We start from the raw sequence: 72,089 nt of genomic DNA, 5'->3' as shown, positions 1-72,089 counted from the left end.
CCACATAGTAAAACACAGCAAGAGGGGGCTGGGCCGGCTTCTCGGTGTCTGGCCAGGAAGATAGCCTGCTGCAGATACCCTTGGGTCCAGGGGAATAGAGGGAAGAGCCGGAAGTGGAAAGAAACCCCACGGCTAGCAGCTGGCCCCCCAGAGGGCTGGATAAACTACTGCCCAGGGCTGTACCCACAGCCCAGAGCCCCGCCAGTTGTCCCGGAGCTGGGAAGGAGGAACTGTGCAAGGAGGAGGGGGCTGAGATGCCCAATTTGGCCATTTTTCTTCAGGCTGAGAGCACACCGCCGCAAGGCCCGGCAGCCCAGGCCTTCCCTTGAGGGACGGCGCACATTGGTGATGTAGCACAGCATTCCCTCAGCTGAGCTCCTGGAGGATCACGGCTGGGAGGGGGAACCCGCTCGGAGAACCCAGGGACGCTACGCCAAGTCCAGTGGTTTGTGGAGCAGCGAGAGAGAGGGTCTGGGGCTGACCTGAAATGAAGGCATAGACTCTTGCGGTGGCCTCAAATCTCCAGGAACCTGGGGGATTTGAACATTAAAACTGCCCTTCCTCTCTGGCCACCTGTACACACACCCCACATTCAGGGCAGATGGCTCCAGCAACACACCCAAACTGAGTTCTCCAACTGAACCCCACAAGAATCATTTCCCCACACACCGCGGGGACAAGGTTGAGAACTGACTTGAAGGATATAGGTGACTCACAGATGCCATCCACTGGTTAGTTAGAAAAAGTGTATGTCACCAAACTGTGTTTCTGAAAAATTAGATCGATATCCCTTTTTTTTTACAACTTGAAAGAACCCTATCAAGCAAAACAAATGCCAAGAGGGCAAAAACAACAGAAAATCTTAATGCATATGATAAAACCAGAAGATATGGAGAATCCAACTCCAAACACACAATCAAGATATTGGAAGATACACAGTACCTCGCAAAATTAATCAAAGAACTACAATCGAGGAATGAAAACATGGCAAAGGATTTAAAGGACATCAAGAAGACCATGGCCCAGGATATAAGTGACATAAAGAAGACCCTAGAAGAGCATAAAGAAGACATTGCAAGAGTAAATTAAAAAAATAGAAGATCTTATGGAAATAAAAGAAACTCTTGGCCAAATTAAAAAGACTCTGGATATTCACAATACAAGACTAGAGGAAGCTGAACAACATCTCAGTGTCCTAGAAGCCCACAGAACAGAAAATGAAAGAACAAAAGAAAGAATGGAGAAAAAAATTGAAAAAATCGAAATGGATCTCAGGGATACGATAGATAAAATACAATGTCCAAACTTAAGACTCATTGGTGTCCCAGAAGGGGAAGAGAAGGGTAAAGGTCTAGAAAGAGTATTCAAAGAAATTGTTGGGGAAAACTTCCCCAACCTTATACACAATATAAATACACAAAGCATAAATGCCCAGCGAACTCCAAATAGAATAAATCCAAGTAAACCCACTCCAAGACATATTCTGATCAGACTGTCAAATACTGAAGAGAAGGAGCTAGTTTTGAAAGCAGCAAGAGAAAAGCAATTCACCACATACAAAGGAAACAACATAAGACTAAGTAGTGACTACTCAGCAGCCACCACGGAGGCAAGAAGGCAGTGGCATGACATATTTAAAATTCTGAGAGAGAAAAATTTCCAACCAAGAATACTTTATCCAGCAAAACTCTCCTTCAAATTTGAGGGAGAGCTTAAATTTTTCACAGACAAACAAATGCTGAGAGAGTTTGCTAATAAAAGACCTGCCCTACTTCAGATTCTAAAGGGAGCCCTACCAACAGAGAAACAAAGAAAGGAGAAAGAGATATAGAGAATTTTAACAGACATATATAGAACCTTACATCCCAGATAACCAGGACACTCATTTTTCTCTAGTGATCACAGATCTTTCTCCAGAAGGGACCATAAGCTGGGACATAAAACAAGCCTCAAGAAATTAAAAAAAAAAAAAAAAAATTGAATATACTCAAAACACATTCTCCAACCACAATGGAATACAAATAGAAGTCAATAATTTTTGAACTATAACTCCACTATTTACTTCCTACATGATATAAAATACACAAACTCTAATGGCAAATCAGTGGTTTTGAACTCAGTGTAAAATATGCAATTTTAGACAACTATATAAAGGTGGGGGAATGAAGGAGTATAGGACATAGTTTATGTGTCCTATTGAAGTGAAGTTGGTATCAAAGAAAAACAAGACTGATATGGATTTAAGAGGTTAATTTTAAGCCCTACAGTAAACACAAAGAAATTATCAGTGAATATAACCATAAAGATGAAAAGTAGAGTTTGAGTTAAGAGAAATGAGGGAAGGGGCAATGGGGAGTTAAGAAATGAGTATAGGGTTGCTGTTTGAGGTGAAGGGAAATTTCTAGTAATGGATGATGGGAAAGAGCATTACAACATTCTAAATGTGATTAATCCCACTAATGGAAGGCTACGGAAGGGGTGGAATGGGAAGATTTAGGCTGCATATGTTTCCACAACTGAAAAAAAAAAAAAAAAAAGACAGTCTAACTAGATGACAATTGAATGCTAAGGATGAACTTGGATGGGATTGGAGGATAGAGGACAGGTGGTTCAAAGGGACACAGGTGAGACATAAAGAAAAGGAAATATAGAATGCAAGCTTTGTGTCGTTGAATCTCTTGTACTTCTTAGCTGTGCTTAATGGAATTGCATAAAAGAATGTTCTTGTTCATGGGAAGTGTATATGTGAATTATAGTGTATGTTCAAGGATGTGTGCAGCTAACTCTCATATGTTCAGAAGACAGAGCAATAGATGATGGATGATAGATAGGGAGGGAGGGAGGGAAGGAAAGAAATAGCGATGTGACAGCATGTTAAAGTTGATGGATTGAGCTATTGGAGGAAGGGAATCAAGGTATGATGGAATTCTGTGTATGGGGCTAGTATTGTTTTTGCAACTGTTCATATAACTTTGAATTTATTTCAAAATAAAAAAAAAGAAAATTAAAAAAAAACACTTTGAAAGATAGGAGTAGAAGGAAACTTCCTCAACATGATAAAGGGCATATATAAAAAAGAAATAGCATACATCTTACTCATTGGTGAAAGGCTAAAAGCTTTTCCTCTAAGATCTGGAACAAGACAATGATGCCCAATGTCACCACTATTATTCAATGTTGCACTAGAAGTTCTAGTCAGAGAAGTTAGGCAAGAAAATAACATAAAAGGTATTGAAATTGGGAAGGAAGAAGTAAAACTTTCACTATTTGCAGATCACATAATTCTATATATAGAAAGTACTGAAAAATCTACAACAAAACTACTAGAGCCAATAAATGAATTCAGGAAAATGGCAGGATACATGATCAACAAGTAAAAATCAGTAGTATATCTATACACCAGTGATAAACAATCTAAGGATGAAATAAAAAATAAAATTCCATTTATAATTAGCAACAAAAAGAAGCAAATATCTAGGAATAAATTTAAGCAAGTTTGTAAAGGACTTGTACAGAAAAGTACAAAACTTTGCTAAAAGAAATCAAAGAAGATTTGATTGGAAGAACATTCTTGTTTGTAGATTGGAAGATTAAATATCATTACAAAGTCAATTTTTCCCAAATTGGTTTACAGATTCAACACAACCTCAATGAAAATTCCAATAGCCTATTTTGCAGAAATGGAAAAGCCTGGATAGGCAAAAAACATCTTGAAAAAAAGAATAAAGTTGAAGGGCTCACACTTCCTGACTTTAAAGCATATTACAAAGCTACAGTGGTCAAAACAGCATGGTACCAGCAGAAAGACAGATGTAATACTGACTGACAAAATTGAATTGAGAGTTCAGAAATAGATATATGGCAAGGCTGCCAAGTCCACTCAACTGGGAGAGATTAGCCTCTTCAACAATGATGCTGGGAGAATTGAATATCTATATGCAAAAGAATGAGAGAGGACCACTATCTCACACCTTATACAAAAATGAACTAAAAATGGATCAAAAACATAAGTATAATAACCAAGACCATAAAACTCCTAGAAGAAAATGTAGGGAAGCATCTTCAAGATCTTATGGTAGGCAATTGTTTCTTAGACTTTACACCCAAATCATAAGCAACAAAAGAAAAAGTAGACAAATGGGACCTCCTTAAAATTAAAAACTTTTTGCACTAAAGTACTTTGTCAAGAAACTGAAAAGGCAACATACTCAATGGGAGAAAATATTTGGAAACCACATACCTGATAAAGTTTTCATATTCAGAAAAAAAAAGAAATCCTTCAACTCAGCAATAAAAATATAAACAACCCAATTTAAAAATGAGCAAAAGACTTGAATAGACATTTTTCCAAAGAGGAAATCCAAATGGCTAAAAAGCAAATGAAAAAAATGCTCAACACCATTATCGATTAGTGAATTGCAAATCAAACCACAATGTGTTATAATTTCACACCTGCTAGAATGGCCACTATTAAAAAAAAAACAGAAAATTACAACTGTTAGAGAGGATGTTGAGAAATAGGAATACTCAGTCATTGCCAGTGGTAATGTAAACTGGTTCAGCCACTGTTGAAGAAGAGTTTTACCCTTCTTTAGGAAGCTAAGCGTAGAATGGCTGTATGATCCGGCAATCCTGCTACTAGGTGTATACACAGAAGAACTGAAAGCAGATACTCCGGTAGACATTTGCACACCAATGTTCATAGTGATATTGTTCACAATTGCCAAAAGAAGGAAGCAACCCAAGTGCCCATCAACTGATGAATGGATAAACAAAATGTGGTATATACATATGATGAAATATTCAGCTGTAGGAAGGAATGAAGTCCAGATGAATGCAAAAACTTAGATGAACCTTGAGGACATTATGTTGAATGAAATGAGCCAGGCACAAAAGAACGGATATTGTCTGATCTCACTTATCTGAGCTAACTATACACAGCAGATTCATAGAGTTAGAATCTAGAATATAGATTACCAGGGAATAGAATGGGGATAGAGAATGAGGAGCTGATGCTTAAATTGTGCACAATTCCTATTTAGGTTGATTGTAAGTTTTTGGAAATGGATAGTGGTGATGGTAGCCAATTATTATGAGTGTGATTAACAGGGCTGAATTATGTTTGTAAATGTGATTGAAAGGGGACGTTTTGGGTCATATATGTTACTAGAATGGAAGTTAGAAGATAAAGCATGGGACTGTATAACACAGTGATCCCTGTTGTGTATGATGGACTGCTGTTAATAGGACAAGTGTAAGAATGTTCTTTCATGAATGACACTATTACAAGGTGTTAATATTAGGATGGTATACGGGAAAAATACACCTATTGTAAACTATGGACTGTAGTTAACAGTAATATTTTAATATTCTTCCATCAATTACAGCAAAGGTACCACACAAATGCAAAATGTCAACAATAGGGGGCATATGAGAACTTTGTATTTTTTCATGACTTCCCTGTAAAACTGCATCTTCTCTAATTAAATAATAATATTAATTAAAAAACCATTATGTTATGTGAAAGAAACCAGATACAAAGCGTGACATACATATTATTCCATTTATATAAAATGTGAATATAAATAAGTCTATGAGACAGAATTAGATTAGTGGTTGTGTAGGGATGGGGAAGGATAGAGGGATTGAAAGGTGACTGCTAAAGGGTATGGGTTTTTTATTTTGGTAGTAATGAAAATGTTCTAACATTGATGTGGTAATGAATGCACAACTCTGTGATTATACTAAAAACCATTGATTATACACCTTGGATGGATTGTATGGTATGTGAATGTATCTCAATAAAACCGCTTTAAAAATCATTGGAAATTTATATTTCTTTAAAATGTGCAATAGGAGATTCTTATAATCAATCTTAATTGAGACTGGGCACCAGGCATACTTGGCACATTTAATAAAATAATAAATAGACCAGTCTCTGTTTCCCTAGAATTAGCGACAAGAGCTGACAAAGATCAAGAGATAATATGCACCTCACAATCCAATGAGACGCTGCCATGATACACCCTACACACAGACACATACACACATTAAATACTGGAATATCCCCCATTACTCCAATCAACTGACTCCTCTATACAAGTAGATGGCAGAGGAAAAGGAAGGGGGAGCACCTGGGATTTTGGTCCTTATGTGGAGTGCAGTGATTGTGATAAGACACCATGATCTCCCTCCCCTATGGAGAATGGGGAACTTTCTCCTTCCCAAAATCAAGGGAAAGAGACATCAAAAATATCACTCAAGATTGGGGATATCTACAAGCAGAGGATACTAGCGACTCATTCTTCAGGTAGACAAATGCAAGGCAACATATAAAGCTTGAATAATTTATCAGTAACAAAAAATCAAAAATTTTGCATTCTTTCTGAAAAATTGTATTAGATTTAGCATGTGATCCTCCCATCAAGTGTTTAGTAAACAAATTATGATCAACTAAGAAACACAGTTAAATTCAAAATTTTAGATGTTTTTGAGTTTCTTTAACTCATTTTCACATAAGCAGATACCAATGATGTGGCCGTTAAAAGGCAATGCAGTATTAGGTCAGACTGATAGAAATAGTATATAAGTTAGTCACAAGAAGCCAAAGCTCCACTAAGGCCGGAACTGATCTATCCCCACCTAAAAGGATTCCATTTTAAGGAAAATGTGAGCAAGTTGATTCCATTCAGAGTAGAGTGACCAAACTGATGGAGGTTCTAGAAATCATACCATGTGTGGAACAGATGGGGAAAATACATGGGTTTAAGTTAGAGCATAGTAGAGAAGTCATGAAAGTGCTTTTGTTTATTAAAAGGGCTTTCATATAGTAAAAAGGATATGTACATCCCTTGATGCTCCAAAGAGCCTCATATCGAAATGACTGGGATAAAAACTTCAATATATGCAAAAAAAGAGGTTACTAACGATCAGCATGGTGTGGCCTTACAGAGAACAGCCTCTTTCCTCAGGGTAGTGATGGGCAGGGACTGAGTTTCTCATTGCAGGGGTTTTCAGGCAGAGGTTCAATGACCATGTTTCTTAGATGTGGCAAAGGGGCTTTTTGTACCATGTGGGATGATAGATTAACTGATCCCAAAGTTTCCTTCCAGTTCTGAACTATGATTTCTAATTGGGCCATATATGTATGGCCTCACTTCATCTTTTTCTTCCAGAAATATTAAAATACATCTTTTTGAAATATATAAAGGTGGAATTTTTCCTAAGCTAAAATAAAATGTAAAACTAGGTCAGAGAATGCTTCTTGAGGTGACTCCATCTCCTATGGCCTTGTTCATATCATTGTGTGAAATCCACCACAGATTTATTTGTTTTTTGTTGTTGCTTCTTTATTTTTATGGAGGAGGAGAAAAATAATCTGGAAATTTTCAGGCCTCTATATTACATACACAGATATATTTTAGTACACTGAACAATAGTGTCATTACTACAGGCTATCTTTACTTATGAGTAAAAATGCTTTGAGCAGAATTAGTAAAATAGCATATTTCAATTTTTAGTGATTTTAAAGTTTCCATGTATTTGTGTACATCCATTGCTAAGAACAGATCTAGACTATTTCTGAAGGCTAGGACCTGGGATTCTCAGTGCACACATGTTTGACTGAACAAATTTCAAATCAGCTTTATAAACGTTATGTTTTCTCTTTTTAGCATGTAAAAGTCTACAGCTGCCTCCAAACATTTCATTCATGCCTAAATTGGCTGGAATTTTCCCCTTCCTTTTGGCAAATATCCTTCTCACTAGGGTTTGTGCAGAACTAATGCCAAACTTATTCAGTGTGGTTAGTTTATGTTTGTGCAACAAGCTTATCATCCACAATGAACACATGGCTTTGGGGCACTGGAATTAATCAGTGTTGGACAGAGTCCTGGCACAGACCCCAGCTGCCTGCTTGCATAAGCCTATTGTTGGGATCTTTGATACAAAGCAGGATCCAGGGCTGAAGATCACAGAATCCAAATCATAGTTCTTTTTCAGCCTCAAACTCTGAAGAAAAATGTCTCAATGATTTAAGAAAAATAGTGGGAAATATGGATGGCTAGTTAAAATTGATTTGGTAATGGTTACTCTGCCTGTTTCACAGGAGTGACATGAAAATCAAATAGAATTTTACATGAGAAAACACTTTAATAATGCATGTCCTGCCTTATTTTTAAAAGGGCTTAAAGTAGTTTATAGTGACATAAAATATGGAAAGATACCATAAATTTGAAGTAGATGGGAGAGAAACAAGAAGCACAGAGACATGTAAAGTAACCCAGAACGAGGCTAATGTAATCCTATGTCCTTGCTATTGGTTTTCAACAAAATTGGATTTAATTATTTTAGCAGTCAACACATAAAAGGCCATCTAATTAGTTCCATAATGCACAATGTCCATTAAATTAAATTGCTCAGGAAAGTCCAGTTATTCCCTGGGTTAAGATAGTAAGAAGTTTCTTCTGTGGGTTTCCCTAACTAGAACACTTTTTATTGTAGTGAACAGGAGACTCCTCAACAACTTACCAACAATTTCATAGCCTAACTGTGCCACATTATGACACAACCAAAGCAATTCTAAAAAGGTCAAAGATACACACACAAGGTTCATAGTTCTCCGTGGGTTTGTCTTCGTGCAGGCTGGAAACTATTGGAAAAAAATGAATCAGTCACTGTTAAAGCCCTCTGCAAATTGCAAAGCAACATGTAAATGCACAATATAATAATTTTCATAATCATAGCAATCAAGTCCAGGTGGTGAATGATACACTTAATACAATAAACAATAGGAAATCTAAAATGCTGGCAACAAGGAAGGCTATAGGAAATCTTATTTTCATTTTATTTCTATTTTGCTAGGAAACAATTTTCCCTTTATATCATCTCCCAAGTAGGTATAAGTCTTCCTCTACAGTCTCCAAACTGGGGAAGCAACCACTGATTTACAAACAACCTTTAAGGTAATGACTCAGAATTTTGGGGTCTTTTGCCTATCAGAGCAGGAAGATTATCATAGTAAAGAAAGATTATTTATTTGCATAAAAACAGAAAATTGAAAATCTAAAATATGGAATACTTTAACATATTACCTGCCTATTTGTTGTACATGATGTTTTAGAAAGCACCAGTAATTCAAATCAAATACAGATATTGCACTGTAATGACTTAAAAAAACAGTTTTGGGCCACAAGGGGTCCTTGTTACAAAATTTTCTAAGAATGAACTTTGTCACATTGAGGTTAAGGCAAGAGATGTTGTTTCACTTCAGTGTCTTCTCTCTCTAAAGATACTAAGCCATCTACTGCCTCACATTTTCTGGGAGCAGAAAGGAAGTTTTTATGTCTGTTTTAAATTTTAAGTGATTTTTTTTGGTTAGTGAATAGGAAGATAAAAAAAAGAAATGATTCTTATTTGTTTTAAATAAATTATATTTAGAATTCCACTATGGACCAGGTGCTAGTTATAAAACACAGTTCCTATCATGGAAAATAATGATAATAGTAAAAACAACAAGATCACCAATATTTTGGGCTGTATACTCAGCCAAACACCATACTGAGCTCTTTGTATGCATTACCTAATTTTATCATGTCAAGAGCCCTATGAAACAGGCCCTGTTATACTTACCATTTTACGGAAGGAAAATTAGTGCATAGAGAGGCTAACTAATTTTTCCAAAGTCACAGAGCTAGTTTCCTTCAGAGCTGACAATGCAGGTTTATTTTTACTCTGAAGCTCAAGCTTTTAACTGCTGCAACATGGAGACATACTCCTGGTAGAGTTAGTTTGTCAAGTGGTAGGATATGAACAAACATAGGAGGTTATGAAATTTTGAGAGAGGACAATAATTCCAGTGTTCCTGGATCGCACAAAGATGTTGTGGAAGAGATTTAAAATAGAGTCCTAAAGAACATGCAAGATTTAGTCTCTTGAAAGATCAGCAGGGTAAGTGGAAAAGGTATTCCAGAGAGAGCAAGCAGTATAATTCTGCAAATCCTATGGACCAGATTTAAATTCAGCCTAAGACAGAGCAGAGAAAATGGTAATGTGGGGAAAAAAAGTTAATTCAGTGTCTGTAAAGCAGTGTAATGCATTCCCAACACGATAATTGAAAACCAAACTTTTTCTAAGTCCCTCAGTGAGGATAGATAAGATGAGGTTTGATTATATTGAGAACTAGATGTATAAATTATATGTAATTATTGTTCCCATCTATGATGCGTATTACACATTTCTGTATTCTCCACAGGGCTTAACGTGCCTTCAAGGGCTTTCTCACCTCCACTAGCATACCCTTCTGCTTTATTTAGTAGTCTTATCCATTGACACTTGAAATATTGTTCTAATTAAAGTGTTGGCACTTTAGGGGTGCTGTGGAATTTCTCCTGTAAAAGTGCCCTCATGAAGCCAAGAAAAAGGCTTAGGGACTCATGAAGTTTCAAATCTTTTTAAAGCCTCTAGCAATTCATACAGTCATCTTTCCCTTGAATAATTGTCAGATCCGGGGTTAGAAATCACCATGCTAGACCTAAAGGTTAGATTTTTCAGCATTTTTAGGCTTTTGAAAATTTCCATAAGAAGATAAATGCTGAAGGATCAGTCAGCTAAACAGCTTGGACACCCACTGCTGCCACACAGGCGTGTGAAATGCCTCCATCTGACTCAGAATTTGAGATGTAAAATTATCATCCAGTCCAGGATTAGAGTTTGGCATTAAAAGTATTTATAATGTGTGTTAGCAGAAACTGTGGGCTTAGAAAATTATTGCTGGAAAAACTGGGATTCTTAAAAGAAATTCCAAGTTAAAAGGCTTATCAGCAACAAAGTAAATATGGAAGAACTATTCCATCTGGTGGAATACCCTTGAATATCTTCAGAATATCTAAATATAGCAATATGTATTTAGTGAAACATAAATGACACATTGTATCCTTATTTACATGGGGGAAATAAACCTATATTTTACCTCTTCCTATCTTTCCTGTTGAAACTACATCCTTACTCTTCTTTTTATCATTTGCCCAGCTTGCATACTAATAAATACCACACTTTCATTCATTTATTCATTCAAGAAACATGTATAATATGACTACCATGATAACAAACAAGTGGTAAAAGCTGGATACACAATTTTGCAAAAATTTATGGCTTCTGTTCTCACAAGCAGAAAGAACAGTGTTGCAAAGGCCCTATGTGGGACAAATCTTGTTATATTCAAGGACGTGAAAGGAATATGGTGTTGTTGATGCTTCATGAGCATGGAAAAGATGAGCACACGATGAGGCTGCTGAAGACGCAGGCCCCAGATCTTAACAGTGGGTTTTCTGTGTGGCTGTCCTCACCTGTTATACCTGTAACTATGGGCATGACATACACCCTGTTAATTAAGATAGAAACTTTTATCGAGTTTTTTTAAAGCTATAGCATTAGAGTTCCGGTCAAAATCCTGCTTGTTTTATAAATGCTTTTCTCATCAAGTACATTTCAGTCTTTGGTTCATATTTAGGAATAATTTGTGCAGTTTTGGAAAGAAATGCTTTCAGCTTTTCAAGGTAATGTATTGGAGGAAATTGCTTTCCTGTCACGGTGAGCTGTATCAATTGTCACTGGGCTTTTGATTTCAATGGACCAGTAAACTTTCAAAACATTATTTGAAGACTGATATATGGTGGTTGATGATGTTTTGGCCAGTCGATTTTTCATTTGACCCAATAAACACATTTGAATACAACAATCAACTACTACTTCTATCATTTCATAAAACAAAGGGAATTTTGCACCAAATGGTTTTGGAGTCTTTGTATTGAACACATTTAATTTTATAGAAAACTAAATAAATGTCCTTACTTGTCCCATTTTCCTTCAAACCCATGAAATCTGTATCAGTCTGAAAACAGAACCAACAGGATATATTTAAAAATACATATAGTGTGTGTGAGTGTGTGTGTGTGTGTGTGTGTGTGTGTGTGTGTGTGTGTAGGTTTATTAGAAGGAATCATCTATGAGATTGTAGAGGCTATCAAGTCTAAACTCTTGTTGGGTATGCTGCAGGCTGGAAAGCCTGGTAAAGGTGATATTGAAGTATTTATTACCAATGCCTAAAGGAAGCTGGAAAGCTGGAAATTCCAGTAAGATCTTATGTTGAAGTCTTGAAGCAGACATTCTTCTGATCCCAGGAACTTTCAGTTTTTATTCTTAAGACCTGCAACTAATTGGATAAGGCCCATCCACATTATGGAGGATAAACTCTTTCACTTAAGGTCAACTGATTGCAGATGCTAATCCCATCACAAAATACCTCAACAGGCCAGTGTTTGGCCAAACACCTGGACACTATAACCTAGCCAAGCTGGCACATAAAATTAACTATCACAAGATCCCAGGAATTAGTAGGCATTAAGTTATATCATATACCATAAGAAGTCAGGCAGGGCATTTATGAGGTACATATTCCAAATTCTGACAGGTAACTTTTACTGTCTATTAGATACTAGAATTCATATAAAGCTCTAGTAATGAGTGAAGGGGTGAATTCCTCAAATAGAACTCTCATCACATTCTCTGAGATTCAGAAAGGCCACTCCTCTGGACATGGTTCTAGGGCTCCAGTGTCCGCAGGAGGAGACAAATTGGGAAGTTAGCCTGAAACAGAACAGCTAATAAGAATATGCTCTTAAAACACTGGAATCACAACTAGATTCTTGCTGTGAAATGCATGGAATTCAGCAGGTGACAGGAATCCAAAGACACACTAAGACCAGTCAAGAGCAGCTGTTTATAAGACAGTTATATTGAGAACAGGTGCAAAGTTGAAACAACAGGGTTCTAATGGCCTCATCCATGGGGCCCAGCATGGCTCTCAGCTGGAGCCCTGTCCACGGTTCTCTCATCCCTATGTCTAACTGCTTAAAGCCCAGGTTTATGAGGCCAGTACCACATGTATTGTGACTTGAAGTTAAAGGACTCTGGCTTTCTTCTTTTGCTGTCTGTCTTCTTAAAGGGAAGCATCCATTCTAAATGGCATGAGTATATCTTCTGGCTAAGTTAGAGGCTGGCAAAAGGTATAACTTTGGGGGCTTTTATGATGTTAGATTAGTCAGGAGTGTATTTGTTTTCTGTTATTTCTTAGATTTCTTGTACCCAAAGCTTCCAGGCTTTGCAGATAAATTAAGGCCTTGAATATCAGTGAAGCCAGTGATTCTTCTTTTCTGCAGACCTAGAAATTTTCTCCTCCCAATTTTCTCTCTTTTCTCTCTAGATTTCTTATTTTATATATATCTTAGCTTGAGCCTGTAAATATTTATATATATTTTTCCTCTCCCATTGTTCTTCTCTTTATCTTTTAGGTCTATTCTGTTCATCATTTTCAAACATAATTTATAAATGTTCTATTTAATTATAAAAATCTATAACATTTTTATTTTGCTAAAGATCTTTTTTAGATGCTTTGAACTTATTTATTTATTTATTTATTTATTTGCAACACCATATTCCTGTTTCATAGATCCAATGCCTTTTCTTTGTCTATCTGGGTGTCTGGGGTGGTTTGTACTGTAGCAATTGAGCTAAACTGGAAGTATGTTTCCCACAATAATTCTCTTCCTTGTATTGTTCTGGATTAGAGTTGGTCAGTGTAGGGCACCAAGTGCTACTGCAAACATACATGTTGTCACTGATCTGCTGGCTACCAGGGGTGGCCTGGATTACAGTCAGGCCAGACCTCCTTCAGCACCTGCCAAGTCTTCACCTTCAAGCTTTCCACATCTTGGGCCAGGCACATCTGCAGTTCCATGGCCCACCTTGCCAGCTTTTCAGCACGTGACTTTGATCACTGAAGTTGGATGTGATTATAATCACTTGCAGATTTCATTTGTGTCTTCTTGAAATTCAGGTTGCCCTTGTGGGTTACATTTTTTCCCTCATGGTTTCCAGTTTGTCCTACCTCTCTCCTCCTTCACACTCAGCATTTCTTCCCAACTGCCAGCCCTTCTGACTTAGCAGCAATTCAGCACCACCATGAGATGCCAAGGCATTAGCCTGACATATACATCTTCACCAACTCCCACAATTGTATACAACCTAATCCCTTTAATACATGCCTTATTCCATGTCAATAATTATGGTTCTATTTGCCTGCATGAACTCTCTGTCATTTTAGAAGGTGTTCTAGTTTGCTAATGCTGCTGGAATGCAAAACACCAGGGATGGATTGTCTTTTATAAAAGGGGGTTTATTTGGTTACACAGTTACAGTCTTAAGACCATAAAATATTCAAGCTAACACATCAGCAATCAGGTACCTTCACTGGAGGATGTCCAATGGTGTCCGGAAAACCTCTGTCAGCTGGGAAGGCACGTTGCTGGCATCTGCTCCAAAGTTCTGGTTTCAAAATGGCTTTCTCCCAGGTTGTTCCTCTCTAGGCTGCAGTTCCTCAAAAATGTCACTCTTAGTTGCACTTGGGATATTTGTCCTCTCTCAGCTTCTCCAGAGCAACAGTCTGCTTTCAACAGCCGCTTTCAAAGTGTCTCTCATCTGCAGCTCCTATGCTTTCTTCAAAGTGTCCTTCTTGGCTGTAGCTCCTCTTCAAAATGCCACTCTCAGCTGCACTGAGTTCCTTCTGTTTGTCAGCTCATTTATATGGCTCCACTGATAAAGGCCCACCCTGAATGGATGGGGCCACGCCTCCATGGAAATTATCTCATCAGAGTTATCACCTACAGCTGGGTGGGGCACACCTCCATGGAAACACTCAAAGAATTCCAATCTAATTAACACTGATAGGTCCATCCATACAAGATTACATCAAAGATAATGGCATTTGGGGGACATAATACATTCAAACTGGCACAGAAGGTGATAAGAAAAAATAAAAATATCTAAGACTGGGAACTGACACAGCAGAACAAATAGCTGAAAGCTATGGTCTATTTAAATATAAACAACATGTGTTGATTTAACCAAAGGATGTGCTAACTATGTTGATAATATGGGGAAAGAGTCTTCTAAATTCCAATTTTTCATACTAAGACATTAAGAGCTACTATTTAAATCTGAAAAAAAATAGAAAATACTATTATATTGCTATAAATTTGAATAACAAAATGGTGAATCAGTGAAATTTATCATATAAAAATGAGGAAGGAAATATTTGCACACACACAAAAAAAATGCAAAATCAATAAAAAAAATGCATAGGCCAATTTAATACTAATTAGTGCCCATAGGATATCAAAGAAGATAAGTACTTGTTTCTTTATATAATTTGAACTATAGAAATGTAACATAATATGCCTGAAAGAAATCCAAATTGCACCCCAACATACAAATATCCAATGATATATTATCGAACCTAATTTAGTTGTGAAAGTGGGCAGGACTATGGGTCTACCCAGGGAGTGTTGAACACTAAAAAAGAAGTCAATGGAAGGAATAATGGAGAACAAAAGCACTTTTTGTTATTGCTGCTGTTGTTTTTAATAAAGATGGAAATCTAATATACAAATTTGAGTATTTCTAGGATGTTCCAGTCTGTTGTTTCTCTGATTCAGTTTCTAGGGTGTTTAATTAAATCAGTACAGGCATATTTGTGTCACTTTGCTCTTTTCTTTCTGTGTCTAATAATACTTACATAAGAGGTAGTTCTTTAATTGGGAGTATTGACATTTTGTCCTTGGGAAGAGCCTGATTGGGTTCTGGTGATCACAGCAGTGCTGTTCTACCAGAACCGCTCTCCCTGATCTTACAGACACTGAGGAAGCCTGAGACCATCCAGCGAAGGGAATATTTATATAAATACCAGGAGGAACAAGTAAAGGAATTGGAAATAATTGACTATGATGATAGAAATTGGTTGGATGGGAGAGGAATGAAATAGAGGAATGTTCTTTTTTGTCGTGACTCTTATAAAATTATATACTTTAATCAATTTTGCCCAGGTGACATGTTGGTAAAAATAAAAATGGAATTAAAAAATAATGAAAATATAAAAATATAGAATGAACATGCCAACTGACTCCATCTGACAACAAATAGTAAAGCCATTATGTTATTCTGGGAGAAAACTACTTTGAATCTACGCTTAATCAAGCTACTAACCAATTATGAGTATAAAATGAAGTTATTTTCAGACAGAAAATTATTTTTAAAATTCACCTCCCATGAATCTTTCCTAAGGAAGATACTGGAGGGATGCATTTACCAAAAAAGAAAAGAGAGAAAATGGAATGTAGAAAAGAATGAATCCAATTCAAGAGGCTGATGAAGAGGTGTCTGAAGATGGCATCTATACAGCAGTCCTAGAGACAAACCAACCTAGACAGGAATAGGAAGATGGAGGAAAATAATTGTGAATATTGACAAAACACAAACTATGAATGCTCTAAATTAAACACTAAAGAAGTTCATCCATATATTTCCAGCAAGAGTACACATAGCATATTAAAAGCCCAGACCTGCCCTGGAGAAAGCATCTACATTATTGATCAGCCTCAGAAATGCCATCTGGAAAATAAAAGAAATTTATCTGTCTGACAGCGTGTGCTGCAACCATACAATTGGAGAACTGCATGGCCATTAAGAAGAGCAAAGTATGACTATCTTTACTGATAAGAAATAATAACCATGATATACTAGAAATAACATTAACAATAATAAAGAGTACTGGGAAAATACAATTTGGATAGAACTTGATTGGTGATTGGCTCCTGTCCTCCATCCAGGTTCTTATCTTGGGAGGGAAAGAAGATGTGAGAGGATAGTAGGGCCTAGCAAAGAAATGGCAGAAAACTACAATCTTGGGAAGCAGGGAAACTGGACAGGAACCCATGATCCCTGTGTTTTCTTGGACAAACTCTTCTGGACCACGCTCATGAAATGGGAGCTAACTAGGAGATTCTTGGAATCTGTGCCACTTTACTGAATACTGTAGCCAGCCACAGGGCCCAGAGTCTTCCTTTAGACATTTAAGTGGAAAAAAAAACTGCCACCAGGTGGGAGCAAACCACAACTGAGTCTAGAAAAGACTCAGAGCTTGCTCCTTAAGGGCTAATCTGGAGAGTCTTACGCCAGTCATTTCACCCCCAATAGTGCAACACTGCCTGTTATTACTGAATTTTGGACTCCATTTTCCATGCTATGATAGGGTTTTATACATATTTCCAAATGAAAAATGCAAGGTGCTGAACATTTTATATATTATGCTATAATTTGTATCATAAACAGGATAATTTGTATTCACACACACATGCACACACACATGAAACGCACACATATGCTTCCAGCTTATTTGGGGAAGGATAATGAGAAACTAACAGTGGTTGCTTTGGCAAGTGGAACTGAAGGATAGAGATGAGGAGGCTTAACTTATTGTTGCAGATAAATTTTGTCCCCTTTGAATTTTAAATGTTTATGTTTGTCCATAATACTTACCAGAAGAAAAAAAAAGTCTACTTAGAAAAACAAATGGATAAGGCATGATAATATGACATTTGTTTAAAAGAATCAGTTTTAAGATGGGAAGATGATCCAGGAGGACGACAGACCGCTACAGAAAGGAGGATTACAGAAGACAACTGCACAAAGAAATCTGTTGGTGGTTAAGGGGATGAAGTGAAGAGAAAATTCTGACCACATAAATTAAAATATTGTGAAGAGTGAAGTTTGCATGAATCATATGCTTGGGTTTTTTTAAAAAATTACAGCTGAAAGTAACGTAATTGGAGAAAATATAAATTTCACAGCCAAGGTAAAGAATACAAATTTTTACTTGGATATTTATAATAATGCCTTTCTTTATTTGAAATTTGCTCTAATCCTACCACATTTTTGTAACTGAGCCTGCTTTTCAAATTTGTAACATGATTATTCCATACCTTCCCTTTTTTAATAAAATGTCCTCAAATTTCTTCCTATACTCCATCCATGGCATTCATCTCACAACCCAACTTTCATCTGACAATTCTATCCTATATTTCATTGAGAAAATAGAACTTACTAGAAGAAAAAAAAAAACTGGCCTTCATCTTGCAACCAATCAAGGTAGAAATCCAACTGTATCTGCACCCATATTCTCCTGTGTATGCTCTAGATAAACACTAAAGCCTTCCTAAAGAATGCCTATAAAACTGAAATGGCTTTCTTTGATAATGTTATCCAGCCTGTTAGACAGCTTTCTGCCCTGAACAGCCTCTTTGTTAGCTGAAAAATATGTAAAAGCAAAACTCAGAATTCCCTGAACTTCCATTCCTTTCCTATAAACCCTGTTCTCGCCTTTGTTCATTGATAGCAGCCTAATGTTCTCCTTCATATGTGTAAGTAAATTTTCAGCATGTAGGTAACAAAGTAAATATCTCTAGTTGCTCTTGACAGTTTATTTTTGGAGTCTCCACTGAAGCAGTATTGATCCGAGTCCTACAATTGCAGTCAATGGAATTACATGGTCTAAAGCTACTAAATTGTGCACTTTGAGGAGTTCAGTTTCTCTTGGTTCCTCTAGTAAGTCTCATGTGCAGCAATTCAGGACTTCAGATTTAGCATGCTAAGTATATTTCTTGGTTAAGTTTGCTTCTGGTTATAATTCTGACCTTGATTATTTATTTCCACTGATGGCAAAAGTGCACTAATCTGGCCTGTTATTATGTAGTCTGACCATCTGGAGATTTCTGTCGGTGGCAGACAACAGGATTTTATTCTCCATCACGTGACAGATGTCAGAGAATTTGCTTTGTTAAAATGTACTGTCTGTTTGTGTTTGTTTATTCTGATGATTCTGATATTATTGACATTTGGAAAGTTAAGGTTGAAAAGCCTTTAGTGTATTGTCCTTTCATTCATAAATAGAGCCTGTGTTTGTTTTAGTTGTATTTGCACAAATATGAATTTCTCTAAATTTAAAGATCAGAGTTCCCTGTTTTCCTCCCCAAACACTAGCCCTTTTATATTTTCTCACTGTCTCAATATCTTTGAAAATAGAACTTCCACATCAAAGATAATGGTAAATGGCATTCATTTACAATGGCATTTTTGGCAAAAGCATTGTGTGCAGGAAAGGCAAACCCCATATCTGGAGCATGTGTCTATTCCAGTTAGAACAAAACCCTGCCCCTTCCATGATGGAAGTGGTCCAATGTAATCAACCTGCCACCAGGTAGCAGGCTGATCACCTCGGGGAATGCTGCTGTATCAGGGACTGAGTGTTGGTCTCTGCTGCTGGCCGACTGGGCACTCAGCAGGGGCTGTAGCCAGGATGGCCTTGGTGAGTGGAGGTCCATGTTGCTGAGCCCATGAATAACCTCCATCCCTATCACCATGGCCACTTTGGTCATGAGCTCATTGATCTTCCTCTGCTGAGTCACACTCCAGTGAAAATTTACAAGGGACACAAATATCTTCATGCTTTTTTCCCACTCAGAAAGGTCTGTCCACCTACCTCTCCCCCAGACCTCTTTGTAACCAATTTTCTAATCATGTTCCTTCCAAGTCCCTGACCATCCAGCTAAACCATTAGCAACAGCCCATGAATCATTACACAAACACACCTTTGGCCATTTCTCCTTCCAAGCAAAATGAACAACAACATATCCTGCTCAAAGTTCTGCTCACCGGAAGGACTTTGCTTCACAACTGTCATTCAGAGATGTCCCAGAAAGATGCTATAGTGCTGCAGTTGCCCACTTTTGGGTGATACTTGTATATCACACAGAACCATCTGTAAACCAGGCCCAAGTTTTGTCTCCCTTAGTCAATTCATTTTAAGGAACTCCCCAAGAGGCTATAGTTCTGTGCTGGGAAAGAGAAAGCAATGTGGCAGGACTGGGGGCCATAGGCATTTAGGCCACTTCCTCATGTAATTTACTTGTGCCTTCAGGGCCTGCTTGAGCCCTATCTTATATATACCACTTCCATTTTATGATGAAGTGTTGCCATTGCATGCCCAAATTTATGGCATGGTGGGTCAGATAATACCAAGTTCATGATGGGCAACTCAGGCCTCATGGTAACTTGGGCCCATGGTGTTAAGTGTTGTTCTCTACTCAGGCCCAGTGGCAGGACACAAGCTATTACTCAAAAGGAGAGTAGTTATCTCCAAAGGATAGCTGGGCTTTTTTCCAAAATCCTAAGGGGCTGCTTTGTGACTCCCCTATAGGAGCCTGTCAAAGGCTCCAGTAGCATCTTTATTTGCCACTGACCCTTCCAGCACCATTGGATCTGCTGGATTGTATGGCCCAAGGGGCATCACAGCTTGCACAGCAAGCTGAACCTGTTGCAAAGCCTCCTCTTGTTTGGTCCCCACTTAAAACCAGCAGCTTTTCTGGTTACTCGGTAAATGGGCTGGAGTAGCACACAAAATGAGAAATATGTTGTCTTCAAATTCCAAACAGGCCAACTAAGCATTGTGACACTTTTTTTTGGTTGTAGCCAGATGCAACAGTTTATCTTTGAATTGTTAGAAGGAATATCTTGATATGCCCCATACCCACTGTGCCAGTTTGGATGTATTATGTCCCCCAAAACACCATGTTCTTTAACGCAATCTTGTGGGGGCCAACCGGTTAGTGTTGATTAGGTTGGAAACTTCAGAGCAGGTTGTTTCCATGGAGATGTGACCCACCCAACTGTATAATAACTTTGATTAGATTATTTCCATGGTGGTGTGGCCCCACCCATTCAACATGGGTCTTGATTAGTTTACTGGAGCGCCATAAGAGCTCAGACAGAAGGAGCTCCGTGCTGCAGCTGAGAGAGACATTTTGGAGATGGCCATTGAAAGTAGACTTTTGCTAGTCCAGAGTTTGCCTGGGAAAAATTAAGCGAACACCCTCAAAATGTTTCTGATAGTCTTTACCAACAGGAATTGAGAAAAAAAAAAATTTGCCAAATCCAATAGCTGCATACTAGGTACCAGGGAATGTGTTGATTTGTTCAAGCAACAATACCACATCTAGAACAGCAACTACAATTGGAGTCACAACCTGGTTAAGTTTACAACAATCCACTGACATCCAAGATCCATCTGTTTTCTTCATAGGCCAAATAGGAGAGTTGAAAAGTTCATGGTGGAAATCTCTGCAATCCCTCCAAGAATGTGATATTGGTTTTGATTTACTATTTTGCTAGGTAAAAGCAGTTCTAGTGGCTTCCATTTGGCCTTTTCTAACATAATAGCATTCATTCCACAAGTCAGAGAACAGATGTGGGGATTCTGCCAGTTGCTGAATATGTCTATTCCAATTATGCATTCCAGAAACTGGGGAGATAAACACAGAATGGTTCTGGAGACACAATGGACCCACTGTGAGAGGCTTCTGAGGCAAAACTCTATTGATCAGCAGACCTCCATTAGCCTCTACTCTAATTAGTGGACAACAGTGATGTTTTGGGTCTCCTATAATTAATGTCAATTCTGACCCAGTGTCTAATAATCCACAAAATGTCTGATCATTTCCTTTTCTCCAGTTGCACAGTTTCCCTGGTAAAAGGCTATAGGTCTTGCTGGGAAGCTGGGAGGAAAATTAACATTGTAAATTTTTGACATTGTAACAGTTTCCTTCCCCAAGAAGACCCAGCCTTTTCTTCATTCAAGGGATTCCGGGTCTGTAAATTGTCTCAAGTCTGAGGGGCCACGACTCTCTATTTTTGTAATTCAAGTTAGACTTTTGTTCACTTGACCTAGAACACTTCTGATTATACTAATTAAGTAAGATTTTATTATAATGGCCATCTATTTTACTTTTAGGCACCCCCATGAACTACTAACCAATGCCATAGGTATGTGCTGTTGCTTCCAGTCTGCTATCCATTATGGTAGCCACTCCCACCTTGTCTTTGTGATTAAGTGCTGCCACTCGGCTTCTGCCAACCCAGGATCTGACTAAACCTCTTGTGTTTAAGGATCCAAGTTCAGTGACAGCAGTTCTTATGGTAATATCTGAGCTACAGAGAAGAGCAACTGTAGAGCTCTTTAGAGATGATGGAGTTAGTTTCACAAATGTATTCCTCAGAGTTCTAGTGGAAGGTGCATCCTCTGGACATCCCTGGGGTGGGTGAGTAGGTCTTATATGATGAATCCACTCTAACATTCCAATCTCTCTAAGCCTTTGGATCCCTCATCTACATTGTGCAAAGGAAGTTCTGGCATTTATACTTCAGACAATGTAGGACAGCTTTTAGTCCATGCTTCAGCCAACCACCTGAACAAACTGTTAGAGCCCTTTCTCACACTGACTCCAGAATCTCTGCTCAGTGGGCCCATATCAATAAATTCAGCCTGATCCAATTTTATGTTCCTTCCATTATCCCACACCCTTAATATCCTTTCCCAAATATATTCCCCTGATTTTTAGGTACGTACATTGGAAAAATGATGCAGTTCTTTTGGCATGTAGCACATGTCCTCTCCTCATGGGTCATACTTTGTATCTCACATTTTGGGATCTGTTGGGATTTCAGTCTAGTTATCGGTCTAGAAGAAAAGAGAGGTGCTAGAGGTGGGTCATGAGAAGAATTAGAAATAGTCTTGCAAACTACCTGGGGCATTACACTGCAGTTTCATCTTGTGGAACAGGATTAATCTCTTCAGATGGAAGCATAAAATACATTTCCCAGGAGAGGTGGTTACGGATTTATCAGGCACAGCAGGGTTAATCCCTTCAGATGGAGGCTGAATGTCTGATTCCTCAGGGCATATTGGAGATTGGGTGACTGATCCCTCAGGGTAGATCACTACAGGTTTATCCAGCAGACTCAGCAGAATCTAGGGTTCAGCGTTCCCACCCTTATTATTGTCAACCCATATGTCCCCATCCCAATGTTCAGGATCCCATATATTTCCAGTCAATGCCCTCACTTTAAAGCAGACACCCTGAAAGGTTGGGAATTCAGTTTACATTGTAATTCAGTCACTTGCACAATGAGATCCTGGATCTGGTTTTTAGAAATCTCAAGTCTGTGGCTTCACAAAATAAAATTTTCTTTCAAGGCACACATAGAAACATTCATGTCCTTCATGTGGTGCTTCAATTGGGAATTTGAAGACTTGAGTTCATCCCTTTCTTTTACACAGTATCCAGCCTACACTGTTATACTTTTTAACTCCTCAAAAATCTATTAAGATGTCAAAAACACTCTTATCCAGAGCCTTGTCTCATAAGCATTTGAATAATCATATTTTGTGAATCTTTATTGCCAACTCATGCCATGGACTATCAGTGCCATCTTGATTGTTGGAAATAGTCATTAGTGCCTTTGAATCTAATCAGGTGAGAGAACCAATTCCCAAAACCCCAGAACCAACTCAAAATCTCATCCTTAAGATCCTGTTTCTCAAGAACCACTCCTGGTACCAAAATCTGTATTAGTCAGAGTTGTCTAGAGAAGCAGAAATGGCAGGATTTATATATGTAAATATTATGAGCTTTTTCATAGAAATTGGCTCATGTGACTGCAAGAATGGGCAAGTCTAAATTCCATAGGACAGTCCATGAGCTGGAAACTCTGATGAAATGTTTCAATGAATTCCCTAGGAGAAGCTGGCTGGCAGAAGTAGAGATGGAAATTCTTCCTTCTGACTGATGAAATCATCACTTCTCCTTTTAAAGCCTTCAATTGATTGTATGAGACTTCTCTCATTGTTGAAGGCAATCTCCTCAGTTGATTATAGATGTAATCAGCTATAGATACAATCAAATTACTGATGATTTAAAGCCACAAAATATTCTCACAGTAACAAGCAGGCCAGTGCTTGCTTGACCAAACAACTGGAAACCATTATCTGGCCAAGTTGACACAGGAACTAAACCATCATAGTACATTAAGTTGCATTTTCTAGATTTCACCTAAATGGAGATGTATATTAGGTACCTTTATATATATATATATATATGTTTCATTGTTTGTTTTCTTTTTTTTCCATCTGTTTTTCAATTTTTCACTTACTTTTTTTTTGCCCTCCTATGAATTACTTAAATTTTTTTAGATTTCCATTTTCATTTATCTATTATGATTCTGAATATATATCTCTGTATAGTTTTTTTATTTGTTACTGTAGGCATTGAATTATATATACATAACTTAGAACAGTCTATTGGTGTTAACATACCACAAGTTTGAGTAAAGTATAGAAACACCACTATCCCTTATGTCCCTTTGTCTCCCCAATTTATAATATAATTGTTTTAAATGCTTCCTTTACATACATGGAGAACTACATGCATGCAGTTATAATTTAGGTGTCAAAATCAAACATAACATAGAAAACTCAAGTGGAGGAGAGTCTATTGTAGTTACCCATGTTTAAAATATTTTTTGTTCTTTCCTTCTTCCTGATTTTCCAAGGTTCCTTCATTTAGCATTTACTTCCTGTGTAGAGATTTTCTTTCAGGCATTTTTTGGAAAAGTGTGCTGGCAACAAGTTCTCTTAGCTTTCTTCATCTGAGAATGTCTTTATTTCCCCTTCATTCATAAATGATATTTTCCTGGATACAAAATTCTGTTCTTTAGATGGGGTAATTTCTATGTTTTATGTTCAAGTTTTTCACTTCTTTCCTCTGTTCTCTCCATGCTGCTTTTGAGGCCATCCATTGAGTATTTTATTTCAGTTATCATTTTTTTTTTTAGTTTTAAAATTTTCCATTAAATTTTTCTTTCTATCTCTATTTCTTTCCTGAGACTTTCTACTTTTTTCACTTTTTTTCAGCATAGTCATAATTGCTTGTTGAAGTAGTCTTATGATGACTGTTTTGAAACCCTTGTCAGATAAATCTAACATCTCTGTCATCTCATTGTTGGCATATGTTGCTTTTGAGAACTTTTGAGATCTTCCTGACTTGTGGTATAACAAGTGATTTTCAGTGGCTAGCTGGATGTTTGGCGTATTATGTTACAAAACTCTAGACTGTATCTAAATCTGTTTTTGCATTCCTCCTCTGACACTACTCGTGTGCTTGAAGGGGAAGGATGGATGCCACCTCATTACCAGCAGATGGATGTAGAAATCCAGGGACCCTCCCCACCCTGGGCTGGAGAGAAGCCTTGTTTCTGCTGAATGGGGACACAGTTCAGGTTCCACTCTAGGCCTCCACAGATATGTCTCTGCCCAGGGGGTTGAGGAGGACCTTGTTACTCTTTTCCATCTGACCTCCATTGGTATCATAAGGGTGGCCTTGTTAACACTGAGCAGTGCTGAAAGTCTGGGCCTCTTCTGATACCACCCCTGCAGGGAAAGGGAAGGAAGCCTCATTACTGCCTGGTGGGGTGAAAGTCCAATCTCCCCAGTTGGTCTCTGCTAACACCTATGGGGGATGCATTGTTACCACTGGATGGTTGTAAGTTTTTATTCATCACTAGGTATCCTACAGTACCACCCTGATGAGAAAAGGGAAGAGGTGCCTTGTTATTACTGCTTGGAAGTCCAGGATCCCCATGTGGTCTCCACTAACGCAGTGGGGAAGGGGTTTTATTACCACCAGTCTGGGGCATTTGAGGCAAAATTAAAATCAAGGGACTATCATTGTGTCATTCCTAGTCTCCAAGGTCCCTGGCTGGTTTGCTTTCTTCTCTCCAACTTTCAAAGTCTTCTTACATTTATTTTATGTATAAGGTCCAGGATTTTATTGTACCTTGTAGGAGGAATAGAAAACACATCTACTCCATTTTCCCAGAAATATAAGTCCATTATTGAGTGTTGAGAATTCTTGATGTATTCTGCATAGAAGTCCCTTATCACATATATGATTGCAAATATTGTCTTCTAGTCTGTGAATGTCTTCTCATTCTCTTGACAGTGTCTTTTGAAAGCAGAAGTGTTTGTTTGCATGAAGTTCAACTTAACAATTATATATTGTTATAAGTTGTGCTTTCAGAGTCATATGTTGTGCTTTCAGAGTTACATCTAATTTTTTTTCCTAATCCAAGCAAGGCTTTTCTCCTATACTTTCTTTTAGGAGTTTTATTTCTTTGGGTTTTCTCATTTAGAGCTATGATGCAGTTTGAGTATGTTTCTGTATATGGTAAGAGATATGGCAAGGAGTCCATTTTATTTCTTTTTCTATGAGTATCCAGTTCTAGCACCATTTGTTGAAAAGAATATCCTTCTATCACTGAATTGTCTTGGCACTTTTGTTGAAAATCAGTTGTCCATATATGTGTGAGAATATTTCTTGTTTTGATTCCACTCTGTTTATCTATTTGTCTATCTTTGCAACAGTAACATGATACAAATAAGTCTTTTGCATTTTCATGTCAATTTCAGACTGCCAATTTATTTAAGAAAAACGGCCTGCTGAGATTTTTTTTTTTCGTATTGTGTTGAATCTATGGGACCAATGTGGGGAGAGTTTATATTTAAACAATTTTGAGTCTTCTGACCCATGAACGTGGTATATCTCTCCATTTTTTTCTTAGGTCATAATAATTTCTTTCAGCAATGTTTTGCAGAGGGCTTCCACATCATTTATTTAATTAACCTCCAAGTATGAATGACAGAGATCCAACTTTAGATTCCCATCCCTTATTTTCTATTTCTCTAGAATTATTCTAGAATCAATAATGACATAAGTTAGGAGTTAGTTCTAGAGCAGAGCCATTATGAATTTTATGGGATTCATGATATCAGTTAGATCTCACACAATTTTGAGAGAAGCTGGAGAAGTAAAGATATAAAAGGAAAGTTTGAGGATCAGAATTCAAATCATGAATGAGTACTTCTGGAGGCATTGGCACAAGTGATCAAATCAGAGCTTGAATGGAAATCTCAAAAAGCGAAGCACAGCTCCACCGAGGGCACAGGCAAAGACTCCTAGAGTGCAGAAATGGCAGCAGGGAGTAGCCAGGCCTTGGAGACCCTGAGTGCTTTTTAAAAGCACATATCGGGAGAGGGAAGAAGATGGCAGCATAGAGAGGAGTGGAAACTATTTTGTCCCCCTGGAACAACTAATAAACAACCAGGAACACAAGTAAATAATCTGGAATAACTGTGAGGGGGACAAAAGTGACTGTCCACTCATCACACACCAACCTGAATTGGGAGGAATGCCTGAGAACACAGCATAAAATCTGTAAGTAAACACCGCGGATCCAAGTCAGGAGCCTCCTCCCCCCACAGCCCAAATGGCAAAACCTCATGGTGCTAGAGAGCAGGACTCTCTGAGCAAGTGAATACAGCTCAGCTGAGCTGCAACTGGGGCTTTAATTAACAAATGTGGACTGCTCAATACAAGCTATGAATCCCCAACAAGCAGACAAACTGACCTTGGAGAGCTGGAGGGTGGTCACAGACTGTCCCTTTTTCAGCTCAGTAGAGAAAGCCTCAGCCATTTTCAGTTCCCAGCACTCTGACCCAGACAAGGGTGGAGATAGCATAAGCAGAGATCCCATTCAAATGCTAATGACCTCTCCCTGGGTAGTGGGGTTATCTTCCCTAAGAGGAAAGAGGTGGGGCCCAGATCTAGTACCCACCCTCTATTCAGAACTGGACCCAAGAGCCTGGAGGAAAACAGCCATGGGCTACACCTCCTTACACCAGTCTGGAGTACAGGCTGACAGGTGCCACCTGCTGGCAGAAAAGTACTGTGACTTGAGGCCTCACAGGGTGCACCAATCTTCTAAGACACACTCTCAGGAAGACGTGATACCATTGTCTTCTTCTAAGACCTGAGCCTGTTCTGGTCTGAGAAAACCTGACTGGGGTAACCAAGGAAACCAGATGCTTAGACAACAGAAAACTACAACCTACACTAAGAAAAACAAAGTTGTGGATCAGACAAAGAACAAACTTACACTTTAACTGAGATACAGGAATGTAAACAACTAAATCAATTCAGAAAGTTTAGGGAAGATATGGCAAAAGAGATAAAGTGTATAATGAAAACACTGGGCTTACAGAAGGTAGAAATCAAAAGTTCAAAAAAACAACTGGCAGAATCTATGGAAATGAAAGGTACAACACAAGAGATGAAAGACACAATGGAGACATACAACAGCAGATCTCAAGAGGCAGAAGAAAACACTCAGAAACTGGAGAGCAAGATACATGAAATTCTACACGCAAAAGAAGAGATAGAGAAAAGAATGGAAAAATATGAGCAATGTCTCTGGGAACTTAAGGACAAAATGAAATGCAGGAAAGTATGTGTTATTGGTGTCCCAGGAGGAGAAGGGAAAAGGAGCAGAAGCAATAATAGAGGAAATAATCAATTAAAATTTCCCATTTCTTAGGAAAGACATAAAATTACAGATCCAAGAAGTGTAGCATACCCCAGAATAGATCTGAATAGGCCTATGCCAAGAGAGAATCCTGAAAGCAGCAAGAGAAAAGTGATCCATCACATACAAAGGAAGCTTGATAAGACTACGTGTGGATTTCTCAGTAGAAACCATGGAGGCAAGAAGGAAATGGGGTGATATATTCAAGATACTGAAAGAGAAAAACCACCAACCAAGAATCCTATATCCAGCAAAACTGTTCTTCAAATATGAGGGAGAGTTTAAAATATTCTCTGGAAAACAGACAATGACAGAGCTTGTGAACAAGATAACCTGCTTTACAGGAAACACTAAAGGAAGCACTGCAGACAGAAAGGAAAAGACAGGAGTGAGAGGTTGGGAAAAAAATTTGGGAAGATAGTAGCACAACAATGTAAGTTCACTGAACGAAGATGATTGTGAGTATGGTTGAAAGAGGAAGGTTAGGACCATGTGGGACACCAGAACAACAGACAAAAGATAAAGATAAAGACTGGGACTGTATAACTCAGTGAAACCTAGGGCTCTCAATGATTGTAATAAAAAGTACAAATATGTTTTTACATGAGGTAGAACAAATGAATGTCAACATTGCAAGGTGTTAAAAATAGGGTGGGATTGGGGAGAAAATACAATCAATGCAAACTAGAGACTATAATTAACTGAAAAATTGTATTATGCTTCCTTTAATATAACAAAGGCAATATACCAAAGCTAAATGCATATGGGGGGAGGGGAATAGGGAAAGGATGTGGGACTCCTGGCATTGGTGATATCTGATTCTTTATTCTACTTTAGGTTAAAGATGTCTTTCCTTCTGTTGCTTTCTAGCTGTCATTTTTTTCTCTCTCTCTTTCTTTTTTTTTTCTTTTGTCTCTCTGCCTTCTTTGACTCTTCCTCCTTCTTTGTGGAAGAAATGGAGATGTCCTTATATATAGTGGTGATGGTGCTGAATACATAAATACATGACTATACAGGGAACCAACGATTGTTTACTTAGGATGGAATGTACGGTGTAGGAACAAAACCATCTTTAAAAAATGGGTTGATGAAGAAACCTTGAGAGCACTATATTGAATGAAATAAGACAGACACATAAGGACAAATATTGCAGGGAACCAACGATTGTTTACTTAGGATGGAATGTACGGTGTAGGAACAAAACCATCTTTAAAAAATGGGTTGATGAAGAAACCTTGAGAGCACTATATTGAATGAAATAAGACAGACACATAAGGACAAATATTGCAGGGTTTCACTGATATGAACTAATTATAATATGTAAACCCATAGACATGAAATATAAGCTACCAGGGTATAGAATGAGGCTAATGAATGGGGAGTGGTTCCTTATTATTAGCAGAGTGTTCAACTAGGGTGAACTTAAATGTTTGGAAATGGACAGAGGTGATGGTAGCACGTTATGAGAATAACCAACAGTGCTGAATGGTGTGTGAAGGTGGTGGAAAGGGTAAGCTCAGATTCACATATGTCACCAGAAGGAAAGTTGAAGGTTAAAAGATGGGAATGTATACAACAGTGAATCTTGTGGTGGACGATGTCCATGATTAACTGTTCAAATTTTAGAAATCTCTCTCTCATGAACTAGAACAAATGTATGACACTGTAACTAGAATTTAATAATAGAGGGGGTATAAGAAAAAAATATACACCTGTTGCAAACTGTATACTAGTTAGTAGTATTTTAACATCCTTTCATCAACAGTAGCAAATGTACTATACCAAAACTATGAATCAATAATGGACGGGGGGTGGTTAGGGGTATAGGAGGATTTGAATTTCCTTTGTTTTGTCTTTATTTCTTTTCTGGAGTAATAAAAATGCTCTAAAAATTGAAAAAAAATTAATTGTGATGATGGATGCACAGCTGCATGATGGTACCATGGGTAACTGATTGTACACTTTGAATCTTTGGATAGCTGTATAGTATGTAGACAATCTCAATTTAAAAAAGAGAATAAAAAAACAAAAAAATAAAAAAAAGTAAGTGACAGCAGTCTGCATACTAAGGTAGGCATGACCAACTGGGATGCTAAGGCCACCACAGCCTACCTGAGTGTCTGCTAAAATCACCTGCCTCCCTAGGCTGGCATTTTCTGAAGGCCAAGACTACTGGGAAAATAATCCTCATTGTATATATTTGCTGTGATCCTTTAAGGTCAGAATTCCATGTGGCCCATATTTATAAAATTTAAGGCCAACCTTCCTATCCCCTAATTATAGGCCACAACAGTAAAAAAACAACTACAAACTTTTAGAAGTCAACTAAGTGACCCGATATAAGCTGCTAGACACTACCCACCCAGGTAAAAATAAGCAAACAAACAACAAATGAGCAAACTCACATGGCTCTTGCTTATTAAGCCACCATCAAAGCCTAAATTCACCCAGTTGAGGCTCCTTCATGAGTCCTAATCTTTTCATGCTATTTCCTCTCCAAAAATCACTTCTTATGTATTTCTCAGAGTTCCTGACCCCTGCCTTAGGTGTTGGGAAGATTAAGTAACTCTCTAGTTCCCTCTAAACATAGTTCCAGGATTTCATACTCAAAGAAGGAGCTACTGGTCACTGGATGATTTCCAGTCTCTAAACATAGTTCCAACATTTCATACTCAAAGAAGGAGCTACTGGTCACTGGATGATTTCCAGTGCCTTTGGAACTGATGCATGAATAAATTGGTTGGGAGTTATGCACAGCCAGCAAAATTTCCTCTACGAAGAAGAGAAGGTGGTTACTTTCATTTTATATATTAGAAATATGGATTAAACACTATAAAATAAAAAAAAATGGGTTGATGAAGAAACATTGAGGGCACTATATTGAGGGAAATAAGACAGACACATAAGGACAAATATTGCAGGGTTTCACTGATATGAACTAACTATAATATGTAAACCCATAGACATGAAAGCTAAGTTACCAGGATATAGAACGAGGCTAAAGAATGGGGAGTGGTTGCTTATTATGAGCAGAATGTTCAACTAGGGTGAACTTAAATGTTTGGAAATGGGCAGAGGTGATGGTAGCACATTATGAGAATAACCAACAGTGCTGAATGGTGTGTGAAGGTGGTGGAAAGGGTGAGCTCAGAGTCATGTATGTCACCAGAAGGAAAGTTGGAAGTTAAAAGAGAGGAATGTATAAAACAGTGAATCTTGCGGTGGACAATGTCTGTGATTAACTGTACAAATATTAGAAATCTCTCTCATGAACTAGAACAAATGTATGATGCTATAACTAGAAGTTAATAATAGAGGGGCATATAGGAAAAAAAACATGCCTATTGCAAACTATATACTACAGTTAGTAGTATTTTAATATTCTTGTCATCAACAGTAACAAATGTACTGTACCAATACTATGAATCAATAATGGAGGGGGAGGGTGGTTAGGGGTACGGGAGGATTTGAGTTTCCTTTTTTTGTCTTTATTTCTTTTCTGGAGTAAGGAAAACATTCTAAAAATTGAAAAAAAAATTTAATTGTGTTGATGGATGCACAGCTGTATGATGGTACCATGGGCAATTGATTGTACACTTTGGATAATTGTATGCTTTGTGAACAATCTCAATTAAAAAAAAAAAAAATGTGAAGCACAGCTCTCCTCTGAAGTGAGCCCTCCATGAGGAAGTTTGTGGAAAGGTCTACGGGAAGTAGTTGCCTCTATGTATGTACCCAGCTGTGAGTTCTAAACAATATAGGGTGGTAGGCCTTGATCTTCTCTTGGTCATCAGGGCTAGCAGTAAGTACAAGTGCTGGGCATAGAATAGAAAAGAGGGAGGAAAAATTGGAACTTGCCAGGAATTTTTGTGTCTTTTTATCACCATCTGACTGTATTTTTTAGAGAGTAATAGATGTTGATTCACTTTTGCCTGCCAAATTTCAATCAAGTTCCTCTTTTGGACAATTCTAATCCACAGTCATAAAAGGATGGTGATTATGTAAAATAATGCTTTCATATAAATTAACAATAGAAAAATCTATCACACTATCCCCTGCTATCACTACAATACACTTGCCAATATAAAATACTAAACTATCTCCCAAGGGTGACAAACCAAAACACCACCTAGTTACTGAACCCATTTAGGCGCATGATCGCCATTCTCTTGATGAGGTACCAGTGAGGTACCTAATATTTCAGTAACCTATGGGGTAAAAAGCAACTTAATTCCTACCTACCTTTCTGTCCAGTATAAAATGGTGGGAAAGGAGCTGGATAAAAAACTATTAAAACTTATATTCATGATGGACCGGAATTTTAAATACCTGACAAGTTTCCTTGATGAGACCCTATTATGTTCTACTAATGAGAAAACTCATTGTCCCTTGCTCTCATTCATGGCACTTGGTTCCCCAATTATCCCCTTCATGAAGAAAGAGTGGTTGATTGATTGAGGTAAATTTTGTCTATTCTTCATGTAAATGTTTTTGCAAATCTTTTATTAAGTATAACAGACATATTTGTACAATATTAAGTAGACAGGCAATGAGTTTGACAAAGCAAGTGCATATGGTTATGCAATAAGCACCAAACCAGATGCAGAACATTCCCATTCTCCTTCATCTGCTCTTCTATCCACAAAGGTTAGCCTCTATTCTGTCTTCTAAAATCATAGAGTAGTTTTAACTGTAACTGAGCTACTGTGAATGTATCAAACTCATTTGTGTCTATCTTTTTCTGTTTAACATCTTGGTCAGCTTCAAGCTCCTTGTGGGTAGTTATGATTTCTTCAATCTCATCACTGTATAATGATCAGTGAAAAAATGTAATATGGTTTGTTTTATCCATCGCACTGTTGATGTACACTTCTGTTGTTTTCTATTTCATTTTGTTGTGTTTTCTTTGAATAATGATGTTAAAATTATCACACCTGTCTCTTGGTGAGCTGCTGTACATATTTCTAATAAGTATATTCATAAGTATAAAATTGCTGGGTTGAGATTATACTTCCACAATGGTGGAATGAAGATCTCTGGAGACCATATCCCAGTGAAATAACCACAGTGATGAAAATTATATAAAAACAACCATTTAAGTCTATGGAATTAGTTCTAAGGGCATACAGCAAATGGGTAAGCATTTATTAAGCATTTATTAAAATCTACTTAGAACAGTGAAAGTCTGTGGCCCTTGAGCCACATGTTTCCGTCCCCACTACCGCCAGCTCAGTGTCATGAATAATCCATCTCATGTGAATGTGGCCAAGAAGAGAGTGCTCCTCTTCCAGCTACCAGAAAAGGACTACAATATTTCCCTGGGAGAGGATGGCCACCAACATTTCTCATCCCCATCCCCTAGTTCTGTATTGCAGAGGGCTCTGTAAATGCAGCAAAAGGTGAGAGGTTCCCTTCTTCCAAAAACCCTTACTTAAAGGGTGGAGACTCTACCCCAGGCATGACAATCTGAGAATCCTGGGCCCCCAATTGACTTCACCCCATTTCACTCATCAGGTGGAGATTCCCTTCCAGGGGAGACAAACTGAGAAGTTTATCACTTATCTCTCCCAGAGACTATGGACCCCACCCCAAACCCCGCTATTAAAGCAGGGTTATCACTCTACCCTAAGCTCCAGAGTAGTGGATTAGAGATTTTGCCCAGATGTAAGGCAGGCCACTAGAACAAAGAAATTTATTTAATCTTAAAACAGATTGTGGGGAAATTCAAGCCTAAAGGTGCTCTCAAAAACCATGGAAATTTTGGTGTTGAGCAATTAAGAGGAGTTTGGTAACTCCATAAGAGCAACAAGGTAAATCCAGATAATTTCCCAGGGAAAAAAATAGTTAAGAAGAGCACTCTAGAGGTCAGAGCAAACATCAAAAACTGGCCTCAAAAAGTACCCCTGTAAGGGGCCCAAATTTAATTGGATCCAACTTAGAGCAATTTATGTCCGATAACAATTGAGCATCAGGCAGAAATTAGTGGAGGCTAACAGCTGTGTGTTCAGACCAGAGAGGCAGGCAGCGTAAAGAGAGATCAGGGAAGAAATAGCCAAAGACAGTTGTTCTGGTTTGCTAATGCTTCTGTTATGCAAAATACAAGAAATGGATTGGCTTTTATAAAGGGGGTTTATTAGGTCACAAATTTACAGCTCTGAGGCCATAAAAGTGTCCAGACTAAGCCATCAACAAGAGGATGCCTTTACTGAAGAATGGCTGATGGCATATGGAACACCTCTGTCAGCTGGGAAGGCATATGGCTGGTGTCTGCTGTTCCTTTGTTTCAAGGTTGCATTTCAAAATGGCATTCTCCAAAATGTCTCTGGGTTTCTCTTAGCTTAGTGTCTCCAAACATCCTTCTGTCTGCATCTCCAAGAATCTCTAAGCGTCAGTAAGCATCTCTGTGGGCTTCCAAACGTCTAATGTCTGTGTTTCCTGGCTTAGCATGTTCCAGAACATTTTCATCTCTCTACTCACTGTGGCAGCTCCCTTTAAAGGACTCCAGTTAACTAATCAAGACCTACCCTGAATGGGTGAGGCCAAATTTCTATGGAAACATTCAATCAAGAGGTCACACCCTGATCAAAAAGATTAATAAGTCTGCCCCCAAAAGAATGCATTAAAGAATACGGCTTTTGGGGGGACATAATATACCCAAACTGGCACAACAGCCTTTTTAAAACCATCATTTCAGGGTCACTGTACACCTGCCCAAGGTTCTGCCCTCTGAGGAGTGACATTGGAGGCTTTCCATATGGGGAAAACAGACATCACTTAAATAGTCCAGCCAAGTTATTTAACATTTGGACAATCAAACCACAAAGAATCCAGACTTGCTACAATATATTATCTAAAATCTGCAGTTTAAAACAGCAACAACAAAATATGAGATGCACAAAGAAACAGGAAAGTGTGACCCATACACAGACAAAAAGAAGGCAATAGAAATTGCCATAAGTGTGGTGTTCAACTTAACAAATATCTCATAGCAGACATTACAAATATGAGCAGAAAACAAAAGGAAATAATATGAGCAAAAAACAAAAGGAAATCATGCTTGAAGAAGTTATGGCAGATATACGACAAACTGTCCTGAAGTAGAGACTATCAAAAAAGCAATAAAAATTATAAAAAGAACCAAATGAGAATTCTAGTTTGAAACAAACCAAAATGAAAAAGTCGCTAGAGGGGCTCAACAGATTTGAACTCGCATAAGAAAGTATCATTTAACATGAAGTAGATCACCAGATATCATGTAATTTAATGAAAGAAGAAAAAAATAAAATGATGGATAATGAGCAAAGTCTCAGAGAAATGTGAGACAGCATTAACAAATGAATAAAGGAAGTATCAGAAGGAGAGGAGAGAAAGGAGCAGGAAATATTTAACAAAGCAGTGACTGAAAAATACCCTATTTGGTGAAATGTATTTATCAACTTGGAGGAAGCTCAATGAATTACAAGTACAGCAAATGCAAAGAATACCCGCTGAGACACATCATAGTAAAAACGTTAGATGCCACCGGGGGGGGGGGAAAGAAAAAAACTAAGAAAACCTTGAAAGCAACAAGAAAAAAATGACTTGTCATATACAACGGTACAACAGTAAGATTAACAGCTGAATTCCTATCAGAAACAATGGAGGCAGCAGGATGATTGAGACATGAAAGAAAAAATAAGCAACTGCCAACCAAGAATCATATACCTAGCAAAACGAGCTTTCAAAAATGAAAGCAAAATAAAGGCAATAACTGATAAACAGAGGAATACATTGCTAGCAAATTCAGCTTACAAGAAATATTAAAGGAAGTTTTTCAGGCTGAAAACAGATGACTCCAGACTTTAATTTCAATACATATAAAAACAAACACCAGTAATTACAGAAGACAGTATAAACACATATTTTCTTCTTTCTTTTTCTTAACTGATTTAAAAAGAAATTTTATAAAAATATATATAATTGTATTGTTGGACCTATAACATATAAAAAAGGAATATGCTTGAAGATAAAAGCACAAAGGAGGTGGGTGGCAGCAAAGCTGTATAGGAATAAAAAAAATGACAACAGATGGTAGCTTGTTTCCACAGGAACAAAGAAAGAGAACCAGAAATAGTAAATAAAAAGATTATTATTAAAAAAAGAACCTTATATATACCCACTCTCCTTCTCTCTATCACTTTTTTAAATGTCATAAAATTATATAAAATAATAATATTAACAAAGTGTCATTGGATTTGTATAAAATAATAGCACAAATAAAGGAAGATGGAATAGAGCTATATAAGGGTAACTATTCTGTATCTCACTAGCATAAATTGATATATAATGAAGTATATTCTGATGTTATGATGTATATGGCAAGTATTAGAGCAACCACTATGAAAATAACTCAAAAGTATAGTGAAAAAATCATTAAGGGAATTAAAATGTTACATGAGAAAATATTCACTAATGCAAAAGAAAGCAGTGAAGGAGGAGTGGAGGAACAAAAAAAAAAACATAAGAAATGCAGAAAACTAAAAGGAAAGTGGCAGACTTAAATCTGTCTATATCAATAATAACATTTACGGTGAATGAATTAAGCAATCAAATCAAAAGGCAGAGATTGTCAGACTGGATTATAAAAACAACACAAAAAACTATGATCCATCCATGTGCCATCCAGGGGAGACACATTTTAGATTAAATGGTAAAATTAACTTGAATATAAAAGATAGAAAAAGATGTAGCATGCAAAGAGCAATCATAAGAAAGCTAGGGTGGCTACTTTGATATTTTTTAAAAAGACCAAAAATACCCTTATGAGAGGTAAAGAGAGACATTTTATGAAAGGGAAAAGGTCAATCCCCAAAAAGTTATAAGAATTATAGACACAGTTGTACCTAAAATATAGGGCCACAAGTTACATGAAGCAAAAACTGAGAAAACTGAAGGAAGAAATAGAGAATTCAAAAATTATAGTTGGAGATATCAATACACCACATACAATAATGGATAGAGGGAGGGGCTTGTGGGAAGATGGCAGAGTAGTGAGCTTCAGGACTCAGTCCTTCCACCAGCTTTTCCACCTATTAAACAGGCAGGAACTGTCTAAAACTCTGAAGGCCAGAACACTGCACAGCATCCAGGGAAGAGCTGGAGGAAGAGGATGATAAATTATGGCAAAAAAACAGTAAATTGCTCTCTCTGCCCAATGGCTGCTGGTGCCCATCTCCCACCCTTGTGGCAGGCAGCCGTGGGGTCCAGTCCATGCCTAGCTCACTGGTGACAGAAGGGATAAAAATCCTCTTTCGCAAGACCAGCGGTAAGCACAGCTGATCACTGATCACACTTTTTGATACGAGATGTAGATCACAGGGAGCCCAACTTGTGGGTGGCCATTGTTTCAACCAACCCTGGATAAATGCACCTGCACACTGTGCTTCCTCGAGGCTCTGGGGGATAGTTAGGTGAAGGGCTGCATTTGCTGGGCAGGCTAAGACAGCTCAGCTTTGGAGAGCCATCAGAGAAATTCTTGGGGCCCCTCAGGATTGCTGCCCCAAGGCACTTTGGAACTGGTCTGCACCCACTTCATGAGTCCCTGGCCCTGATTTAGCTGAGAAAGACTGATTTGGGAAGGTTCTCTACAGTATGCATCTCCTCCCAGAATTTACCCTCTAGGCAGAAGAAGCTTGAGACAATGAAAGGAGTGTAAAAAAATTATGGAGGTGGACAATCTGTGGCAAATGCTTGCCAGCTTCAAACACTGGGGCGAGGGAAGTCAATTCTTGGGAAACAGAGAGGACAGCCAAATTCCTGTAAACAAAGGAATTCAAAAACAACTAACAAGCAGAACCCCAGGACAAGACATAGGCCCAAAAAGATAGGGAAAACCCTGCACACTGCATTGGCCTTGGGCAGACCTTCTTGATGGGAAGGCTAAAGCTCAAAAAATCCCTTCTTATCACAAGCTAGTTAACAAAATCAGAAACAGACATCTCAGGAAATAAATTGCAGAGTTAAAACATTTTATAATATTAAAATATTAAAATTTTGGTAAGCAGGAAGTCAGAAACAAACAAATTAATTCCTCCTCAAATTCCCCAAAATCGTAGAGCGGTTAGGGAAAAATGCCATCTGTCACTTTTTTATTCTAAGTGGAATCTAGCACCTTTCTGCACACATTGATATAGCAGTGGAGATCCTTAGTACAAAGCAATGAAATGTGGCGCCTGTATACTTTTCATCCAAAATAAAGCACTGATGTCTTTCATGTCTTTTCATATGGATTAAAACCTGTAACTAAATTAAGCATCTAATAGCAGGTTATTTAAGCTTCTTGTTAAAGACCAAATTTTCATTCATTTTTAAAACAGTTCTCTGCCACCACCTCTGTTGCTTTCTTGCAAAATCTCTTATACCCAAAATCATAAGCTAGACCTCTTTGTCTTCTTGGTCATGAAAGCAGTTTGTGTAGTCATCAGCAAAGCTTATCACACCATCTTCAAATGCCATTTACCTGTATCTCCTTGCCCCTTACATTCATGGAGTTTTTCTTTTTTCTTCACATTGATCCAGGTAGTCCTTACACTTTTCCTACTGTCTTTGCCATGAGGGCCTGGACACAAACCTGTGCCACATGGCATGCTGCAATGCATTGCTGCCTGTTCTGCATGAAAATGCTGGCTGATCTCAAAGCAGCTGGTGCTGCACCATAACACACAATACACTGAACACTTTTGATGTTCTCCTTCTCCTTACCCTTCACCATTGGCTCACTGCCTCAGAAATGAGGAGCTGCTACCCACCTACCATTGTGATCCAATACCATGCTCTACCACACTGGAGCCTACTTGCACCTGAGCCAATCTTTGTTTTTAGTTGAAGTACTATGCCCATTACTTTTAATGTAATTGTTTATATGCTTGTATTTAAACCAACCATTTTATTATTTGCTTTGTCTTTGTTCCATCTTTTGTTCATTATTCATTGCCATACAACATATTACCCCCAAACTTAATGGCTTAAAATTTAAAACAAAAACATTTATTTCACAGTTTCTCTGGGTCTGGGATCAGAGGAGCTGGCCTGGGTAGAGCTGGTTCAGGCTCTCTCATGGGACTGCAAGCAAGGTGCTGGCTGGTACTGCAGTCTTCCAGGCCCGCCTGTGGCTGGAAGGACAATATTCCAAGCTCACTCTTGTGGCTATTGCCACGTGGGTGTCTCCCTACGGCTGCTCATAACATGCCAGCTGTATTCCTCAAAAGTGAGTGATCTAAGAAAGATAGTAAGACAGCAAATGAGCCAGAGACAAAGACAAATCCACAGTATCTTTTATATCCTCATAATGGAAAACATATACCATCACTTCTAACTGAATTCTTTTGGTCGTATAGACCAAGTCTGGTACAGTGTGGAAGGGGTGAATGGCAAGAGGCAGGGATGATTGGAGACCGTCTTAGAAGCTACTACCATACCGATGCTGCATGTAATTCCCTTTCCTTGAATTAATCAAACATTTTAAAAATTATTCCATCTTTTTATTAGCTTGACTTAAAAATCATAATATAAATCTGTATATTAACCACACCTCAGGAAATGTATTTTAGAACCACACTATAAAGCAATCAATACCACTTGGCCCTTCACAACTTTTGGATATTGCTGTTACATATTTTAATTTTAGGATATTTTAAATCACACAAGTCACAATTATTTGTTTTATCAGTTAATTTGCATTTAGATTTTTCCAGATAATTATCTTTTTTCTTTCTTATCATTCCTTCCTCCATTTCCTTAATTTTCTCTGGATTAATTTTCCTTCTTCCTGAAGAAATTCCTCTATTATTTTCTTTAGTGTGGATTTACCAGTAAATTTATCAGTAAATGAATTCTCTCAGTTGTCATGGGTCTAAAAATACCTTTAGTTCTTCCACATTTTGGAAGAATATTTTCACTGAATATAAAATTTGTTTCCTTTCCTGTCATAATAAACTGTGCAGTCTTTAAAACATGCCCAAATTAATCATACATATGGGCTTATACATATTCACAAGAGATTAGAATTACATGGTTTAATAATATGGTTTAATAAATAATGGTTCCTCAATTGTAATACCGTGAAATAAGAACAACATAGGTTTAAATACACACATAGACATTTATATTATTTTTAGTAATGACAAATTTGTGGGCAAAATATAACAATGATTTTGAGCTGACTTCATTTTTTATGAAATATTTTAGAAATACAAAAAAAAAATGAGAATAACATAATAAATACTCGTGTGACTATAATTCTGTCTAGACTAAAATTTTAGAAATTCTACTGAAGCCCCCTATAAATTCCTCAGTTTTATTTCCCACCGCTGCTCAATACACCTCCATGTTGTAATTTCTCTTTAGCATTTCTGTAGCAATTCTAATTGCTATATATTAGGGAGTGAGTGCCTTCAACATAAGCAGCAGAATATTCAGTTGGGGCAAAGGGAATAGGCTCTGGCTGGAAATACAGATTTGAAAATATCAGGTTATATTTAAATTCCCAAAATATTTAAATTCCTAAGACTTAGGATGAGATCCTAAGGGAGTGAGGATAGGTGAGAGATGGAAGAGGTTAAACAGGCTGGGTCACTTCAATATTAAGAGGTCAAACTGACCAGTGAAGGATGCTAAAAAAAGCATGGGCTGTGATGTTAGAAGAAGAAGAAGAGGAGGAGGGGGGAGGAGGGACAGGGGAGGAAGAGGGGGAGGAGGGGGAGGAGGAGGAGGAGGGGGAGGGGGAAGGAGAAGAAAAAGGGGAAGGAGAAGAAGAAAAACAAGACATAACAAAGGAAAAAAAAGCTCCAGATGATTGTTGTATTTTAGAAGTCAAGTTAAAAAAAATGTTTCAAAGGGGAATCAATAATTAGCTTCATTAAATTCTACCAATGACAAATAAAATGAAGATTAAAGTGTGAACTTTGCATATAGCAGTGTCACTGTGATCATTGCATGAACAATTTGACAGAGTATTGATATGAAGTTTGATAAGGATAGGATTTTTAAAAGTAGGAGAAGAGAAATAGCAGTCCCTCAATACAATGTGGTATGTGATGTGAAGAAAAGGAAAACAGTCTTCCTCTATTATTGCAATTATTTGGTATATTTGGATTTCTTTTTACCACTTCATTTTGTGTTTTCTTTTTGTTAAACTTTCCTGTTTCCTTTATTTCCCACTAGCCTTCAGTGTGAGTCTTTTGGAAGACTCACTCAGATTTTGCTTGGAAAAACTGTATTTGTTTTTTTGCCTTCAAGACATATTTTCCTAGTGGTTATGTGATTCTAGAGAGTTATTGTTTCTCATTGTTTCAGGCATTATTTCATCCTCTTTTCTGGCTCCCACTGTTTTTGTTTAACGTTGGTTCTTAGACTGATTGTTAAATTTACCTATTTATGACTGTTTTAAGATATTTTTATCAAATTTTCCATTGCAGTTTGCTTAAGTTTTTTTTTTTTTTTTTTAATTTATATGGCTAGGGATTTGCTGGGTTTCTTGAATAAGTAAGCTGGGTTTCTTTTCATAAGTTCTGCAAAATGTTCAATCTTCAAATACTGCCTCAGAAAATTCTTTCTGGCCTTCCAATTAGAAGACATATTAATGAGTTTTTCACTCTTTCTTCCATGCCACTTTATTATATTCTTTCATATTTTCCATATCTCTTTATTTTTGGCCTACTTTTAAGATAATTTCTTCAAACATGCCTTCTTTGGCTGTGTCTATAATGTTAATAAAACATATCTGCTATTTTTAAAATTTTAATTATAAGGTTTTAATTTTATTTCTAGAATATTCTCAATAAGATTTTTTTAATGTTACAGATTTTAAACCCTTGATATTTCATTAAATATCTTAAGCATATGTATGAGATGTAGCACATCTGAATGTCCCAATTTTCAAGTTTGCTTTTCCAGTCTGTTGTTTCTGCTGACTTTTGCTTATACATTTTCCTTGTGTTCTTCTGTGAGTTTTGAAATATGAACATAATTCTTAAAAGTTCAACTTGGGGAATGTTTTGAGGCTCATGGGTAGCTTCATTCAGAGAAAATTGGTACCAAAAGTGAACTCTCGCTGACTTTTTTGGTGCCCCAGGTAGTGGGGATTCTAACTGAAATCTAATGTGGTTATGACATTTCAAGGAAAATTTTTGTTTCTACACCACTAAGATTATGACATTAATTTTCGGTGGTACTTTGGGGAGGAACATTTATGTATAGAACACTCTTACACTAGGTTTGTGGTAGATTGTGGTTCCAGTTTAATGTAGAATGTTTAATTATTAGAGCTTCACCTAAGGGAGTCTGTGAATTTGTCTCTTGCTCCTCAAATATTTTTGGATCACAACAATCAAAACACACTTTCACAAGGCATAACAAATGCCTTCAAGATTAATGCCAATTTCGGTTCTTAGCTTACCTATTATGTTCTTGCTTTCAATTAGTTTTTGGTCTCTGAGTGTTCTTTACTAATGTTCCAGCTCATTGATGCATTCAAAAATGATGAATATTAAGTTATATCTAGTTAAGAGGTTGGTCAGATTATGTGGGCATATTGAAACAAAGAGAAGTACTGACTAGAGTTTAAAGTGTTGAGAGAAATTACTCAAGAGTATTGATCAATTATTTAAGATTACTGAGCCAGTGTAGATGAAAAAATGTTTTTCATGAGTTATTTCATAATGGGTGTTAACCACATCCTGTTCTTATTTTTTCAATCTTTGCAACATCTTAACTCGTATTCTCCTTTTCAATATCATTAGATACTTTGTGTCCTCTTCATTGATGCAATGATTTAGAATGATTTAAGTCTGCTCATCCTTTTTCAATACAATATGCATTTGTTGCATATTGTTGTTTAACTCTCCATAGTAGTAATTATTGTTCTTATATGTTGGATATCTCAAATTTAAGTTACTTTTACCTAATTGTCTCAGTTTTTGCTTTAAGGCTTCTGTTGTCAGTGAATTTTTCAAAATGTTTTTGAGTATCTTTTCTTCCCATTTCATCTGTTCATACAATAAAGTCCTATGTTTTATACTAACTACTTTTCTTTTTCTATTTTTCTTAACCTTAATCATTTACAAATGCCCCAACACAAACTGTGCCAGCATGGATGTTTAAGAAGGTGTAAGGTTAAGTACACTAAATAAATTATAACCCAAAGTACAGGTGCTTTAACCCTGTTAGGTTTTAATAACCAGATTCTATGTTTAGTAAGCAACAAAACAAACCCATAAAAATGTACACTAGCCTCTGAGTGAAGGGGTGTATTTTTGGCTGCCTATTATATGGTTGCCATTAAACTGTGAGTGTGTGTGTGTGTGTGTGTGTGTGTGTTTAATACATCAGTGATTCTCTAGAGCAAACTTAGAAACCATTCTGGATATATATAAATGAGAGAAACTACAAGAGATGTTGGAGGAACATGCCTCACCTTTACTCTTTCATAAATATATTTTTATTTCTTTGTTAGAGAATTTGTAGATTTACAGAAAAATCTTGCTAAAATACAGCGTTCCATATACTACCCTATTATTAACATCTTGCGTTAGTGTTGTACATTTGTTACCATTGACTGATAAAAAGAATTGATGAAAGAACATTTTTATAATTTTACTATTAACTATTGTTCATAGATTATATTAGGGTTCTGTTTATATTGTACAGTCCTATGTTTTTATTTAAATTTTTAGTCAAGTAACATATATACAACCTAAAATTTCCCCTTTTGATTGCATTTCTTGACAATTTAGGCATTCCCTCCCTACTCCCTACCACCACCACATCACCACCCAGTGTCCTGGTAACTTATATTCTAGTTTCTGTCTCTATGAGTTTGCTTATTCTACTTATTTCATATCAGTGAGACCATACAATATTTGTCCTTTTGTGTCTGGCTTTTTTACTCAACATGATGTCTTCAAGGTTCATCTAAGCCATCCTATGTAGCAGAACATCATTCTTTTTTATGGTTGAATAATATTCCTTTGTAAATATATACCACATTTGTTTATCCATTCATGAGTTGACGAACACTTCGGTTGCTTCCATCTTTTGGCAATTGTGAATAATGCTGCTGTGAACATCAGTGCACAAATATCTGTTTGTGTCCCAGCTTTCAATTCTTTTAGTATATAGCTAGAAGTGGGATTGTCAGGTCATATGACAATTCTATACTTAACTCAAAACAGATTTTTTGGGGTGTTCTTTTTATTTTTTTTTTTTTCTTGGAGTAATGAAAATGTTCTAAAACTGATTGTGCTGATGAATGTACAACTATATTATGATACTGTGAGTCAATGATTGTATACTTTGGATGGATTGTTTGCTGTGTGAATATATCTCAATAAAATTGCATTTAAAAAAATCAGTTAGCCATAAATGTGAAGGTTGATTTCTGAGCTCTCAATTCAGTTTCCATTGGTCTATACATCTGTCCTTGGGCCAGCGCCATGCTGTTTTGATTACTGTGGCTTTGCAACAAGTTGTAAGATCAGAAGTGTGAGGCCTTCAACTTAGTCCATTCTTTTCAACATTACTTTGACTATTTAATTCCAACTTACCCTTCTATACAAATTTGGTCACTGGCTTTTCCATTTCTGCAGTCAAGGCTGTTGGAAATTTGATTAGGATTGCATTGAATCTGTGAACCACTTTTGGTAGAATTGACATCCTCACGATATTCAGTCTTCCAATCCATGAACATTTAATGCCCACTCATTTATTAAAGTCTTCTTTGATTTATTTTAACAATGTTTTGTAGTTTTCTGTGTAAAAGCCCTGTAAACATCTTTGGTTAGATTTATTCCTTGATATTTCATTCTTTTAGTTGCTATTATAAATGGAATTTTTCTCTTGATTTCTTCTTCTGATTGTTCATTACTGGCATACAGAAACACTACTGATTTTTTGGTCTGTCTTGCATCTCATCACTTCACTGAATTCATTTGTTGGTTATCATATTATATTGTGGATTTTTCTGGATTTTTTGTATATATGATCATGTCGTCTGCAAATGGAGGCTGGGAGATGGGGAATCATAGATGCTGCAGGGATGGTGGAAGTCACATGTATTTACCTCAATTTACCAGCCTCCTCCCACTCCTTCCTTGATGCTGCACAGTGTTCCATTAGATTTTGGAGTTGCAAAATAGTTGAATCAGGCAGTTCTTGCCAGTTCAATAGTACTTTTGGTGCAAGAACTTATTCCTAGATATTCCTACCTTGCCATCTTCCCATAGTCTCTCCTTTATTCATAAGATAATATTCATTACTATATCCTTGAAATAATAACATTTGTGTTGCACTCCTACCCCAAGGGAGAGGGGAGAGGTATTCACACTCCAGAAGCATTCTCCCCTTCACTTTTGTTTATTTTTCTAGGATAATTATTTAAAATCCCTTGATTCTGTGTTTTAATTAATTTTAGAGAATATAATCAACTACAGTATCATCTTATTTCCAAGGTTACAGGAAATAATAAATTCAATCACATCATTTTATTTTCATGTAATTGTCTTCTCATGCCTCTTTTTAAACTCATGGTCTTTATATAGTGTTCCCTCTGCCTGGAATTCTTTTCCCCTGCTATTTGCTTGGTTAAATCCTACACATCCTTAAGGTCTTAGTTTAAATTCACCCACTCCTGCCCCCCCAAAACAAACTTATAGTCTTTTATAACATCTTGTATTTTCCATCTATGGAAGTTTTTGTAATTTTATATTTTTTAATGATGGATTCATTAAACCTTGTTTTCTCCATTAGAAGTCTAGTCTCTCTGATGACAGAAATTATGTTTGGTTCATTGTTATATCCCCAGCACCTGGCACAGTGCTGACCTTTAATACTGACCTAAAAATAATTGATAAATAAATGAAGGAAGGAAGCAGTAGCTGCTGTTTGAAAGTTTATTCTCGTATAATCCTTCCATGCGTTATCATACAATTTGTGCTATTTGGAGTGCCCATTTGTGGATGACTCAGAATCATTATTATGAATATTGCTTATTGTAATGGAATGATGACTTTAAAAACTATTAAATCATTTAGAACTCTTCCTCCCTAATCTAACATTTCTGGGCCAGTATCCTTTCCTTATCCTTCAGCCAGCCTCTCTTAGAACTCCTGACCTCTCTATTTCCAGTTTTCTGTTTATCTTCCTATCTTCAGTGATTTCTATATTTGCATTGGCTTCCTTATTGGGCATACTGATTCAAACCCATTATCCCAAGGGTTCACTCCACTCCAATACAGAGAATGTATAGAATCTGAACAACTAATTTCCTCATTGCACTAAGGTTTTAGTTTTCTTTTTAATGTTTTATTTGCTTCACCTTTCCATTTCTCTGTTTAGGCCAAGTTCATAACCATGTATTCTGGATGTCTAATAGCAATGTGCCACATTACTATAATTAACCAGCCTTATTTGCAGGTTGAAGAGTCAAATATTTAAATCCATAAAATATACCTAAAGGGAAACAAGGAACCCTGGCATGTGGATTGAAAGAACACATGGATTTAAAGTAAAGCTCTATTATTTAACAATTCCACGGAAAAATCTCTGACCTTGAGTTCAATATCTGTAAATTAAGGACGTAATACTTAATTTATGAGGAAATAAAAATTAAGATGCTTGATATTTATTAGTTGCTCAATAAATATTAATCCACTTCCCTTCATTTTTAATTTTTATAGAGTTAAAAATTTTTATGGCCTGAGAGGGCTGGAAATTCAAGTTTAGTTTGGATATATCTAAATTGGCACATGAAACTTGTATTCAATTAGCAGACTCCTAAAATCTTTTCAATCATTCTGCTGAGGAAGCTCTTGATGAGCATGTTTTAAATATCAAAAAACTAAAACTGACAAAGACAATAAACCCTTAATCCAGTGCAAATCAACAAATATGGTTTGAGTGTCTATAAGTCTAAGGCCACACATATGAATAGACCCAAGCTCCGCCCTCTAACGTGGCAAGGATGAATCATTGACAAGGTTAAGAATGAGAAAGAAGTCTATTACAGAGTTGTTGCAAGTCTCTATAATCATATGCACTAAAGAAATGGAGAGATAGTGTGGCATAGAGAAAGGGGAAATGTGGCAGGATGTTGGGAACCTTACATAGGTTTCTATGGCAATGGTAGACTTGAATGCATGGATGCATAAGGCATTCTTACCAGGGGCCTGTTATTGGTTTGGAGGAGGGAAAAATAACATTTCCATGACAGTTACAGATTAGCTGAGCAAGTAGCTTTCCAAAGTGATGTACTTGCAAAAAAACAGATAAGCACTGTCCAAAATGAAAATGTTTGTATTCTCTAGTGCCAGCTGGGTAATTAGATCTCCCCCTTAGAAAGGACAGAGTGCAGTTTGTACTGTTTGACCATTTTACCCAAGATAGCAGGATCTTCTACACAGAAGCAATTTTCTGGGAAAAAAAAAAAAACCTATAGGTAGACAGTAGGAAAGAAAATTGAAAATGAGAGAAATATTACCACAAGGAGAACCATGCAGACACTTTTGAAGTTCCTAAAATAAGACAAGGAGTAGAAGTATGTGTACACAAAGGAAGTTATGAATTATTTATAATGGCATTGAGACATTGAGGCATTTGGCAGTGTAGTGAAGCAATACTTTCTGTTGTGAATTGGGATTTAAAAAAGCAAAACCAGCCATCCATCACAGTTCAAAAGGTGACAAAGAAAGAAAAGAAAATTAGATAAAGTTGCAGAAGAAATCTAACTCTCTGACTATTGTCTTGAGTTTTGGTAAAGCATAGGGCCTAATTTTATACCTTTTCAGGACATAAAGTTACACTAGATCCTTCTAAACAAGAAAAAAAATATTTTAGCTATTTCTGCAGTGCTTGAGGTAATTGTTTATTGAATCTTATAGAATGAGGTAATAGTGACAAAGACAAACACAAGTCCTCAAGAGAGCATTAAAAAAAATGATATCATTAAACATCAGTATGTCATGAAGTTGCAGCATAAATTGTCTTATTTCTTAAACTCTGGGTCATGCAATTAAGGATCCAGAAGAATGAGGTTAACTGGGGAAATCTGGAAGGAGTGAAGTTTTGAGTCAGATTTCAGAGGTATGGATGGCCATGGGTTGGTAACGAGAAGGCAGAGGTCACATCAATGTATGGGAATATTGTGTACAACAAACAATAAAAGCCATAAACCTTGAGAAAACTTTGATAAGTAAATGGTATATATGAATGCAAATATGCAAGTCAGTAAGGCACTGGATTGTCCTTATCCACAGGCACAATTAAATTGCTAAACTACCTTTAAGTGTTGTGTTCTCCTGGCTTGAAATTTCTGCATCAAACTCCTATTAAAAAACCAAGAAGGGTAGGTCTTGAAATAAGCACATGGAGAATGATGATCATAGGTGTAACCAGTCCTCAGCCCTATTCTACTTTAAAATAAAAAAATAAACTGCAGAAATAATGTAGCAATATAGCTACAAATGTTAAAAATATAGAAGCATACAAAGATATGTTTTTATATAATTACTCATATGATTCCTATTTTTTGTCCATTCTTTTTTTCCCTTCCATGATTTTTTAAGACTCACTGTATCTTTTATTGAATGCAGGCATTGGCAAAATGCAAACAAAACTAAAAACCAAGTTCCAAAGGTTACTATGAGGATAAAAGGGCAATGCTATACAAATCATTTAGTTCAATATCTGCTAAATAGTAGGCAATCAATAATTATTAAGTATTATTATTTGTAATTTGATCCAGGGTCGCAACTTGCAAAATCCAGGGGAAAAAAGGCTGAGCTATTTCCTGCCTTAATAGTTTTAAATTATTTTAGAATTAAATTTACTTACGCTTCAAAGATTTCTTCTTATTCCCTTACTGTCATTCTCTTCCCCATTCATCATCCAGGGCAATCACTGATCCACTTTCTATCACTATAAATAAGGTGTGCCTCTTCAGTAATTTCATATAAATGGGAATAATTTGAACTATTTTGCATCTAGCTTCTTTAACTGAGCATGCTTTGAGATCCATTCAGGTAATTGTGTTTATTAGTAATTTGTTCCATTTTATTTGTTCTAATATTATCCATTTTTAAATAATGTTACATTTTGTACATAGACCACAGCTTGCATATCATTTACTTATTCATGGAAATTTGCTTCCCCCTCCCCCGCCCCCCAGTTTGGGGTTATTGCAATTAAAACTTCTATGAATATTTTGTATAAGTGTTTGTGTAAGCATACATTTGCATTTTACTTGGATAAATATCTAGGAGTGGAATTTCTGGGTTGTAGCATAAGAAAATGCTTAACTTTGTAAGAAACTGCCAAACTTTTTTCCATAATGACTGACATCTGCATTCTCGCCAGCAATGTGTGAGATTTCCAGGAACACTAGATCCTCTCCAACACTTGGTATTGTCATCCTTTTAAATTATAGCCATTCTACTTAGTGTGTAGTTATATTTTCTTGTGGGTTTAACTTGCATTCATCTAATGACTAATGATGTTAAGCACCTTTTCATTTGCTTATTTGCTATTTGTATCATTTAGTTAAGCATTTGTTCAAATCTTTGGTCATTTTGTTGTTGTTGCTATTGAGTGTATGTATTTTCCTTATTGAGTTGTAAATATTTTTTATATATTCTGGTTACAAGTCAGATATATGTGTTATGAATATTATCTCCCAGTCTATGGCTTATCTTTTCATTTTCTTAGCAATGAAATGATTTTGAAGTTTAGTTTTAATTTTGTTGAAAGCCAAAATATGAATTCATGTATTTAAACATATTGGATGGGTTTTAATAAATTTAAGTTATTATCCTTTTGGAGCTCTAATACTGTTTTGATTGAAGAGAGCCTCCTCAAGTTGGCTGCTGAGCCTTTGTGTTGTGAATCCGGTAGTAGTTATTGAAAGCTTCCTCAGTATCTGGTTTGACCAGATGTAACAGTATCATCTTATGCATTTTCTGCCCTAGACTAAATCAGAGGTACAAGAATCAGAAAACTTTTCCTGTATCAAACTTTACTAAGAATTTCAAAGTTACAGGTAATAGTGAAGTACTGGAAAAACATGGAAAAGTCCAGGACTGGTATTTCTCCTTAATGTCCTAACAATTTGACAAACTATACATAGGTTTTTGAGAAACCAATGTCTTAATTAATTACTTTAGAAGTGAATGTAAAATCTGCCCAAGTGGCCATGGAAATCTAAGATGACTTTACAGTAACAGGGAGAACAAGGCTTACTGCTTTTCCATTCTCTACTCCCATCTCTTCTTTTAAAGACTTACCTTTTACCAGGGTTGTTACTACAACTAGGGAATAAAATCTTTTGCTGATTTCCCTTCTGCCTTGTGCTTCATGCTATCCACTTAGCCAGTTCTCTAGGTTTAAATCTATTTCCTCCAAATTCCCTTTAATACGCTTCTTGGAAGGCTCCAAAAGATGCATGTGGCAAACCATATATAATCATTTAAACAAAAAGGAATTAGTTCAGTCTTGAAACATTTCCATTTTATACTCCAATAAATGAATAGAATTTGTGACATATTTCAACCATGCCTCATAAATCTGTAGGTTCTGGGTTTGTTTACCACAGCGTTCCTAGACTAACCAAGTGCCTCCAGATAAAAGTGTGCCACAGATAAGAACCTTCCCACAGCTAAATACCATTACTGTGTTCTGCAAAGAGGTCTTTTATCAGGATATTTACAAGGAGATTTGATTATTTTGAGTAGAGGAAAAAAAAATACATTTCATATCACTGTTAACCCTTTCCTTCCTAAATACCCTAACTGAAATGTATAGACATACAAAAAGGAAAATAATTTATAATAAAATTATTTGTATTTCAAAACAGAAAAGGTTACATAATGAAGTAGTCAGATATTTGCAATTATGCATGGAATCACTGAATTCAATTGTTAAAAAAGTTGACTGATACAGGGTTGCATATCAGTGAACCAAATACCATAAATGGTATTTCTATCAGTAATATTATTTTTACAAAATATTAAGTGCTTCAAGATTTTGAACAAATCTTCTAAAAGTTCCACAGTTTACATGGAGGTAGATTCTGTTCTCTAACAAGTTGTTTACTATATGAATGTCCAACAGTCTAATATCCCTGACCCCTACTAAATGCCAGTAGTACTCCAAATATTATGACTACCAAAAGTAGCTCCAAAAAATATCCTCAAAGAATTTAATTTATCACCACTGAAAACTGTTTATTTATCAGAGGTATACATATTAATTTGAACAACTTCAAACAACAGTTGTCATATAATATCTGGTGAGAAAGCATCATAATTAGTAACACAGGTGCCAGGTGCATGCCTATTTCCCTCTTGACAGCATTTCACACAGAACCTGGTATAGATACTTCAGGGCACCAATCCAGTACCTTGAAAATTCTTTAGAGCTAAATTTAAAAGACACATTTTTAGATCAATTCCTCCTCAAATATTATGGATTACAAAACAAAGAACAATGATTATTTTGAGATGAAAGGGCAAGGCTAGGCTTTTATTCCTCACTGTGTATTTGTTTGTAATCCAAGTCACATATGCTGGGAAATACCTATATTTCAAACGTGTGTACATATTCTCTGTCAAGAGAGCAAAAAAGAAAGGGGAGCAATATGTTGATAAGAATGAGACTGCACTGTAAATAACAACAAAACATGCTCCCTGGAGATTTCTGATTGTTTCTGCCTTAGACCTTCAGTACTAGATGGACCTTCTAGTATTGAAAATTCACACTTCATTTTTTCTAAGCTCCACACTGTCAGGCTAATTCTTTTGAAGGAAATCCCAGTGCTAGAATACACTATTCTGGGGCCAAATCTCATCCTTGAAGTGATCCTGTTATTTCACAAATTCACAACTTGGGCGTCACACATTTTTATTAGGCAAACAAAGTAAACAGAAATAGAGAAAATGTAGTGCATAAATATGTCTAGAGATTTCAGATCATTTTGTACACAGAACACTTCTATTTCACGATGTTATCTTAAACAATTTAATAAATCATTGCTCTTTTGTAGACATCTTTCTAATTTCAATCTCTCCTACCCAAATGCTTTTATGCCTAATTATTCCCTCATTCCATCCTATCATTTTCAAGCTTCTCTTTAGAATATTTTGTAATGTATACATGTATAAATAATATACAACATACATAAAAGTATGTAAAAAGCACTTCATATTTTTTAGCATTTAGCTGTTTACATTGTATTTTTACATGCATCTATTTCTGTGTGTCCATGGCCAGTTAGTACATTTGGATTTATTGAGAATTTATTTATATCTATATCGCAAAACATGTGCCTTGCACTGTTCCTTGTTCCTAATTGACTGGTAAATGGTCACTGAAATTGTGCATATATAATCAGGAAGTAAATACATGAACACAATAGGCTATATGTTTGAGTAACTGTGAAGGTTGTTCAAAGCCTTAGGAAAAAGGGAACTATCATGACTGAACCCCTGAGAGCCAAACAGTAAAATCACTAAAAGATACTCTGACTCTCAAGCCACTGAAAGACAGAAGTGAAGTTTTTTATAAGCTAATCATATAAATTTATGAAAAGGAGTTTCAGAGTTCTAGAGAAGATGTTGGTGTAGGGACCTCTAGGACTCACTCCTTCCACCAAAGCAACTATTAAAGCAGGCAGGAACTGTCTGCAACAACTATTTTGAAACTCTGAAGGTGAGAAGAATACACTGTACAGTATCCAGGGAAGAGCTGGAGGTGGAGGCTGGTAAATTATGGTAAAGAACAGTAAATTGCTCAATCCGACCAGTGTCTACTGGCACCCATCCCCCAATCCCATGGCAGGCTGTTGTAGGGTAGTCCATGGCCAGCTTGCCAGTGATAGAAACAGGCAGTAAAATCCTCTTCCCCAGGAACAGGGGTGGGCATGGCCAATCACTGATCACAGCTTTGAATTAGTAAATTCAGATTGCTGGGCTACCAGCTCCGAGGCAGCTATTGTTTCAACCAACCCCAGACAAAGGTGAGGGCGGCCATTGTTTGGAGAGTACTTAGTTTCCTTTGCTAATATATTGCTAAGGATTTTTGGAAAATGGGCCAATAATAATTTTGAAAACTTTTTTATCTAGTTTGGGTTATATCAGTGGAGATGTACTATCTTGAACTACAGTAACAAACACTCTCAAATTTTAAGTAGTTTACACATTATAGTTTTATTTACTGCTCATATTATGTACTCATCTCACATCAGAAATACAGGAACACAAGATGATCAATCTTCCACCATCTGGACCATTGCTTATCACCAGGGAGAGAAAAATATGAGAAGGCATGCTGTCTATTAATTACTTTTGTTTGGAAGTCACACAAATTGCCTTCACTCATATTTCATTAGCCAAACCCAATTCAAATGCTGTGGCTATCATCAAACGAATGGGAAATTGCAATCCTCTCAGATCCCCAGAAGAGGAAGAACTAGAATATTGGTGAATAGCCCTCTACCAGAGACCACACTTCTAGCAACAATGTATTTGGTTCTTTTACCTTACCACACTCAAAATGTGCCCACCTTCCCCTCCCCCAAAGAAGCAATCCAAAAGTCCTTTCCAGTCATGGCACCAAGCCCACAGTCCAGAATATCTAAGGAATGTGAGTGGGATTTGCCCCATTTCTTGATAGTAGGTCTGGATATTCTACTCTCAATCTGGAGACCTAGGAACTCCTCTGAAACTCAATATACAATACTGGAACCAGGACAGATAACTGCAATAAACATTCTGGAAAGGATGATTTGGAATCACACAGCATACACTGGTCCCTCATAGTGGACATTTTGTCTGTAGCAATTTTGAAAAACTTCTGGAAAGATATTTTGTGGATCCAATCCCAAAAGTGGGTGGGGAATGATTCTTGAAGTAGGCTCTGATTATCCTCTTTGGCAGTAGCTAACTTGTCCGTTTTTCACCCTGGATTGATACTCTGTGTGATTCTTCTTTGTTTGGTGTTTCATTATTCTCCTTAGCTGTATCTGAATTGGACATCAGGAAGATGTTCTCCTTTGAGTCTGAGCAGCTCTCTCAGCTCACTTTTTTGCCTATAGATGGTTGGGAGCCCCAGAATCTTTTAAAGGCTCAAATGGTCAGGTCTATTTTCATCTATGCTGTTGGTTCTTTTGGCAGCACAACACTCTCAAATGTATTTTGGCTTCTCTATTTTATTACAGTTAGCTCTATGAGCAATGGCTACACCTAGTTTCTAATGAGTCACAATTCTCACTTTGATATTTCTTTGCTTTCTTTTCTCCATGCCTCTGTATGAATACCACATACTGCCTGTAAGTTACTGTAGTTGACACTTTGATGAAGTATTTAGCTTACATAATAAGCACCCTCACCCTTTCAGTCTGTAGTAAATTCCTTCCAGTCTATCATGCTAGCTACCAGGGCACCCATTAAGCCAATATCACATATTTTAGGTTGTTTGATAGCATTCCCTGTATCAGGGTACCAGTATCTGTATCAGTCAGCAGGGGCTAGATTAGGACATGGTAGCAAACAATTCCCAAATCTTAGTTGTTTGAAACAGCAAAATTTTATGTCTTGCTTATGATTTTTATTGATGGTAGCTCTTCTCCAAATCATCCTCACTTAGAGACACAGGCTAATGGAGTCCTTACTAAAATCAATAATCACTTTGACAGAATAAAGGCAATGTGGCATTTGTTCCCATCAAATTGGCCAAATCAAATCATATTTTAATGCCTAACATCAACAGGGAGTGAAGTATATTACCACATGCTTTGCAGAGGGGAAAAAAAAGGAATATGGGAAATTGGCATGATGTCTACCATATGTATCAAAGTCAAAACATTATTTTCAGCTGTGGAAGCATAGAGAAAAATAATCAGATTCAAAAGTGGGCTGACTTTATTCCAGCTCTGTCCAGGCTGGAAGTCTAAGTCTTCTATGAGTCTTTCTGATAGATTATAGAGATGGAATCAGCAAACCATTAGAGTGTGATGCCACTAAACATTCTCAGCATCTTACTCACTCTTTTTATTTCATCTCATGATCACAAATTTGTCTTCTAATAAATTGTTTTTCTATGTAGCCTGCCCACAAGAAGCAAGATGCACCATCTAGGTAGATGCAAAACTGTGTACCTTTAACAGCCTTAATTCCCAGAATAATTCAGTAAATCAGAATTCTGCTTTTATATTTTGCATGAGATTGTTAACATGAATCTGCATCACTGAATCTGATCAGCTCTGCTACACCAACATCATCAAACTCTAAGTAGTAGTAAATTCCAAGGTAAATTGCTGTTAGAAAATCAAGGGATGAGGGTTACTTCTAAAACTGTATTTCTAAAAAGCAAAAACAAACAAATAAAAAATCTTGCATTTCTTTTTTTAGCAAAAGATGTGGAGAGAAAAATAAAAGAAAAGGCTTTATATCACATTTAGATCATAATCAGCTAGAGGTATTTACTGGCAGGGAAAAGGTGGATGTGAGATCAGAGCCTACAGCTTTTAACTAATAAGAGAAACCATTATGACTAAAGGATGAGTTCTTTAAAGCAAAATTAATCAAATTCAAATTTCTACAGTCAAAGTGAATAAATTCTTATAATAAATATACAGAATCAAGGCTAAGCTCTTATGCAACTACCCTGATGAAGAAACTTTCTCTGCTATTGTTGCCACTGTTGCCATCAGTGCAAATTTCTTTATCAAAATTCCTGTTAGTCCCATGTTGACAGTGGTGCAAAGTCTTCTTGTAATGTAAGTAGTTAATCTCCCTAATTATTAATCAAGGAAAAAAGTGATTTTTGACCTCCAAAAGTAAAAGCTTAGTACTCAAAATGCATAAATTCTTATCCAGCATGGATTCATCCGACGACTATTTTCCTTCTGAAAATTATTCCATGTCACAATAGTTAGGCACATTTGCCATTCTTTTTTGAGAGATTTTGTTACAAAGCTAATTACTACTCTATAGTAACCAACACAACCAGAAATAGAATAGGAATAGGATAAAATATGATTACTATGCAGTGATTTCCATAAAATCATACTTATATGCACTCTGAAAATATGTATAGATCTGTTATCTTCAATATAAACTCTATAAACAGATCTGTTTGATCTCTGATATACTTGATGCCTTATTTTTAAGGTAAAAAATAACAGGATTTTTGCTAATTTTCAAATAAAACATAATGTTTTAACTATATGTTACAAGGTAATTCTAACAATGGGAGAAAAAGCATGCATGTATGAAAATATCCTATGAACACTTAGATGATTACAAAAACAAATAGTATACAGGTCAAATAGCGGCTTCCCAAGATTGCATGGGTACTTATAGGAATCTGCTACTTGTGGAAAAGGTAAGGTGGGCCGAAAATATCTCTTAAATGATGGAAGAAGCAAGTTTTCAACATTTCTTAGAACCCCACGCTAGTATTGTAGAGGTGAAATTGGCATGGTCATACATTGCAGTATGAAGTGATGCACGGTCAATTGTCTTGTTGGAGTTTCCACCCAAATTTATCTCTAAATGGAAATTGCATTACTCCTGTCTTCTTTCCTGAAAATTTTCTCCATTAGCTTTTGAAACAGTCTCCCTCTTAGCCATTTCCTACCCCTTTCTTGTGACTAGTCTATCTCCTTCACTGCCTTCTCTTCCCTCCATCAGCCTTTACATTTGAATTTCAATTTTGGGTTTGTCTTTCAAATGAATATTGGAATAAAGACATCATTGTCTTTTTCTATTACATGGACTAAATGAAAAAAATTAAAAACAAAGAAAATGTCATCTTTAATAAAACCAGAAAACAGATGCTAGTATAAATCACGGGCTGGACTTTCTGAGTACAGTGAAAATCAGAGCTGACTCATGAAGCCAAAAGAAAAAAGACAGAACCAGCCTCGATGGATCGCAACACGGGCAGAACATACTCCATTGTTCCTGCCTCACTGGCCTTCTTGCTGATCCTTGTACACCACAAACTCAATCTTATCTCATGATTTTAAATTGGTCATTACCTCTGCCTGCAGTGCTTTCTCACAAAGCTCCTCTCTCTAAGTACAGAGCTGGGTGTAGGGAAACAAAAACAAAAAGCAAATTCTGGTTGGGCTGGCAAGTTGTTACGCCCCTTTACACCATAAGAAATGATAATATATGCTTGAGAAATGTTTATTGAGTGAATATTGTAGGAGTGAATGGCTAAACACATGTATTCCTTAGAAGGGCAGGCAGATAGTTGGAACCTTGTTGACACAGCACATCGGTGGGAGAGACAGAGGAACAAACAGAAACACGCAGACATAACATCTCTATAAAAAGTATACTAATCTAATAATGTGGCACAATACAGGGCAAAAAGTAGACGAATACTGTGACAAAATATAGAACAAAAGCGAGAGTCAAGAAGTTCTGAGTTTCTGATCATGGTAGATAGATGATAAATCAATGCTAAAGTAACCACACAAAATACCTATTATATCCATAGCTTCCCTGCAAGCCAGGGAGGATTCTTGTGACCATCACCTAGCAAGTTGACACATGAAATTAACCATTACAGATCATATGAAGTGAAATTTTTATTTTTCATTGATACTGTAATTTTTAGACATAGAATTTCTATTTTATGGGTTTGACAGAATATGTAATACTCAAATCAGGTACAAACAAGATCAAAATTATATAGTTTTCTTTTTTGACTGTTCCATGTTTTATAGTACCACAAACACAATACGTTTAAAATATAAAAAAATAATTTAGTGTCTGATATCTAGAAGATGCTAACTGAAATCTTACAGTGCAAATTATTATTGGAAATCTATCATGCTTCAACTGGACAATTAAATACAAATGTTTGTTTTTTAAAAATTGAGGTTAGGCTGTTTAGTTTTCCTAAAATGTTTTTGCCTGATCTTTGGGGATGAATCAACCATGAATTTGGATTGAAGGGAGATTGTCATCATTAAGCTGGTCCCTGAGAAGTTCAAAGGAAACTAATTGCCATAGTATTGGGACATCCCTATAATCAAGAGGCTTGTCCACATTTGGCTTCTTTTCCACATATTTTTGTTGATTCAGAACTAAAATGTGAAGCAAGATGTCCATTACATTCTGCCTACATAGGTTTACAGGTGACTCAGTTCCAATTTTGCTGATTAGGCCAAGCTAGGACTCAAATTAAAGTGTTTCATTCAATACAACTCATAATCAGCCAGTGCGTACCACCTGTTTTTATCCAGTATTTTTTTTTTTATCTTGTACACTGTCTAATGGTGTCTTTGATAAGAAAAAGAAGTTATTGTCAATCATACTGCAAGTAAATTGCAATTTATAGTATCTTAGAGTTATAGAAAACAGATATACTGGCAAATGGAAAATCAACCTTTGGGTTCAGCCCTTCCATTCACCCTACTCCAGATACATAGCTGAGGAAACCAAGGCCCCCCAAAACAAAGATTTTCGAAGAATGACCTACTGGAAATCAAATCTATTGACCCCTTGTGCTGTGTGATTTCCACAACCCCTTTTCTTGTCAAATAACCAAGTTTTTTTGTTCTTTGTTTTTTGTTTTTTTTACATTCCAATGTCATATTTCTGGCTTCTGTGTGGAAAGCAATGTCAACAAATAATGAAAACATGCATGAGTCAGAAAACATTGCTGAAGTTCTCTTTATTTGTGACATCATGCCATACATTTTTGTTGTTGTTGTTATAGTGCTTTTTTTTACTTCAAATTCAAGACTCTTTCCTTGGTGATGGTGGAATAATTAGTCTGAACACTGCTCTGGTCTCACTTAACAAATCTCAAAAGCTACCACCATAATTATCAACCTGTTTCCAAGTAACATAACTTATCCTAGAACAAATGCAAATAATATTTATAGAAACACAAAAATACCTTGCACCCAAGATAAAATTCACATTGTTTTCTTCAAATCAAATATTATCAGGTATGCAAAGTGGGAGGGAAATATGACTCATTACAAAGATATAAATCAATTAATTGAAACAAACCCAGATCTGAAATAGATGTTAGAAATAGCAGACAAGTACGTTATAACATTTACTATCACTCTACTTCATGTGTTCACGAAGTTAAGTAGAGACCTCATGATAGCAAAAAGACCCAAATCACACTACTAGAAATAAAAACTACAAAGTGTGAGATGAAAGATACATTGGTTATATTTTGCAAAACAAAATGATTAGTGAATGTGAAGATACATCAATAAAACTATCCAAAATGAAACACGGATAGGAAAGAGGATGATGGAAAATGAACAGTCTCAGTGAGATGTGGAAAAATTTTACAAAGCATAATATACATTAATTGTTGACCATAAGAGAAAAAAAGGTCAGGAAAGAAAAAAGTATTCAAAGAAATATGGCTAAAATTTTTCAACACATTGATGAAATCTGTAAACTCACAGATCCAATGAAACCCAGGTATGAGAAAATTTAAGATTTAATCAAATTGCTCAAACCCAGTGATAAAGAAAATTCTTCAAAGCAGCCAGAGTAAAACAGTCACTCCATATTCAGAGGAACAAAAATAAGGACAACAGTGGATTTATCACTGTAAATAATGAAAGCAAGAAGACAATGAAGCAACAGTTTTAAAGTACAGAAAGAAAGAAAAAAAAAAAAAAAAAACTCCTGCCAACTAAAATTTTTATACCTAGCCAAAATATCTTTCAAAATTTGATGTGAAATAAAGAAATTACCATTAACACAATATCTAAAACAATTCATCACTAGCAGACCCACATGATGAGAAATGTAAAAGGGAGTCCATCACGCAGAAGAACAAAGATGTGAGGTAGAAACATGGATCCACTGAAAGGAATGAAGAGAATCAGAAAAGAAAATTAAATGATAAATATATGAGATTTTTTTCTTACTATTTTTAAAAGATAATCTTTAAAAATCATTCTTTCTTTAGACAAAAATAATAACAGTAAAGTGTCAGGTTTAAAATATATAGAAGTAAAAGACTACAATAGCACAATGTTCAGGAAAGGAGAAATGATAGTGTATTATTGTATCATTCTTACATAACACATGAATATCATTCAAGGATAGACTGCTATAAATTAAAGATAAAAACTACAAGCACTAAAAACAGCGAAACAAACTATAGCTAAAAAGATAATTAAAGAGATAAAATGGAATCATAAAAATATTTTATTATACAACAAAAATCAGGAAAAGAGTGAAAAGGGAACAAAGTTCATATGGGACAAATAGAAAACAAATAGATAATTGATGTAACTCTAACCTTTTTGATGATCATATTACATGTAAGTGGTCCAACTATGCAAATTAAAAGGCAGTTATTGTCAGAAAAGATAAAAAAGCAAGTCTAAACTCTATGCTACCTGCAAGAAGTATACTTCAAATATAACGACAAAAATAGATTATCAGTAAATGGATGAAAAAGGCTATACCATGCTATTCCTAATCAAATAAAAGTTAGAATAACTATATAAATACCAGATAAAGTATATTTCAGAGCAAAGACATTACCAGAGAAAAAAAGAACACCATTTCATAATAATGAAGGGACAATTTCATAAAGTAAACATAGCATTTATGCACCTAATAACACAGCCTCAAAATACATAAAGCAAAAATTGATAGAACTGCATGAAGAAAAAGACACATTCACAATTTTAGTAAGAGATTTTAATATCTATCACTAATTGACAAGAAATTCATACATAAAAACATTAAGGACACAGAAGATTTGAATAACACTATCAAGAAATTTGATGTATTTGATATTTGTAAAACACACTATGCAGCAATTGCAGAATAAAAATTATTTTCAAGAGCACACAGAACATTTACAAAGATAGACCATATTCCATTGCACAATAAATTATAGAGGATTCAATTCATATAATGGATATTCTCTGCTCATAAAGAAATTCAATTAGAAACTAGTAACAGGAATATACCTGGAAAATCCTCCACTGTTTGAAACTGAATAATTCATAAGTAAAAGAAGAAGTCAAAATATAAATTTGAAAATATTGAATGAATTGAAAATTAAAACACAACAAACAAAAATTTCTGAGATACTATTAAAGCAGCACTGGAGAGGTGGTAGGCAGCATGTAAGATTTATGGCACTAAACACCTGTATTGTAATAGAAAAATGGATTCAAATCATTACCTCACCTTCTCCATAGGAAACTAGAAAAAAGAGAGCAAAGTAAACCCAAATAAATGGTATAAGGGAAATAATACAGACTAGAGTGACCAACAGTAAAATAGAAAAGAGAAAAAAATATAGAATAAATCAGTCAAGGCTACATCTATTTTTTTAGAGAGATCAATAAAATTAATGAACATCTAGCCATACTAATCAGGAAAATTTGATAGAAAATATAAATTATACATATCAGTAATGAGAGAAGTGATATCACTGCAAATGCTTCAGATTTTAAAAGAATAATGAGGAAATATTATCAACAAACCTTAGAACAAATTACAATAAATTTGACCACTTAGATAAAATGGACAAATTACTAGAAAGATAAATACTGCCAATGCTCACTTATGAAGAAATAAATAGAATGAATATCTTGCCATCTATTAAAAAGTTGAATTTGCAATTGAAAACCTTCTCACAAGGAAAACTCAAGGCCCAGAAAGATTCACTAGTGAATTCTACAGGACACTTCACAAAGAAATAATATTAGTTCTTACAAAATGCTTTCAAAAAATTAAAATGGAACAAACACATGCAACTAATTCTACAAAACAAACATTACTCTGATACCAAAACAAAACAAAGACATTCCAAGAATAGTACAGACAAATATTCCTTATGATCATAGATGCAAAACTTCCAAAGAACATTTTAGTAATTCATGTCCAAATAAAAAAATAATAGTACAATCATGACCAAATGGGATTCATCCCAGGTACATAAGATTGGTTTATCACTCATGATATCTACCAATGAATTCACTGTATTAACAAACCAAATATATATATATATGGTAATGTCAATGGATGTATAAAATGTGTTTGGCCAAGTACAACTTTCATTTCTCATAAAAACTCTTAGCAAATTACGATTAGAATGGAATTTCCTCAATCTATCTATGGACAGCTGTGAAAAATCTACAGCTAACATCACACTTAACAGAGTGAAGAAGTTAGTGCTTTTCCCCTAACATCAATAACAAAGAGAAAACGTCCACTCTCGTAATTTCTATTCAAAATTGTACTGGAGGATACAGCAGCTGCAATTAGGCAAAGAAGAAGGAGAAAGAAGAAGAAGAGGATGACATGAGAATAGAAGAATGGACTACTACACAACAATAACACAAAGGAATGAAATTATAAACATGAAATAACATGGATGAATATTGAAAACTTCATGCTATGTAGTAATAGAAGTTAAACAGAAAACTGCATACTGTATGAATATGTTCCCATGAAATTCACATATTCATATTCACACAAAATTTTAAAAAATTTTACTGTGACCAAAAGCAAGTAAATGTCAGAGGTCAGGGGAGAAGATTGATAGCAAAGGGACATGACAGATCTTTTTATGGTGATAAATTGTTCTGCATTTTGATTGTGGTTCTAATTACACAGCACTATTCCATTACCAAAATTCATATATCTGCATGCTTAAAATGGGTAAATTTTATTTTGTATAATTGATACACCAATAGTAGTGGGGAGAAGTCATTTTATAAAATCTCTCGTGCAGAAAGTTCCTTTACATGGAATACTCCTAATCATTATCTGGTCAACACCTATACACTTCCACTGAAAGTCACTTTACAACCACACACACAAAAACACTTTCCATTTTAAAATAACACAAATCATTGCAAATTACTCCTTTCATCAAGAAAAATAAGTGTCCCTGTAGCTTCTGCCCGGGAAGCGTCATCCAATTTTCTTCAGTGATATTGTCCTGTCAGCAATTCATCATATTTCATTATTACAATATCTTTCAGAATGTTATGAATTTTTATGCATCAACAGTGTTATAACAACCTACTTCTATACATACTCCAAACCTCTCCCTCTAATTATTTTATTTCTTCTACGCAATAAACAAATGCCCCTGATTACTTCAAACTGCTTTTCTTCTGGAGAATTTTGTACACTGCTTATTTATGCTTCTTCACCAAAATGATGAGCAAGAATGTCTTATTCACTATTACATTATAATGTTCCAAGGCAGAAATTGAAGTCATGCTGGAACTAAAGCTGCAGAAGCTACTGATATTTTTATCCAGTGGTAGATGAGACAACAGAGAGCTGTCAACCTAAAGAACTGAAAGAAGGGCTAGCTGGGTTTGCTAGTGTAACAAGATGAAAAGGGGCAAGAATGCATCACAGGATACCCCCAAAAAATGAAAACAAGGAAATTAGAGCAAGTGAGATAAAAGCCAAGGGGAGAACTAAACAGAGAATGAAGAGATGCAAATAAAGCCAAAGCAAGAATCCGTGATCTGAGAGCAGTGTCTACAAAGATAACTGAACTTGGAATGAAAATCAGTGAATTACTGGGAAGTTCAGAATTATAGACAAAAATGGAGAAGGATGCATTCACAGGGATTACATTTGAGAAGGTGTTAGTGTATTGACATACCTATTTGCAGACAGTTACCCTCAAGTTTCTGTCTACAATCACTAGCTTTAATCAAATGTTCCTCCTACATGCCTGAATTCACATAGGTCTTGCTCTCCTTACCCAGGAAGCCTTTGACCAGAGAACAGGTGATACATTTATGGGTTGGAGGGAGGAAAGCCAGTGCAAGTAGTTAATTAAAATAGTCCTTCCAATTGAATCCTCAAGCATCCCCATGCCCAAACCAGGTATCTTTCCTACTTTCAATTTTGCATCTCACCCAGTGAATTCTGCCTAACACCTTGTGGTGTTCTTGGTACAGCCTGATAAAGCCTAACCAGTTACTGGGTCTCACTTTCTCATAACCTGATTCAGTCCCATGGATGGTCCACTAAAGCTGTAACGTACTTAAGGATGTAGCTATCGACAGCCCTGGAAACTGCAAATGACTGGGGCTTTCTCCAATGAGCCGAAAAAGAAACAGATAGTCCCCTTCAGACCCAGTCCAAGGCGACCCTCCAGCTCTCCAAGGGAGCTGTGATTGGTATAGACGACAAGGACGACAGCACATTCACAATAACTGTTGATCAGAAAACCTTCCATTTTCAGGCTCAGGATGCTGATGAGCGAGAGAAGTGGATACATGCCTTAGAAGAAACAATTCTTCGACATACTCTCCAGCTTCAAGGTTTGAAATCAGGATTTGTTCCTAGTGTCCAAGATTTTGATAAGAAACTTACAGAGGCTGATGCTTACCTACAAATCTTGATAGAACAATTAAAGCTCTTTGATGACAAACTGCAAAACTGCAAAGATGATGAACAGAGAAAGAAAATTGAAACTCTCAAAGAGACAACAAATAACATGGTAGAATCAATTAAACACTGCATTGTGTTGCTGCAGATTGCTAAAGACCAGAGTAATGCCGAGAAGCACGCAGATGGAGTTATAATTACTATTAATCCTGTAGATGCAATATATCAGCCTAGTCCCTTGGAACCTGTGATCAGCACAATGCCTTCTCAGACTGTCTTACCTCCAGAACCTGTTCAGTTGTGTGAGTCAGAGCAGCACCCATCTTCGCTACCAGTTGGACCTGTCTTAGCTACCCTGGGACATCATCAGACTCCAACACCAAATAGTACAGGCAGTGGGAACTCACCACCTAGTAGCAGTCTAACGTCTCCAAGCCATGTCAACTTGTCTCCAAATACAGTTCCAGAGTTCTCTTATTCTAGCAGTGAGGATGAATTCTATGATGCTGATGAATTCCATCAAAGCAGCTCATCCCCAAAGCGCTTAATTGATTCCTCTGGATCTGCCTCCGTTTTGACACATAGCAGCTCAGGAAATAGTCTAAAGCGCCCAGATACCACAGAATCACTGAATTCTTCCATGTCCAATGGAACAAGTGATGCTGACCTTTTCGACTCACATGATGACAGAGATGATGAAGGGGACGCAGGGTCAGTGGAAGAGCACAAGAGTGTTATCATGCATCTCTTGTCACAAGTTAGGCTTGGAATGGATCTTACTAAGGTAGTTCTTCCAACATTTATTCTTGAAAGAAGATCTCTTTTAGAGATGTATGCAGACTTCTTTGCTCATCTGGACCTGTTTGTGAGCATTAGTGACCAGAAGAATCCTAGGAATCGAATGGTTCAGGTTGTGAAATGGTACCTCTCAGCCTTTCATGCAGGAAGGAAAGGATCAGTTGCCAAAAAGCCATACAACCCTATTTTGGGCGAGATATTTCAATGTCATTGGACATTACCAAATGACACTGAAGAGAACACAGAGCTAGTTTCAGAAGGACCAGTTCCTTGGGTTTCCAAAAACAGTGTAACATTCGTGGCTGAGCAAGTTTCCCATCATCCACCCATTTCAGCCTTCTATGCTGAGTGTTTTAACAGGAAGATACAATTCAATGCTCACATATGGACCAAATCAAAATTCCTTGGGATGTCAATTGGCGTACACAACATAGGGCAGGGCTGTGTCTCTTGTCTAGATTATGACGAACATTACATTCTCACATCTCCCAATGATTACGGAAGATCTATCCTCACAGTGCCCTGGGTGGAGCTAGGAGGAGAATGCAATATTAATTGTTCCAAAACGGGCTATAGTGCAAATATCATCTTCCACACTAAACCTTTTTATGGAGGCAAGAAGCACAGAATTACTGCTGAGATTTTTTCTCCAAATGACAAGAAGTCTTTTTGCTCAGTTAAAGGGGAATGGAATGGTGTAATGTATGCAAAATATGCAACAGGGGAAAATACAGTCTTTATAGATACCAAGAAGTTGCCTATAATCAAGAAAAAAGTGAGGAAGTTGGAAGATCAGAATGAGTATGAATCCCGCTGCCTTTGGAAGGATGTCACTTTCAACTTAAAAATCAGAGACATTGATGCTGCAACTGAAGCAAAGCACAGACTTGAAGAACGACAAAGAGCAGAAGCCCGAGAAAGGAAAGAGAAGGAAATTCAATGGGAGACGAGGTTATTTCATGAAGATGGAGAATGTTGGGTTTATGATGAACCATTACTGAAACGTCTTGGAGCTGCCAAGCATTAGGGCATGGCAGTAGGCATAATAAAGCAACACTCTTCCTTTGGGAGAACCTGTTCACTCCCTTCTTACTGCAGTGGTTCCTATCTCAGGGATACTGGACTTTCTGATGCAGATGAACAATTAAAGCAAGAAAAGCTTCCCCTTTTCCCTCTTCTGTGGCAGTTATGTTGACTTGAGTCCTGAGAAAAACCTCAGGTTTTGAAAATAAGATGTCTGCTTCTCCAGATCCCACACTTTGAAAGGCATTTATAAATCCCAGTCTCAGACTCTGCACTCTAATACTGCTGTTGAGATATATGTTTCCTAGTTCATGTAATCTTGGGTTCTATATATATCTATATCTATAGATATAAATATATATACATACACATACATATATATACATATATAATATACCTGATGCCAGATTTTGCATAAATACTACACCTGCTGTAAATATTGATTCCTCTAAGTTGTTTTAGACAATTAGAGCAATGCATTAAAATCAACTGTTAGGAAATTTCATGGTCTCACCTACAAAAACTTGTTGTTGTTTTTTTTTTTGGAATTAAACTATTATTAAATTGTATCTAAAAAAAAATAATAATAAAAAAAAAAGGATGTAGCTATCACCTTGCATATCCTTGGTTTCTTACTCTGCCCAGTCTCTATACCATCACACACTGACATGATGAATCTTTTGGAGGACCCAAGTCTCACATAAAGTGCTTGGCTAGAGGAATGTCATTTATTTGGTTGCTAATATTATTGTAAATAGAGGGATAGCTTTTAAAAAATATGTCAGGATCGAAATGAGTGCATTTTAGCCAACAATGCTAAGAATCCTTACCAAATTCAGCTTAGGGGGCTAGAGTTCAAATTATGCCTTTAATCATGCTTGTCCCATTTGTTCTTAATAGACTCGTCACTTGAATAAAATGAAATCCAGAGGAAAATAGACAGGAAGAGAGGCTTTGATATGAGGATGTTGTACAGAGTTCAGAAAAGCTGAGGAGAAAAAAACATAGAATCACTAAATTCTTTGTTCTTCCCCCTCACTCTATGATATACAACTGAACTTTCCTCAAAATGCCACCTCTCACTTTTCTCTTATCATCAATATTTTTCCTATTTTGATGTTTTCTATGAGTTCTGTTTACCCTTAATCCTATCATAGAATCCATTTACTTTTAGATTGTAATTTAGAGGAACATAACCTTGAAAGAATGTTCTTAATTGAGGTCACTGTCAGTGGCTAAAATTCAGCTGACCCACGAAGAACCTCCCATTGTCTTTGCACAGAAGCTTGCCCACTTGCCTTGTTTATGGAATTGAAGATCACTCACAAATTGCATCCATTGTGTCTAAAGAATGTGCTTTCATATTAGATAAAAGAAAATCTTCCTTGGCCTCCTCCACACCCAAAGCATACTCAACTTTCATAATTACTCTGTAAGGCAAGGTTTGGATAATTCAGAAGGTGTGGATGAAGTATGACCCTGAGGTCATAACAAATATCCAAAGTGATTCATGGAGATTCTGCCTCCTCTCTCTAAGAAAATATTTTTGTATTTTTTCTCATAAAAATGAAAATAATGCAGTGGAATAATTAACTGGAAAATATATTTAAAGTAATGGTTTTTAATCTATCCAGGGACAAAAATAACAACAACAACAACAACAACAACAACAACAAAACAGCCAGGGGCCATAATACTGTTTTTGTCTTTTAATTTTCAAAACAGAATGAGACTATCATACAGTAAATCTATTTTATAGTGATTCTTTTAAAGGAAGAAGGTGGGGGAGAACCACTTGGGGGAGAGTATTTTAACCTTATGAGGGCAAAGGAAAATACTTGCAGTAATGCAAAATTATTTTTCTCTCTACGTCTAAAATAAATTCAGAGCAAGGCTCTGTTATGGACAGACAAGCAGAGCCTGGGATTCCTGGTGTGAAACCCTGAGCTGATGTCTCCCTTCAATTTCTAAAATTGTGTGGTTTTATGATGCCACAATTCTCACAAATGGTACTAAACATAATAATATGAACATAAGTCCTCCCTTACCTACCCTTGGGAAGAAATTCTGAATGGATCCCATGACCAGAAGGCAGAATTCAAGACCATTATTATTGCTCATGTTATTAATTAGGAGCAGTTTATACGTGAACAAGAGCTGCAGAAGAGCCTGTTATTAATGTAAAGAAGCGATCCTTTCCGTATATGCAATTTACACACCTATTAGTTCCCATTTGCAATAACTCTTAGTAACTGTAAAATCCAGTTGTTTAGAACACATGGTCTGTTTTCTTGTTTCCCATTCCATGTGCATTCATTCATGCTAGAATGAATTATTGAGGAAGAATTCAATAATAGAAATCCTATGAATTCTTCAATTTGTAGTTCGCTTAACAGCTTGCAAAACACATATATACATGTCACCTAATTAATCTTCACAACCCCGTGAGATATATTACTAATATTATTGCCATTTTACTAAAAAGAAAAATGAAACCTAGCAAACATAAGTGGCTTGCCAAGATCACATGGCTATTAAACAGTAGAGCTGGAACTACAGTTTTGGTTTTTGATCACAAGTCTGAGGTACTATCGACACCAAACTAAAAAGCAACCGGCTAGCTCCAAAATGAAAAATGCCCATCTATTATTAGGCACAGTCCTCTCTGAAAATAGTAAGTTATCTTTGCTGAACACTAGATATCCATCCCAGGATTAGATGGCAGAGGACATTTGTAGCATTTGATGCCCCTTAGAACAGTGCTCCTCGAAGTGTGGCCACAGACAGGTGCTGGTAGGCTAATGGTAACTGGTCTGCAAAGAGATTGATACAGAAATCGAGAGAAAACATTTGGAAATTTATATGGCCATTTGACAGAGACTGCTAATAATTTAAAAAAAATGGGCCTTGTGTTTTGCATGTCTTTTATTTTATTTTTGGACTCATATGTGTTTATTGTATTCTATAAAAGTGTCCCATGACAGACTGAAAAAGAAAAATGATTGTCCTCCAAATTTTGTTTGAGAAGCTGTGCTTTTGGGGATGCCCACTTTACTTTGCCAGAGAACATGTCAGGCTCAGCAGGGCATTCTTTGCAGACTCTCCTCTACTCGATGAAGTGAACTAATGCAAATACTCTCCAAAAGCCTACTTCATGCCTTCCTGAGTACAAGGTGAAAGCACGCTCCTCATTAGCCAGGTGTTAACAAAACACAACAACAACAAAAGCAGGCCATTCTTGTCATGGGCTAACTCTACTGATCCTCCATCACTCACCATTTCATAGAGTTGGGTCAACAAATTGTAATTAATTCTTTAATTATTTCATGCTCTGTCCTTTGAAAACTCTTCATCTCATTGGAAAAGCTTATGGTGGGTACTGGGGGCAACTGGGGGTTGAAAAGATCTGAAAAGTCTCATCTATTTGCTAGTGGGACAAGCTTATCCATGACTGTCATGACCTGGGGCAGCCAACCACACAATACACACCGCACTAGCAAGACTTCATATCTGTTAGAAACTAACTGAGAACAGGTACAGTATTCAGTATAGAGATGGGAATTCTGTAGGCATGCCAGAAGTGTGATTTGAATCTTGGAAGGGAGTAGACTAACTCTATTCCCTAATTAAGAAGAATGTACATAAAAGATCAGAAATGTCTAGTATATGAGTCAAAGCTGCAATACTGGATTCAATTCACCAAATATGTTTTGAGCACAAGGCTCTGGGCTTTGTCTTTTAGGCATATATATGGCACTACCCTTCATCTTAAGGACTTCATAGTTCAGACAATTGGTTTGAAGGAATTAAGAAAGTATAAATATTTAAAATACAAAACTCACAGTGATGTCCTGGTATAACAGAAAAAGGATGAGTGCTACATTTTTTTTTCATTTTGTTTTATTAGCATAGTTGTAGTTTTACAGAAAAATCATGCAGAAAATATGGAATTCTCATATACTCCTCCTCTCTCATGCAGTTTTTTCCTATTATTAATATTTTGCACTAGTGTGGTACCTTTGTTACAATTGATGAAATAATATTATTATAGACTATTTACTATAGTCTATAGCTTACAGTAGGGTTCATATTTTGTGTTCTAGTTTTATGATTCTTTTTAAAATTTTTATTCTGGCAACATATAAACAACCTAACCACTTTCAAATATACAACTGAGGGGAGTTAATTATATTCACTGTTTTGCACTACCATCACCACCATCCATTAGCAAAATTTTTCCATCACCCCCAATAGAAACGCTGTACCAATTAAGCATTAGTTCCTCATCCCTCACCCCCACACTAGCCCCTGGTAATTTGTATCCTAGTTTCTGATTTTATGAATTTGCATATTCTAATTATTTCCTTTAAATGAAATCATACAATATTTTCCCTTTTGTTTCTGGGTTATTTCACTCAATATGACATCTTCAAGTTTTAACCATGTTGTCACATTTATGAGAACTTTATACATTTTTATGACTGAATGATATTCCATTGTATGTATAAACCATATTTTGTTTATTCATTCATCTGTTGCTGGACACTTGAGTTGCATCTACCTTTTGGAGACTGTGAATGTGCTGTAAACATTGGTCTGCAAATATCTGTTTAGGTCCCTGTTTTCAATTCTTTTGGGTACATACATAGAAGTGGGATTGCCAGACGACATGGTAATTCTATACTTAACTTTCTGAGGAACTGCCAAACTGTTTTCTACAGCATCGAAGGGAATGATCAAATCCTTCTGAGGTGGTCAAGAATGGTTTAACAACAGAAATAGCATTTCAGATCTACCTGGGATGATCTGAGGATTTGGGGAACTTGAGATGAGAATATGGACATTATATTGTAAGGTTATAGGTCTGGCCTTGGATTTTGACACATATGTGTTCAAATCCTGACTATTCCCCGTATTAATTGGGTAAACTCTGGTAAGTTATTTATCATTTCTAACCCTTCATTTTCCCTTCTATAAAGTTGGGATAGTAATACACCTAGCATATGGTATTACTGTAAGAATTAAATAGAATAATATATGCAAAGTCCTTAGCAAATCATCTAACATTTAGAATAGCAAATAATGCAGTTTATGTGTAATACTGTGTACCAGAAGGAAAATAGTGGGAAAATAAGACCATAAAGAAATGTTATAGGCATAACAAAGAGAGCCTTGACATAGGCTGAATTCAGGAGGCAATGGAGAGCCACTGAAGATAAGGAAATAGAGGAACAGAATTACATACAGTAAAATTTAAATACAGTTATGTGTCATGTTCAGGGGTCTCCGGTGGCAGAGTTCCCAGGGCTGATGTCTTGAGCCTGATATTCAAACAAGTTTATTTAAGCAATGGTTTTCCAAGAGTTACAGTGGCAGCAGGATGATGTCATGGGCACTGATACAGTCGTGTAACCAAATGAACAGGACAGTCTCCATCCAGAGACTATTCTCAAAGCTTCTTATGCTGCATTCAGTCTGGGTTATTTACCAGGTGTTCCTTCCCTGAAGGGAGTTCAAGCTATTCTTTTTAAGGGTAAAATTTATTTATACGTATCTGAAAGTTTCTCCTGTCTTGAGGTGGCCTTGACAGTGAAAATCCCCTGGCTAGGATTGCATCTTAATCTTAAGTGACACATAGTACCAGTCTTGAGAGACACTTTACTA

The 72,089-nt window shown here is 36.5% G+C and overlaps 1 protein-coding gene across 2 annotated transcripts; it reads left to right on the top strand.

The window, feature by feature from the left end:
- Window positions 1-64,409: 64,409 nt before the first annotated feature.
- LOC119534873 (oxysterol-binding protein-related protein 9-like) lies at window positions 64,410-66,649 on the top strand. 2 transcript variants are annotated; one of them, XM_037837428.1, is made up of 2 exons: window positions 64,579-64,760; window positions 64,800-66,649. In XM_037837428.1, exons 1-2 carry the CDS (start codon window positions 64,714-64,716, stop codon window positions 66,427-66,429), a joined length of 1,677 nt encoding a protein of 558 aa, XP_037693356.1. In that variant the 5' UTR covers window positions 64,579-64,713; the 3' UTR covers window positions 66,430-66,649. The 2 variants fall into 2 exon arrangements, with proteins under 2 accessions (XP_037693357.1, XP_037693356.1); XM_037837429.1 differs by having other exon boundaries at window positions 64,410-66,649.
- The last annotated feature ends 5,440 nt before the right edge of the window (window positions 66,650-72,089 follow it).

Source organism: Choloepus didactylus, chromosome 5, assembly GCF_015220235.1.
Source record: "Choloepus didactylus isolate mChoDid1 chromosome 5, mChoDid1.pri, whole genome shotgun sequence".
NCBI lineage: Eukaryota > Metazoa > Chordata > Mammalia > Pilosa > Megalonychidae > Choloepus > Choloepus didactylus.
This window is presented reverse-complemented; position numbering and strand designations above follow the sequence as displayed.

Excerpts from the sequence above, each read along its gene's own strand:
- LOC119534873 (XM_037837429.1), top strand. The coding sequence starts at position 64,714 with ATGGTAGAATCAATTAAACACTGCATTGTGTTGCTGCAGATTGCTAAA.